The sequence below is a fragment of the Protopterus annectens genome, chromosome 2.part1 (assembly GCF_019279795.1).
Source record: "Protopterus annectens isolate FY-2018-M chromosome 2.part1, PAN1.0, whole genome shotgun sequence".
Taxonomy (NCBI): Eukaryota; Metazoa; Chordata; order Ceratodontiformes; family Protopteridae; genus Protopterus; species Protopterus annectens.
The window spans coordinates 1,983,318,746-1,983,390,834 of NC_056729.1; the positions used below are offsets into that span (position 1 = coordinate 1,983,318,746).

Genomic DNA, 72,089 nt, shown 5'->3' on the forward strand with positions numbered 1-72,089 from the left:
GTTATGTGGCGGATTCTAGCGCCCGACAGGCAGCTTAATGTGACCTTTTCCTTGTTCTGCCTGGTGAGCGGGATGTCAGTGTGTCTGACTATAGAGTCACCTATTACAAGTGTGTCAGGTATGTTGTTTAGCCTTAAGAGCTGTGACTGTTTGGCACACTGACTTTGTGAATTATGTGTTGCATGTGTTTTGTTTTGAGGTAGTGGTTGCTTGGATGTCTGCTTTGGAGGTCTCTGTTGCTTTGGTAGATTTTTATTAAGAGCCTCCAAGTATGTTTTTGTGTGTTTATGTGTTTGGTTTGCAGTTGTGGTAGGTCTATGTGAGACTGGATTTGTGGTGTGTGTGGTTTCCTTCTCCTCCTGACTAGTTATGCCAGTACTGAGTCGAGAGAGCTCAGTCTCCAGTTTGGCTATATGGTTGCATCTGTCACATATATTTGTATTTGTTGGGAGGAGGAGAGGGTTGTCTGTATACATGAGGCAGTTGTAACATTGCTTCAAGATTCCCAGATTCACCAGCTGAATTGGAGAGGAAGCCAGCAACTGTCCCTTCGACATGCCAGAATAGTATAAGGAACTGCTATGAAACTGAATCAGAAAGGACCTATAGGGGATAGGGTACTCAAGGGGATTTTAGGAGGATGTAGTGCTTTTTTAGTTAAAAACTGCTTACCTTATACAAAATGCCTATAGGAGCAAGTGTGGGGTTTTTAGATTGAGAATAGAATGCTTAGCTTGAGAGTTAGAGCAGTTCTAAGGGAAAAAATGAAGACCAGACTTTGTGGAGCCGGGAATAGTTTAAACCTGATTAAGCGGCCCTGCCCGATGCTGCACTATGCGCAAATTCACGCAAATTCACCCAAAAGCACGCTAAAGCGGGCTTTATAGCAGGGGATTAGAAAGAGCTATGAAATGGCCCAAAACAGCCAATAAGCTACAAGTTACTGGGCTGGAACCACTCCTTTAAGGACAGATAGGCTGCTCAGAGCTCCCCACTCCCACTGGTGAACAAAGAAGCTTCCTCCTATCCAAACAAGGATATGGGCAACACAGGAACTATGACACAGCCCAGAGATCAGCAATACCTGAAGAATGGACTATTCTAGTTCAGTAAAGGCAGGAAACAAGGATATTTTTTTGTTTTTTTTTTTGTTTTTTTCTTACAAAGTAGCAGAAAATAGATACAGTAACAACAGTAAATGCTTTAAATCGGCTAGCGCACTTGAGTGTGTAGCCTACCAGTTAATTTAAGCAAAAACAAACTTTAAAGTGCAAAAAAGTTCAGGAAAACAAACAATAATGCAGTAAATCAACTTGCAGAGCTTATTTAGTTATAGAAACTCGCTTTTCGGCGAGAAAAAGCAGTCGGAAATAAGTAGCCAAAAATACTTATAAATCAATGGAAAGTCACTCTTCCACTCGCTGCTGCTTGTAGAACTCTGCAGGACACCACGGGGAGCTGTGCTGAGTCAAATACAAGTGCAAAAGCGTGCTAAAGTGGGCTTTATAGCAGGGGGTTAGAAAGAGCTAGGAAATGGCCCAAAACGGCCAATAAGCTACAAGTTACTGGGCTGGAACCACTTCTTTAAGGACAGATAGGCTGCTCAGAGCTCCCCACTCGCACTGGTGAACAAAGAAGCTTCCTCCTATCCAAACAAGGATATGGGCAACACAGGAACTATGACACAGCCCAGAGATCCACAATACCTGAAGACTGGACTATTCTAGTTCAGTAAAGGCGGGAAACAAGGATTTTTTTTTTTCTTACAAAGTAGCAGAAAATAGATACAATAACAACAGCAAATGCTTTAAATCAGCTAGCGCACTTGAGTGTGTAGCCTACCAGTTAATTTAAGCAAAAACAAACTTTAAAGTGCAAAAACGTTCAGGAAAACAAACAGTAATGCAGTAAATCAACTTTGCAGAGCTTATTTAGTTATAGAAACTCGCTTTTCGGCGAGAAAAAGCAGTCGGAAATAAGTATCCAAAAAATACTTATAAATCAATGGAAAGTCACTCTTCCACTTGCTGCTGCTTGTAGAACTCTGCAGGACACCACGAGGAGCTGTGCTGAGTCAAATACAAGCTCAAAAGCGTGCTAAAGCGGGCTTTAAAGCAGGGGGTTAGAAAGAGCTAGGAAATGGCCCAAAACAGCCAATAAGCTACAAGTTACTGGGCTGGAACCACTTGATAGGCTGCTCAGAGCTCCCCACTCCCACTGGTGAACAAAGAAGCTTCCTCCTATCCAAACAAGGATATGGGCAACACAGGAACTATGACACAGCCCAGAGATCAGCAATACCTGAAGACTGGACTATTCTAGTTCAGTAAAGGCGGGAAACAAGGATATTTTTTTTTGTTTTTTTCTTACAAAGTAGCAGAAAATAGATACAGTAACAACAGTAAATGCTTTAAATCGGCTAGCGCACTTGAGTGTGTAGCCTATCAGTTAATTTAAGCAAAAATAAACTTTAAAGTGCAAAAAAGTTCAGGAAAACAAACAATAATGCAGTAAATCAACTTTGCAGAGCTTATTTAGTTATAGAAACTCGCTTTTCGGCGAGAAAATGCAGTCGGAAATAAGTAGCCAAAAAATACTTATAAATCAATGGAAAGTCACTCTTCCACTCGCTGCTGCTTGTAGAGCTCTGCAGGACACCACGAGGAGTTATGCTGAGTCAAATATGACATGACAATAATGTTTACTTTGATGGAGTAGGGAATAAATCTGACCCCATAATGGTTCATTTAAAGAATAAGAGAACATCACCAGGCATAAGAATACAAGAAAACACCTCTGATCTACACATGGAGGTGGTGTTTATTTACAAATGCCTGGGTGGTCAGATGATCCATGTCTGCTGGAAAGGCTTAGTCTCAGAAAGGCGACATGGAGTCACTGTGAGGAATCATCACTTATCAGTCAAAGGGCAGTGGCTGGTGCAAGGCAATATCAGCAGTAGACAACAGCAAAGCACAGAATGCCAGACTAATCCCTGGCAAGGGAAGATGGATATTGAGGTGTAGAATGACACCTCCCTGGTGGGGAAAGCGAGAGAGCTTATACAGGAGGTTGAAAAATAGCAGCCAGATATGGTCTGTCCTACTTGTAAACAGTGTTGTTTCTGAAACCAGGCTTCATGACTATGACTGGGATGATCTCTTTCTCTGTCTCCTACTCTTGAGATACCATTCAGGGAACCCTTGAACAAGACCTGTGCAGCATATTGTGGTTGAAGATTGAAGAATAGATGAGGATGTCACATTAATGCAACTATGAGCTGCATATAAGAGAATTAAATTTATTTTATTTTCCATCTTAACTGACTAATGACTTTTTAATGCTACCAGGTATTTGTTTATTAATCCATTCATTCATAGGTAAGTACTAGGCTGTGGGTCATTTAAGCCTAGCCAATTTCCCTTCAAGAGGATCAAACTCTGTACCATTTGTATATGAGGTAAACATCTTAATCATTTTGCTAACACCAACCCCAGAATTTAACCCAATACCTTGTATCTCTGAGGTAAAGACCTTAACCAATTTGCCAACCCCTCCCCAAACATGTTCTCTTACAGAGACCTCTTACTGAAATATCCCACATTTCTTTCTCCCATGATCCCTGCCTCAGTATTTCTTTTTTGTTATGTTGTTGGCTACAGCCCCCCTCTGACCATCATGCCTCCTTCCAGATTCTCTATTGACCCATTCATTTCTCAATAGTGAGAGCCCTGTGGCACGTTCATCCCCTAGGGGAAATAAATGGCATATTCATTCTGCTATCGGCAAGGCTGAGCATACCAGAGATGGTATCATCATTACCATCATCATCATGGATGATTCCTTTTCTTACTGTAACCCTTACTACTTCTCCACTTGTATGCATAGTGACATCTCTGTAGTTAGGAGTGCAGTAGGCATTCTGTGTGGCTGTCCATTACTTCCACGCATGATGCAAGCCCATATACATCCCACTCCCCTTGTATAATGCTTACAGTGGCTTTCATCTCCACTAAGAAACTCAAACAAAGCAGGCATTCCTGAACATGCAACCCTTCATTCCTGCCCTGAGAGAGAAGGAAGCAGGCTTAAACTCTCATTTTTCTCTCACCTCCAGGTGATCTCTCTCAGTTTAAATTTTCCAAGAATTTTGGGTTTCTAATGGTAGGAATGGGCCCCATTCCTAAATCAAGTTATGATTAGAGTTCATTAAACATGCTTTTCTCAGCACCTATGATGTGCCCAGAATTGTCTTTTTCTTTAATTCATATAGGGTTACATATATTGGTAGCATATCTAAGTATGCCTAAGTTAATTTTTATTAGACACAGTAACCTATATTTTTAATTTACTCCAAGTCTTTTGGGTTTCTAATACCAGGATGAGAATGGACACCATTCCTAAGTCAAGGTATGATTAAGGTTCATGAATTTAGTATTGTTTCAGTCCTCAATGTTAACCAAAAAATTGTCTTTGCAGCACCTGCAATGTGCCCAGAACCGACTCCTTCTTCAATTCATATGAAGTTACATGTGTTGGTAGCATATCTAAGTACGATTGTATATACTGTTTTTTTAGACCCACTGCTCCTACTACTATTGGTACTGTCTGAGTATCTTTCTTCCATATTGCTCTCGTTTCTGCCTGCAAATCATGATATTTCATGACATTGTGTCACTCTGTACATAAGATACTGTAATCACTAAGTGTAGCAACTTCAGTGATCAATGCTTTTGTCTTTTTTACATGGACTAATATATGTGGTTTGCTTGCATCTATTTTTTGAACTGTTGGTAATGGGTGATCCCATAAGATGTAGACTTTATCATTCTATATAATGCTTAGTGGTTCATGTTTGCAATGCTCCTCAGCTACTTCTATATTATAGTGTTTGCACAACCCCCAGTGCAACAGTCTTGCCACATTATTGTGCCTTTCAGTGTACAGGCCTTCTGCCATGAGTGCATCACACCCAGCAAAAAGATGTGCAACTGTTTCCAATCCTTTTTTTACAGACCCTGCATGTGTCTGTTTCTCCCACATGTTCAATGGACTTTGCAGACTAACGTACATGTAATCCACTATCCTGGGCTGCCAGTATTAACTTTTCATCTTTCGGTTTTAACTCACCTCTTATTAACCATTCCAGTGTAAAAACCTGATCAACATGAGGTTGTACCAGGAGATCTCTATACTTTCCATTACATTTATGGCTTTTCCACATTTCTTTCCTTCTCATCTGATCCTTCTCCTTATATTATTTCTTTTGTCTTTTGCTGCCTGATTTTTGTTTATTTCTAGTTTGATTTCCATTCCCACTGCACACCTGAATGCTTCTGCCAAATTAAGTAGAGTTATCATCTTAGACCTTGATTCCTCATGTTTTAAAACTTTCACTATATTTGGATCTCAAGAGGTCAGCAGATATGCATGCAATCCCACAACTGCAGATCTATACATGCAATTAATTTCAAGGAGGCCCATACCTCGTTCAGAGTGAGGAATAAATAACCTTGTTATATACTGATTTTTATATATTATTTGGTAAGCATGAAGTATTTTTCTTGTTTACCTGTCCAACTGATCCAGTACCTTTTGGGCCAGTCAATCACACCAAAACTGTAGGTTAGAACAGGAAGAGAAAATTGTATTTTTTGGACTTTATTCCTAGATGTCAAGGCTATTTTCAATATTAGTTTTAGCTTCTGAAGTATTCCTTACTGAGTTTTATTCACATTTTTTCATATTTTATTGTTGATCCTTCATCTTCATCAATTCCCAGATATTTATACTTTCCCCCCTGCTCAAGTTCCCTTACATCACATTCCTGTCCCAGATTAATATGTTCTTGGTATTGCAACTTTACTGCTTTAAATGTTGTTTTTGCATTTTTATCAAGACCAAATGGCATTTTTATATAATCTGAGAAAGTTTTAACCACTTGCACCTGTGCTTTTAGCTCCTCATCTGATAAGCTATACAGTTTTAAGTCATCTCCACAAAAATGTCCATTTGTTCCACATTAGGAGAGATAGTGGTCCTCCATTTTTGGAAACTGATGGCTAAGAGCTATGGTCTCAGAGAAATGAGTTCCATCCATATCTTCAGCATTTCTTAATGAGCTCAGCTCTTACCTACAAGGTGTGCAAAGTGCCAGCCTACATAGTACCTAAGTGCCAGCCTACATAGTACCTAAGCACAGGACCCAGCATTTTGTACTAAATTTATGTTCTTATTTGCTTGCTCTATGTGTGATGGCTTATGTTTCTCTTAACTTATTATTGGTATAATTAGCTATTTATGATCTAATCCTTTTGAAAAATTTTCTACTGCTACTAGTGTATTTCCATTTGCTTGATATGATAATTTTAAATGCATCCTTTAAAATGGACCATTGGGATCAGACAGAATATGTTCATAGGTAGTTAGTAGGCATGCAGTACAGAAAAATCACTACAGAGTCTAGCCCATTTTCCCAATTGCCCCACTGCACTGTCTGGTTGAGAGACTTGCATACGGTCACACAGTAAGCAAATTAAGACTGACAGAATCAAATCCTGTACCACAGAAAGCAGCTCTTTATCAGCTCATAGCCTTAATCCTCTGCACTAATTGCCAAACTCACTTATTCAATCATCCATTCATTCTCCAGGTACCCACTTAATCCAGTGCAGGGTTATGAGGGAGCCCGACCCTAACCTGGCACTCAGTGGTTACAAGGCATAGAAGTTCATCCAGAACAGGGCACCAACCCATCACAGGATACACACAGCTAATCACAGAATGACAGCTTCCATATGGCATGTCTTTGGAATGTGAGAAGAAACTGGAGCACCAGACAAAATCCACACAGACCAGGTAGATTATGTAGACAAGAACCAAACCTGAAAACCAAGCAGTGTAAGGCGGCAGTGCTAACTGCTGTGTTACTGTGACACCAAGTACCAGGATAACACATTTTAAATGAATACATTCTTCAGGAACAGGTAATGGCTGTTGCCAAATCCTTCTTCTTTTATCTGAAAAATTTTGCCCAAATAAATTATTTCACACCCTCAGAGTTGTTGCCGATGATGTAGTCTCCTTACACATGGATTATTGCAGTGCTGTCTCTCTTGGGCTTGAGAGAGATGATTGACTACAACTGCAAGCCATGCAAAATGCAGCACTCTGTTTACGCCCTGAGTTATGTGTTTACTCACCGGACTATGTGTTTACTCACTGGGTTATGTGTTCAATCACTGAGTTATGTGTTTACTCAGTGGACTGTTGTGCAGTTCTGAAATCATATTTGTCTTGTAGCAGTTGTTCTCGCAGCTGGTCACCTAATTTCTGAATTTACACTTTTAATTATTACCTATCGGGCTCTGGAAGTGATGGGTCCTACCTACATGAAGAAGTTACTGATACCCATCAGCCATCTTGACTCCTTTGCTCTTCCAGTAGAGGACTGCTAGTGATTTTCAGGTACCATATGGAACATTGTTGGCTAAATTCCTTCATTTATCCTGCTCCTTATCTGTGGAGTATATTATACTCACTACTGCCTAAGTTCTGAGCCTACCATGAATACCTTTAAGAGGTTCCTTAACATATAGCTTTACATAAAACATATGTGTTATAGTTGACATCATTTTTACATCTTGAATTTGTTTGTTTTTTATTTATGTAAATTTACTTCATATCTATACTTATGTTGTTTTATTTGAGGTTTTGCTTCCAAATATGCAATTCCATGTTGTTTTATGAAATTGCAATATTTTTAGTTTAAGTTTAACATCAACAACTTTAGTGTTTAGTTTAATAAGTAAACTGAATGAAATGCCTTGACTTGGTATAGTTTTTTGTTACAGCTATTAGGCATAGCTTCTCTTAACAGTGTCTTTGCTATTTTTCAAGTGTTGCTTGCATGGACAGGTCCCTCAGATGAGAGAATGTATTTATTTAATTATTTTTGCTTGTTCTGGTCATAGTGTAGGTGAATGATAAAGATCCCATGGCACTCATTAATAAATATACACAACTGCCCCTGTACCCAAGCCATGGGATTATACGCCTCACAAATGCTCACAAATATTAAGAAATCTGACCTAGAAAAACTCAAAATTTGCTATGATAAAATTGCAAAAAATTGCTACAGAATCAAATTTCAGATCCCATCATTGTTTGGCTTTAAAACAACTATCTTGACTCAAACTACCAAATCTAATTGCTTATAATCAACTCACCTTCGCCCATCAAATACTAAATTTATTTATTTTACATTTGTTGACCGGGATTGTCTGACTGAGCTGAAGAGCCCTTTTTCAGCGGAGGCCGAGAGAAAAGCTCCAACATATTATACAATTTTCATTATAAATTAGCATTAAACAGCAATGTTACAGAATTATTTCAAGGCATTAAGTAGCAATACAATGTTATACAGTGTCAATAATCAGGAGTATAGCATAACTATTTCAAGATGTATAAAAATAAATATATCATTAATGAGTATAGTTTTGGGGGTAAGTGGTTACAAAAAAACAGTTTTATCATGATGTAGTTGCATGAAGGCAAGACAATTACAATAGAATGTTTCTCTGGGGCAATTTGCTTAATAGATTTTACAAGACAGTAGAAAGAGTAGTCAAGGAAGATTAGGGAGAGCTAGTGAGAAGAGTGAGTTAAGGGCAGAAAGTAGGTTAAGGTATGAAAAGTAGGGGATGTTAAGGAGTGAGAGTGCAATGGCAGGACCAGTGACTTTTAAAGTGCTCTTTGGTGGCTGTCTTAAATTGTTTAGGATGTGTAAAGGTCCTGATTTCTAGTGGGAGAATAGTAGGGCGATAGCTGTACATGTTGTGTCCAAATTTAGACTTGGGTTTGTAGATTTGTAGTAGGTCTTGGTTAGAGCTTCGGAGAGTTCTGGAGGAAGAATAATGGGAGATGCGAGGGGATAGTGATGGACAGTAGGAAGGCTGGTATAGGATAGAATGGATGATCTGGAGCTGAGAGAGAAGAAGCTGGTGGGGTAATTCAAGCCAGTTTAAGTGTTTTAGAGAGAGACAGTGATGGGATTTGTAGGTTTGTTGTGCAGCCAGATCAGACAGAAAAAATATTAGCACTTCCAAATCTACTACACTACTCCAATAACAGGGTATTGCATTCCACTAACAAATCCTTCTTAAATATATCCAAACCTAACAATGCAGCTGGAGTTTCACTGTACTCAAACTGCATAGCCAAAACTTGGAATTCCCTGCCATTAAATATCAGAACAACTACTAACACTTCCATCTTTAAAACCCTCTCAAATCACACCTATCAGTATTCATGGACCTGCTCCTGCACAAACCCTGGTTAGGAAATAGATGTCTTAAGGCAGCTAAAAGAATGCAAACTCTTATTTTTGTATTTAAATAGTATACCCTACTAAGCATTTGTATACTTAACTTGCTAGTTTTTTTTTACCTTCAGTTACAGTACTGCTATTATTTATATTCCTACCTAGACTATCTGATTGTATTAGTGAAATGTATTTTTCATTTTGTGCTTGTATCTGAGATTGAATTAACTTTTGTATATGTATGTTGTATACATATCATACTGTTATTTACAAATGTGGAGCTTTTCTCCCTGGGTCTCCACTGAAAAAGAACATTTTGTCCAGTCAGTTTCCCGGTAAACAAATGTAAAATAAATACATTTTCCCTTGTTATTATAGATAACTTCATGAAATAAGATCCACAGTCACCTTTACTACATGAATCAAATTAGATAAAATAAACAAATCCACACTGATTTTCAAAGTAACATATGCAGTTTGGAACAGTATACAATTTGGGCTCACATATTTTGATTGGGACTTAGAACATTTTAGTTTTAACAGATGTTATTGTTTACCAGGGTTGGTTTGTTTTTGCTATTCCTTGAGAAGGCCATTTGCATCAGTGGGGTTTGACATTACTTTAATTTATGCATTTATTTCATTTTGATAACTGGGTAAGTAGGCTGACTGACAGGCCTTTTTCAACTACAACCTAGGGCAAACAATAAACAGTAAAGTTGACTTAGGATATAAACATTTTATAATATTGTAATATAATTGTCATTACAGATAAAAATCACAATAACAGAGTGGTATATGAGTCATGTATACAGCATAGACAGTATGTTACTTGCAATATTTACAACTTTAGGTGCAATGTTTATGGATTTTTTTTTTTATTTTTCAGATACATTTGAATGAATTCCATAGTATTTATACATAACATCTTAAATAACTATGCACACTATTTATATTAGCCTGACACTATAACAGATCTTAATATATACAGTTACTTTATAAGTATGTCCAATCCATTATCAGACCGATCAATTATTGTATAGTGTCAATCAACAAAAAGACTTTTCCCCAAGGGTTGTTGATAAATGGCTTTGGATAAATTCTTAGTTCTTTAATTTTAATTTTCAATAATGCTGTGGTCTTCAGTAGGCTGTAGAAGTCTTCCAAAGTTGATATTGTGTTTGTATTCCATCTTCTTGTTATACACTTCCTTGAAATTGTAAGAATAGACCATACTAGATAAATGTTTGACCTATTCAAATGGGGACCTTCATTCACATTTAATAATACAAGAGCTTTAGTTAAATAAAATGATTTGTTAAATAAAGCTTGTAGAAAAATATTAATACCATTCCAAAATGGCTTAATTTTAACACCATCAAAGAAAATGTGGTTCCAGTCTGCATTGTGTACTTGCTCACATCTCCAACATATTCCTTTTATGGAAGAACTAATTTTACTGATTCTGTCTGGAGTTAAGAATGCTCTGTCCAAGCATTTCAAATTAAAAACTTTCCAGTATTGTGTAAAGGATGTATATTTTATCGATAATAAGATATTTGTTTTACTACCTTCAGCTACCTGCATTGAGTGTCCTTTTGTTATATATTTCCAATATGAGGTTTTGGGTATTGTTTTATAGTTTATCAATATTTTGTAAAATTTTGAAATACTGTTTCCCATGTCAAAGTCATTATATATGATTTCATATATGTATTTCATAAATTTAGGTATTTCTTTACATGAAGAATTGTTAATTATTCGATTTAAATCTTGCGTGTATGACAGAATACTCTGTAAAGTTAGTCAGTCCTGTTGTGGAATTTTGTATGTTGCTTGTATTACTTGCATATCTAAATCTTTTAGTTCTTTGATACATTGGAGCCAACAAACAAATCCTTTCTGTTTCCAGGAATGAATAATTTCTGTATATATTTTATGTGGAAAGTTCTTTGTGACTATAAATGGTGTTAAAAGATCAAACCAGATTTTAAATCTATATTTGCATTAATAATTTTCCTAAATGAGTCAATGTAATAATTAATCATATGAGTTTTAGTGGGCTTAGTTATGCTACATTGCATAGTAATTATATGTGCCATGGCAAATTGTATTTATCTATTTGAATTTTTTTTTGTAAATCAAATTCATTTATTGATATTACAGTTAGTAATTCTTTCCAATTTGCAGAGTAATTTGGACTTATCCAGTCTGAGATTGTTTTAGATATTGATGCTTTTATATACGTTTCTCTATCAGGAAAGTTTAATCCTCCCTGTTTCCATGGTCTGATATGATGTATTCAAGCTATTCTGTTTCTTTGGGGAACCCATGCAAATTTTATTAGGCATGAATTTATTTCTTTAAGTATATTCCTTTCTGGCAACATTTGTATTGCCAAGGCTATATATAGGATCTCGGGTAGTAAAACCATTTTTATTAACTGTAGTCTATCTTCATATGTTAATATTATATTATTTGTTCCATTTTTCCACAGAAATTTTAATTCTATTGATGATATTATTGTAGTTTTTTGAGACCAATTCATTATTATCCTTGCATAACTCAATTCCTAGATATTTTAAGGTAGCTTCTTTTTTCCCTATGATGTGATTCCCCCTGTTCTTTTTTTTTTTTTTTTAAATAACATTTTTGATTTTGATTTACTGAAATGGAGTCCTGAAGTCATGTGAAATTTGTCAATTAATATATCTAATTCTTCTAATGTCTCTTTTGTATTAAATAATGCTAGTAATATGTCATCAGCAAATAGCAGTACTTTAGTATTGTATAGTTCATAAACATGTATTCCTTTTATTTTTATATTGTTACGAATTGAATCTGCCAATATTTCAATAGCCAGAGCAAATAGGATCGGTGACATGGGACATCCTTGTTTAGTGCCTTTTGTTATATGTATAGATTCAGATGTAAAAGGACCTAACTTGACATATGCTAAAATATTTGTATATATATATTGTTTAGGAGATGAACAAAGGATGCAGGAAATTTAAATAGCATTAGGATTTTGAATAAATAGTCCCAATTTAGAGAAACAAAGGCTTTCCCTATATCTAAGCTAGTTATGAGTGTTTCTTTATTTTCTTTATTAACATAATCTATAAAATTTTAAAATACCCTAGCTTTGAAAGACTGCTAGTATGTTTTTGTTTTTTTTAGTTTTGACCACCCCCAATTTTTATACATCTTGAATTTGTTTGTTTTTATTTATGTAAATTTACTTCATATCTATACTTATGTTGTTTTATTTGAGGTTTTGCTTCCAAATATGCAATTCCATGTTGTTTTATGAAATTGCAATATTTTTAGTTTAAGTTTAACATCAACAACTTTAGTGTTTAGTTTAATAAGTAAACTGAATGAAATGCCTTGACTTGGTATAGTTTTTTGTTACAGCTATTAGGCATAGCTTCTCTTAACAGTGTCTTTGCTATTTTTCAAGTGTTGCTTGCATGGACAGGTCCCTCAGATGAGAGAATGTATTTATTTAATTATTTTTGCTTGTTCTGGTCATAGTGTAGGTGAATGATAAAGATCCCATGGCACTCATTAATAAATATACACAACTGCCCCTGTACCCAAGCCATGGGATTATACGCCTCACAAATGCTCACAAATATTAAGAAATCTGACCTAGAAAAACTCAAAATTTGCTATGATAAAATTGCAAAAAATTGCTACAGAATCAAATTTCAGATCCCATCATTGTTTGGCTTTAAAACAACTATCTTGACTCAAACTACCAAATCTAATTGCTTATAATCAACTCACCTTCGCCCATCAAATACTAAATTTATTTATTTTACATTTGTTGACCGGGATTGTCTGACTGAGCTGAAGAGCCCTTTTTCAGCGGAGGCCCGGGGAGAAAAGCTCCAACATATTATACAATTTTCATTATAAATTAGCATTAAACAGCAATGTTACAGAATTATTTCAAGGCATTAAGTAGCAATACAATGTTATACAGTGTCAATAATCAGGAGTATAGCATAACTATTTCAAGATGTATAAAAATAAATATATCATTAATGAGTATAGTTTTGGGGGTAAGTGGTTACAAAAAAACAGTTTTATCATGATGTAGTTGCATGAAGGCAAGACAATTACAATAGAATGTTTCTCTGGGGCAATTTGCTTAATAGATTTTACAAGACAGTAGAAAGAGTAGTCAAGGAAGATTAGGGAGAGCTAGTGAGAAGAGTGAGTTAAGGGCAGAAAGTAGGTTAAGGTATGAAAAGTAGGGATGTTAAGGAGTGAGAGTGCAATGGCAGGACCAGTGACTTTTAAAGTGCTCTTTGGTGGCTGTCTTAAATTGTTTAGGATGTGTAAAGGTCCTGATTTCTAGTGGGAGAATAGTAGGGCGATAGCTGTACATGTTGTGTCCAAATTTAGACTTGGGTTTGTAGATTTGTAGTAGGTCTTGGTTAGAGCTTCGGAGAGTTCTGGAGGAAGAATAATGGGAGATGCGAGGGGATAGTGATGGACAGTAGGAAGGCTGGTATAGGATAGAATGGATGATCTGGAGCTGAGAGAGAAGAAGCTGGTGGGGTAATTCAAGCCAGTTTAAGTGTTTTAGAGAGAGACAGTGATGGGATTTGTAGGTTTGTTGTGCAGCCAGATCAGACAGAAAAAATATTAGCACTTCCAAATCTACTACACTACTCCAATAACAGGGTATTGCATTCCACTAACAAATCCTTCTTAAATATATCCAAACCTAACAATGCAGCTGGAGTTTCACTGTACTCAAACTGCATAGCCAAAACTTGGAATTCCCTGCCATTAAATATCAGAACAACTACTAACACTTCCATCTTTAAAAACCCTCTCAAATCACACCTATCAGTATTCATGGACCTGCTCCTGCACAAACCCTGGTTAGGAAATAGATGTCTTAAGGCAGCTAAAAGAATGCAAACTCTTATTTTTGTATTTAAATAGTATACCCTACTAAGCATTTGTATACTTAACTTGCTAGTTTTTTTTTACCTTCAGTTACAGTACTGCTATTATTTATATTCCTACCTAGACTATCTGATTGTATTAGTGAAATGTATTTTTCATTTTGTGCTTGTATCTGAGATTGAATTAACTTTTGTATATGTATGTTGTATACATATCATACTGTTATTTACAAATGTGGAGCTTTTCTCCCTGGGTCTCCACTGAAAAAGAACATTTTGTCCAGTCAGTTTCCCGGTAAACAAATGTAAAATAAATACATTTCCCTTGTTATTATAGATAACTTCATGAAATAAGATCCACAGTCACCTTTACTACATGAATCAAATTAGATAAAATAAACAAATCCACACTGATTTTCAAAGTAACATATGCAGTTTGGAACAGTATACAATTTGGGCTCACATATTTTGATTGGGACTTAGAACATTTTAGTTTTAACAGATGTTATTGTTTACCAGGGTTGGTTTGTTTTTGCTATTCCTTGAGAAGGCCATTTGCATCAGTGGGGTTTGACATTACTTTAATTTATGCATTTATTTCATTTTGATAACTGGGTAAGTAGGCTGACTGACAGGCCTTTTTCAACTACAACCTAGGGCAAACAATAAACAGTAAAGTTGACTTAGGATATAAACATTTTATAATATTGTAATATAATTGTCATTACAGATAAAAATCACAATAACAGAGTGGTATATGAGTCATGTATACAGCATAGACAGTATGTTACTTGCAATATTTACAACTTTAGGTGCAGTGTTTATGGATTTTTTTATTTTTCAGATACATTTGAATGAATTCCATAGTATTTATACATAACATCTTAAATAACTATGCACACTATTTATATTAGCCTGACACTATAACAGATCTTAATATATACAGTTACTTTATAAGTATGTCCAATCCATTATCAGACCGATCAATTATTGTATAGTGTCAATCAACAAAAAGACTTTTCCCCAAGGGTTGTTGATAAATGGCTTTGGATAAATTCTTAGTTCTTTAATTTTAATTTTCAATAATGCTGTGGTCTTCAGTAGGCTGTAGAAGTCTTCCAAAGTTGATATTGTGTTTGTATTCCATCTTCTTGTTATACACTTCCTTGAAATTGTAAGAATAGACCATACTAGATAAATGTTTGACCTATTCAAATGGGGACCTTCATTCACATTTAATAATACAAGAGCTTTAGTTAAATAAAATGATTTGTTAAATAAAGCTTGTAGAAAAATATTAATACCATTCCAAAATGGCTTAATTTTAACACCATCAAAGAAAATGTGGTTCCAGTCTGCATTGTGTACTTGCTCACATCTCCAACATATTCCTTTTATGGAAGAACTAATTTTACTGATTCTGTCTGAGTTAAGAATGCTCTGTCCAAGCATTTCAAATTAAAAACTTTCCAGTATTGTGTAAAGGATGTATATTTTATCGATAATAAGATATTTGTTTTACTACCTTCAGCTACCTGCATTGAGTGTCCTTTTGTTATATATTTCCAATATGAGGTTTTGGGTATTGTTTTATAGTTTATCAATATTTTGTAAAATTTTGAAATACTGTTTCCCATGTCAAAGTCATTATATATGATTTCATATATGTATTTCATAAATTTAGGTATTTCTTTACATGAAGAATTGTTAATTATTCGATTTAAATCTTGCGTGTATGACAGAATACTCTGTAAAGTTAGTCAGTCCTGTTGTGGAATTTTGTATGTTGCTTGTATTACTTGCATATCTAAATCTTTTAGTTCTTTGATACATTGGAGCCAACAAACAAATCCTTTCTGTTTCCAGGAATGAATAATTTCTGTATATATTTTATGTGGAAAGTTCTTTGTGACTATAAATGGTGTTAAAAGATCAAACCAGATTTTTAAATCTATATTTGCATTAATAATTTTCCTAAATGAGTCAATGTAATAATTAATCATATGAGTTTTAGTGGGCTTAGTTATGCTACATTGCATAGTAATTATATGTGCCATGGCAAATTGTATTTATCTATTTGAATTTTTTTTTGTAAATCAAATTCATTTATTGATATTACAGTTAGTAATTCTTTCCAATTTGCAGAGTAATTTGGACTTATCCAGTCTGAGATTGTTTTAGATATTGATGCTTTTATATACGTTTCTCTATCAGGAAAGTTTAATCCTCCCTGTTTCCATGGTCTGATATGATGTATTCAAGCTATTCTGTTTCTTTGGGGAACCCATGCAAATTTTATTAGGCATGAATTTATTTCTTTAAGTATATTCCTTTCTGGCAACATTTGTATTGCCAAGGCTATATATAGGATCTCGGGTAGTAAAACCATTTTTATTAACTGTAGTCTATCTTCATATGTTAATATTATATTATTTGTTCCATTTTTCCACAGAAATTTTAATTCTATTGATGATATTATTGTAGTTTTTTGAGACCAATTCATTATTATCCTTGCATAACTCAATTCCTAGATATTTTAAGGTAGCTTCTTTTTCCCTATGATGTGATTCCCCCTGTTCTTTTTTTTTTTTTTTTAAATAACATTTTTGATTTTGATTTACTGAAATGGAGTCCTGAAGTCATGTGAAATTTGTCAATTAATATATCTAATTCTTCTAATGTCTCTTTTGTATTAAATAATGCTAGTAATATGTCATCAGCAAATAGCAGTACTTTAGTATTGTATAGTTCATAAACATGTATTCCTTTTATTTTTATATTGTTACGAATTGAATCTGCCAATATTTCAATAGCCAGAGCAAATAGGATCGGTGACATGGGACATCCTTGTTTAGTGCCTTTTGTTATATGTATAGATTCAGATGTAAAAGGACCTAACTTGACATATGCTAAAATATTTGTATATATATATTGTTTAGGAGATGAACAAAGGATGCAGGAAATTTAAATAGCATTAGGATTTTGAATAAATAGTCCCAATTTAGAGAAACAAAGGCTTTCCCTATATCTAAGCTAGTTATGAGTGTTTCTTTATTTTCTTTATTAACATAATCTATAAAAGAAATTATCCTTTTAATATTGTCATGCATGTGTTTATGATATATAAATCCAGTTTGATCATTATTTATTGTTTATTTATTGTTTTGGGTAGTGGTATTTTCAATCTGTTAGTATACAGTAGTTAGTATAGTTAGTTAATATTACCATAAATATCTTATATTCATTATTTAATAATGATATAGGTCTATATGAGGTACAGAGGTTTGGGGATTTGTTTTCCTTTAGGATTGGTGTGATTAAGGAATATCTCCGATAGGGTGGTATTAAAGCTTGTGACTGAATTTCTAATAGAGTTTATGGAAGAGGGATAATATCTTTGAAGGAAAAAGTTTATATATTTCCATAATTATGCCATCTATACCTGGAGATTTATTATTTGTACCCTCTTTTTTTGTATCTGTAATTTCTTTGTAGGATATGGGTGCTTGCATATATAGTTTTAATTTTTCTGGTATGTTTTTTATATTAGAACATTTTTCATCTAGATTTAATTGATTGATATGTATATTTTCTTTTTGAAATGTTCCATATAGTGATTTCTATAGGCATCAAGAACGTCACCTATATCCGATACATTTTCTCTTTCTTTTCATATAAGATATTTTAATGTTATTAGTTTTTGATTGTATTTTGATTCTTGTGGATGAATTATGTAGATATTTGGGAGAAGTGGCCAAGGTATTAATTTTTAGTCCTTACTGAGTTTTATTCTGCATGTGTTAGAATTTTGTTGTATTTATTGTTTATTACTTCTACTTTCTTTTTCATCTCCAAATGATTTTGATTTTTTTCAGTTTTTACAGACAAAAGTTTGGATTGTAGAAAATTCAGAATCCCATTCTCTGATTTTTTTTTATACCAAGTTAGAGTTTTAGCATACATGTAATCTTTTAATGAATCCCATATCCTTATTTTATTTATCTCTGTGGTGTAATTACTATCTAAGAAGAACTGTAATTCAGATAATAACCAGGGTTTGAACTCTTTAATTTTAGTTATATATGCTGGAATTCTGGAGTTAAAGATTAATGGTTTGTACCCATTTTGAAGTTTTAGTATCAATGAATTGTGGTCTGAAAAGGGGCAGTGAGTGATTGAGAAATTAATGATTTTAGAGTGTAAATCATGGGCAGCAAATATTTTATGTATTCTAGTTTGGGTACCAAATCTGTGATCTTGATGGGAAAACAACAAAGATTTATCTTCTTTAAATCTGAAAGTATCTGTAAGATGAAATGATTCAACCCACTTGTTTAAAGCATTTGGTACAGCAAATCCATGCAGTGATTTTTTATTTGTAGTTTCAGAAATATCAAATATGCAGTTAAAATCTCCTCCTAATATTAAGTTGCCTTTATAATTATTGGAAATGAAATCCAAGTGTTTTTTAACAGTTCCTGCTCCAATGTCTGGGAACCAGTATAGATTGGCTAGGGTCCATATTCTATTATTATGTTTAACTATTACTAATGCCATAAGGCCTTCTTTATCTTCATACTTATAAATGATTTCTGGGTTAATCACATTTGTTTTCCATAAAATTGTTACCTGTTTTGTCTTTCTCTTATAAGTGGATTGCACCAATATCGTATATTCCTTAGGATTCCATTTGTAATTGTCATTTGTTTTGAAATGAGTTTCTTGAAGGAAGACAATTTGTGCTTTGTTCAGTTTTAAATATTTCAGTAGATTTGATCTCTTGCTAGGATTGTTTAAGCCATTGGTATTTAAAGATACTAACGTTAAATCCATCTTAGGTTATTTAGACTAAGTATTATTTGTTTTATTGTGACGTTTTCCTCTGATAACTATAAAGTATATGTTTCAGCTTTTAAAAGAAATTATCAGTTTTATACTTTGAGTGTTTACCAATAAAGTAATGTTTTGGTCAGGGATACAGGCCGTGATAGTGCAGCGGTTAGCATTGTCACCTCACAGCAAGTGGTTCTTCCATTCGATTCGCGGGTGGAGCTCCTTCTGTGTAGAGTCTGTATGTCCTCCCCACGGTCGACTGACATTTAAAGACATGCAGGTAGGTGCGTCCATGAATGGGTGGACCTTCTTTGTCCTGTTCCACCGTAAAAATCCACTGCCAATCATTAGCGGACCGGAGTTCCGTTGTGGCAATATCTAACTGGGAAAAGCAGAAAGAAGACTAAAAATGTTTTTGTGAAATAAATTTAAATTAATAAATGTTAACAAAACTAAGATCCGCACTAGCCATGGAATGAAAATCATTCCTAATCTGATGGATAAACCTAAGTCCATCAGATTATCACTCATAACTTGACAATCCAGAACATCTGAGCTCCATAAATTGAATTATCATATGGAGGATATTTGCAATAGGAATAAGCAATATTTATATTATTTTGAACACTTATAGTACTATTGTAGATTAGACAGAATTTTAATACAATATAAATGTCTGCTGATTGTATAATCAATTAATATTTACATGAAAGATAGATGGCAAGCAATTCAATCATAGTAAAGTAGGATGTATCATATATAAAACCTCAGTAAAAGATTATAGCACACAGTTATTTAACATATTTACCCTTATTGATGAAGTATTTCAAAACGTATTACTTAATATAAATAGATGGTAATAATTTTTATACCTAATGTTTATGATACAATGTATTTTACTGGATATATCAGAAGTTGTATTTCATTGTTTGCCAACATTTAAGTAATCACTTTGTGTGTTTGTTGCTAACTTACTTAAAGCATTAAGTTTGTTTTATGTGAACATTGATGAAAGTTAGTGCATTTTAATTATCAGTGCATCCCTCTTCCTCCCATTTCCTACACATAAGGATTTTCATATCTGTCATTTCTTATTATAAAATGAGTGAAATTATAGGTTAAAAACAACAAATTCACTTATTGTAATTAATGATTACAAGTTTCCTTTCTATATTCATAAATTGCCATTTTATGGCATATACTGAAAGTTTTTAGATTTAAATGGCAACATTCTATTTTACATAATCAGCAAAGGGTAAACTGAGTGATTATTGTCAATGTAATACTAGTTGTTCAAAATGTGATTGTTAAATTCTGCGACATTCCTAGTTCAGGCTTCTAGTGTTTCCCTTGAACAACTTTGTCAGTTTGATGTCATGTATAAAACATTAGTTACCTTGGTAACAGCTTAAGTATTGTGTATGATCAAGATGTATTATAAAACCACAATTCAAGTTAAAGCAATTATATGACCTGTTATGCACATTTACTTATATGAGAAAATCATTATGCTTCCCCTTGATATTCAATATAGTCTATGCCATTTATAACAAGTTAAAACAGTAGTGTTATTATACACAAGCCCATGTTATTAAATCCTGAGCGTCTATTATCAATTTAATACTATTTGTTCGCAATATGATCATTACATTCTATGACATTTCAAGTTCAGGCTTCTATTGTTTCTCTTGAGCAACTTTGTCAGTTTGATGTCATGTATAAAACATTAGTTACCTTGGTAACTGCTTAAGTATTACATATATGGTCAAGATGGGTTACAAAAACTACAATTTAAGTTAAAGAAATTACATGACTTGATATGCATATTTACTTATATAAGAAAGTCATCATGATTTGATGTTCAATGTAGTGTATGTCATTTATGACAAGTTAAGACAGAAGTGTTCTTATACACAAGCCCATATTATTAAATCCTGTTTTTAATATCTAAATTCAGCAGACTGCTTCATCTTATATGACAATTATATATTTTATGTCTAGATTTACTAAAATCATACATTACATAACTATTGTGTGTTTTTTTTTTTTTTTTTTTGGCTGTTGCTTAGTTATTTGAGAGACCACAAGCTATAATGCTTATTCTTATTATTAGCTCCTTCCAAGCATGTTTATACAATCCATAGACTTTAAATTATGAGACCCTTCTAGTTTCTTATTTGTTATAAGTATATTTCCATCCTTACATACACACATATCAGTACTTCAAGCAAGGGCAACAATGCCAATCCAATTTTGCCAGAATACCATTTGCTAGTTCATGTGGTGTGTTTCCAGGTTGTTCTTAAAATATCCAAACCAATCTTTGTCCTGTTCCATTTTACCAGCCTGTTCCATGCAGTGGCCACTCAGCCAGTGAACCACTCAACACACCTTCCATTCCCATAGATATTTCCATGAAGGAAATCTGATGACTCTCTAGCACTTCCCGGCAACCCCAAACACCCCTAGAATCAGCTATCCCCATATGCCCAATACGTTCATGCAAGATCACCTCCCAAACCACTACAAAGGGTACTGTACAAGACCAAGTGCTCTTACTCTTTCACAATAACTCAAGACTTCCACTCTTATGTAAGTCCTTAATGTATTTGGACCAAAATACATTTTAAATATAAAATTGTGCTTATTATTTATTTATTTATTTATTTTTATCAAGCATCAACTTAATGACCTAAAGGAAGTGTTAGGAGACCATCAATATGTATACATGTGGTTTAAAACAGCCTATATATATATATATATATATATATATATATATATATATATATATATGTGTGTGTGTGTGTGCAAAAATTTTTTTTTTTAAACCAAAAACTTTATTGCCGAGAATCATCTCAGAGGCTCCTCAGAGCCGTTAAGCATTATCGTCATTCTGTCTCTGTTACCATAGCAACCTGGGAGTGTCTGTTTCTGTTTGCGTGTCTTTGTACTGCATACCAGAGGCTCGTGATGCACCCAAAGAAAAGCTTCACTTCACTGCAACTTCAAACCTAAATTCCCTCCCTTTCAGAGAGGCAGCAGCATGGAAAAGAACGGAGTGCAAACAGATAAAAAAATAAACTCAACAAGTTGCCACAATAAGAGATAACACATTCTTCCAGCCTTCCCACCTCTCACTCAGCAGATGTATAAACAAACTATTCTCTGCCAAAATATCCCAAGTCGCAGTTTTATCCACCTCCTTCCCCACATCCAGGCTAAAACATCAAATGTCTCTTTCTAATACTCAAGCATCAGTAAACCTCAATCAGAAGCCGCAACCCACAGCTTCCCAGAGATGAAAACCGCAACATACAACAGTTGCCAGACACAGCTGCATCCACATACACCATGTCAGGCTTAATCAAACAGCACTCGAAGCTATGATACTTGCCATAATTGATATTAATTATGTTTAGACAGAATAATAATGACATTTGTACTAGCTGCCAGACACAGCTGCATCCAAGCACACCATATCAAAATTGATCAAACAGCACTCGAAGCTATGATACCTGCCATAATTGATATTAACTATGATTAGACAGAATAATAATGACATTTGTACTAGCTGCCAGACAGAGCTGCTTCCACGCACACCATATCAAGATTAAACAAACAGCACTCAAAGCTATGATACTTTGCCATAATTGATATTAATTATGTTTAGACAGAATAATAATGACATTTGTACTAGCTGCCAGACACAGCTGCATCCAAGCACACCATATCAAAATTGATGAAACAGCACTCAAAACTATGATACCTGCCATAATTGATATTAACTATGATTAGACAGAATAATAATGACATTTGTACTAGCTGCCAGACAGAGCTGCTTCCATGCACACCATATCAAGATTGAACAAACAGCACTCAAAGCCATGATACCTGCCATAATTGATATTAACTGTATTCAAACAGAATAATGATGGCATGTGTACTAAGAGCTTGCTACTATTATTTCACCAGGATATACATGGCATTGCTAAATCATACTTTAACTGAAGAAGACATTAGTCTCCATGACAGCATTTCTTTTTCAAAACGCTCTACTGTTACTGCTATTATATATGATGTTAATTTCTTACATTTGAGTCTGAACTCTAATAAATGGTACCTTGGTGAATCACAATTAATTACTTAAATTATTATAAGTAAAATCAATGAAAAATGAACAAGATAAGTATTCACGAGTTCAAGTAGGAGAATAGAAACTTCTATGTTTGTAGTATATGTTGCTTTGTTTGGCTTACATATAATGTAAATAGTAACCCATCTTGACCTACCTTTGTTTGTGAAGAATTATTGTACTCTTTGAACATTCTGAATAAATCATTATTGTTTCTTAGTTGTTTAAGAAACAGATGACAAGTGATGTACCATATCAGTTGATACTTTGAAAGATGTAATTGCAAGAGTTATTTTTTGGGACAGCTATCTTGGAATCAGTTTTTTGTTTCTTCTTTCTAGCATCAATCCAATGATTTGTTTCTTTTATTCTTTTAAGTGTATGGGCCATCCATTCCATTTCTTCTGGGATAGACACTATGTTGTTGGTTTTGATGAATATAGTAGCTTCTTCTAAGTCATTAAAGGTTTTCATCTCATTGACAAAAATAATTTTTATCTTGGCTGGAAAGGCCAGTTGTGCTTTAATGTTGTTTTGTTTCAACAGTTTTATTATTGGCCAGACTTTTTTCCCTCTGTTCTAGTATTCTGGAAGAATAATGATTGTCAGACCCTATCAGGCTTTGATTGTAATTTAAGGGTGATTTTCTCCAAGCAGATTTTAATATTAGTTCCTTGTCCAGAAATGAAAGAAATTTTATAACTATGGATATAGGTGGAGTATTTGTTGAGTTGGAAGCAGGCTTCCTCAGTGCTCTCTGCACCCTTTCAATTCCAAATGAAAGTCCTTCTTTCAAGTCTAAAAAATCAGGAATCCAGGTAGTTAAGAATGAAATAATGTCTTCTCCTTCAGTGTTTTCAGACAGACCAAAGACTCTTATGCTGTTTCTCCTTTCCCTGTTTTCTAAGTCATCTATTTTGTTAAGCAGCCATGTAGTCTGTTTAAGCAGAAATTCTTTTTGGAATTCTTACTATTTGAGTCTCCCTTCAATGTAATTTAGAGAAGTCTCTATATTTGTTATTTTTGTATGGTGTTGCTGTAATAGTTTCTTAAAAGTATCAGTCTGTTTTTGAGAATTTAATTTGAGGTTTTTTAAGTCATTTTTAAAGCCATCCATCTTCAAATATAGTTCCTGTAAGGTAGATGTCATCAATTGCAGTTCTTTTTCAAAGCAGCATCTGAATGAGAATTCCTTGAGTTGTTCATATTCAGTGACTCAATATATCTCCAAGTTACTTGACAGGATTTTTTTTGTATTTCTCCACCAAAATTGATATTTATGTAGTTTAGCAGTTTATCTATAGATTTCTGACATTTTAAACTTGAAAATAATAAAAATGTCCTATATTATTACACTAGTTTATGGAGCTCTCAAAATTCACTTCTCCGCCCCCCTGTTTATGGAATTTGATGTTAACAGTAATAACAATTTAGGTACATTGTTTACAAAAGTAATGGCGCTATCAGGTGTAAGTCACAGGAAGTACATTAATTACTATCTGTATACAGTAGATTTTGGCATTGAGTGTAAACAGCTGTTTAATCATTTTCCTTGTATCAAGTCCAAGGTGCTCCCTTTAGGATATGTTCTTTTAATTTATACTTAAGCATTGCGAGTGTACTAGGTATCCTGATTTCAGCAGAAAGACAGCAGGTCCAAGTTTGCAGAAGGCTCTTTCACATAAGGTAGTTTAATGACCAACATGCCATCTTAAATTTCTGGAACCGCAGTGGATTCACACTGCGGCTCCCATGGTTTTTGAGCTACCTTATTTCTACAGTTTGATCTTAAATTTCTGTTCTCTAGCATATTAAAGTTCATCCTGATTGTATACAGGCTCTTTCAGATCATTTAGGTACCAAACCCGTACAAGTTTATTTTCATTTGGACTTAAGCAACTGGAAATCACTTAACATCAAACTGGTTTAAAAACTGAGAGCTATTTGAGAACTTAAAATATTAATTGGTCAGGCATTTCAATCAATCTTTTACAGATATTAGCATGAGTCCAAAGCATACTGAACAGTGATGTGCAGGAATTAATTTCAGCAGCAGCTATATTCTAGTTATTGACCAAATGTTCAAGATACAAATAATCTTAATTCAAATAGGGTTGAAGATGAAACATTAAGTGACCATTCACCAGGAGGTTATGAGGGCATGTTTGGTCAACTAACAATAACAATAGGCCAGCGTGTTCCTTTCCTTGTAATTATTTTATATATTATAATATTCCAGACAGACATGATGTGGTTCTTAGCAATATCATTTGAATAGATTACATAGCTCATCTTAAAACTAAAGAGACAACAAAAAATGGCTATGCATATATTTTAAATGGTATATGCAATCTGGACTTTCAGAGAAATACTGAAACCTACTAGAATAAATGTGTAACTGTATAAAACAAAAGTTAAATACTAGACTGAGCAGTTTAATGTAACTAGTTCTACTTCTAAATTCCTCTGAAGTAATGGAAATGTTTTATATGGTAAAATATACAGGTAAAGTGGTTATTGTTCACTCTAGTAAAAACCCTGAACTGGTTTCTAAATTTCTTCATAATTACTTTCCCATGCATGTCATTACATGTAGTCAGTTTCCAGAAAGACTGTAAGTTTTGTTTAGTTAGGACTTCTAGTTTTTCAATCAAATCACCTTGTTTACAGAAGAAGACATCAGGATGGATTAATAAAAACACAAGGTGGGATTCAGAAAGCCTTGTGTTAAGCCACATGGGGATGTTATAGCTAAGAGAAAGTAAATATGGTTGAATGTAATAAATAAATCCAGGAACGCTAGCAGACAGCTTGCTACTCAGTGCCAACTGTTTGCACTTAACACTTAACAGCTGTTTGCAGCTAGAGGCTTAAATCATGGTTCAGAAAAGAAAACATGTATCTAGTCTGCAGTACAGAGCTGAGCAATGGCTCACTGACATTTCAAGGGTTCTATTCATGTACATGGTTAATGGAAAGCATCCACATATTTTATCTGTACCTGCTCTTTGCAGCTACAGTGATTCTCATCCTGTACTTTTGTTACATTTTGTATCACTATTAAAATAACATACCCTGCCACACACCAAGCTTCACTTTCAGCTCATACCCTTGTGACATACATGAAACATCAGGCTGTAACTGAGGGAAGCATACTCGGAAAAGAAGGCTTGAAATGAGCTACCTCACAGCTTCACACAGCATTGGAAGCTTCCTAAGTATTATTCACAGTTGCTCAATCAGTGTGCTGTTTGTGAAGCATTGCTTATAATTCAGCTATGGTGAATATGCTCAGAAAAAGCATCTAACAAACTCTTTTATCCAGCTTCAGAATCCATCCCTCCGTTTCTAACTACTATACAGTTTAATACAGCTGCATCTCACTTCATCAAAACTTATGGCACAGCATAATGGAATGCTAATGAACATTATCAGTTCGAGCTATAAATAGTAATGAGGAATAATAGAGTTTGCTTTGAACTATACAGGGCTAAAGTAAGAAATGTGCGTAATATGCAGGAATCTGCTTGTAGGTCTACTGGTGGACAGGCTCCCTGTAAACAGCTCGCTACAAAGGCTGCCCATAAAAGTGCTCCACCTACTGGCAGTGTAAAGAAGCCTCATCATTATCATCTGGGCACTGTTGCTCTCAGAAAAATCTGGCACTATCAGAAATCTACCGAGGTTACTTATTCGTAAGCTTCCTTTCCAGTGGCTTGTTCGAGAAATTACCCAAGATTTCAAGACAGATCTTTGTTTCCAGAGTTCTGCTGTCATGGCCTTGCAGGAAGCAAGCGAGGCTTATCTTGTAGGTCTCTTTGAAGATAATAACCTGTGTGCCATTCACACTAAGAGGGTAACTATCATGCCCAAAGACATTCAGCTTGCATGGCGCATTCGAGGAGAATGAGTTTAAATTCTACAACACCAATGGACCCAAAGCGTCTTTTAAAAGCCACATTTTTTCTACAAAGGGTCTTGTCATCTGCTCTATTTGGGGACTTCTCAGTTTTGTATGCTTTTAACAATCCTGTTTTCCCCTCACTGATGTGATTGCAAATAACTGCAATGTCTAACAGCTGTTTCCTTGTCCTGTATTTGATGCTTCATCTTTAGTCTGAAAGTTCGTTACATAGGCCGCAAGTACAGTTGGGCGCTATGCTACACGCTGTTTGCTACATATGATTTTTCTTCCAATAAGCTTTGTGCTGTCTCTGAAGTAAAATCCTTCTCACATAAGATGAAGTAATTTGTGTAATAGGATCTGAATAGCATAGCTCTCAACCTTCTAACTACAAAATGTGGAACATTACCTCTCATAATGAGGAACAAATGAGCAAAATGTGGAACACTTCCTAACAGCTTACTAACAACACCAACTAGTCATCTCACTAGATGGTTAAAATGTGTTACTTTATATTTATATTATTTCATTAAAATAATGTTTTATGATTATGTATTACTATGGATATCATTTCAGAGTCCTTAACCCTGAATGTATTACAATCCCTTTCAATGTGGAACTTTGAGGAAGGTGGACCTTTTAAGCCTCCAAATAAGGAACATTCCTCATAGTGAAGTACACCTGATAGGTATGCTGAATAGTATACAGCACTCCCAAGCTTTGTGAGTTGCTGGGTAGACAAATTTGTTACAGAGTTGTGTATAGCCCTGCTACACCTGCTGCTTAAGGAGGGAGTCACAAACTTTAAAGTATTACTGCTTAATTCTATATGGCCAGACGTCTTATGATTGTGATACTTACTGCCTTCACATGTGACTAGGACCATCTGCAAGTGAGTGGAATCCACAAGGGAAATCGATCTGTCAGTAAGCATGAGACTAGCTGCCCACGCCGGATATCTCAGATCTGGCCAATTTCCCTTTTAATGCTTGAATTAACCTAACCCATGGTCGATAATCCTATGTTACCCCATAGAGATTAACCGTAATCATACCTTAAATAATTTGTAGAGACACTTACATAGGATAACGGATTTACAAGCTGTCTTTTGTCTATTAGTAGTACATGGGGAGTCCTGAGGTAAACTTTCTATTATAATCCATAGATGCATGCTGTGCTTGAATATGGACAGGGCTGAGCTTTATTTTACCTGGTTGGGGACTCTGTTCCAGAGCAGTGATAACCTCTGCTAGGTATACCTATCCCTCTGAGATGTTCTGTTAATGTTATAGGAGTGGTTTAAATCCTTGGACCAAGTAATTCCGATGCCATCAGATTTGCTGATGTGCAGTACGTTCATCAGTATTTTTATGCTATACACTTCACCTCAGCAGTTTAGGATATGAAGTATAGTGACAGTTTTGGGTAAAGGGATGTAGGACATATTGTTTAAGTCTTGTATCCTTCAAAAAGGTATCACTGTGGGCATTTCAATTGTCTCATTTTTCTCTAGACATTACTTGCCAAAGGTATCACTGCAGGCATTTCAACTGGCTCATTTTTCTCTGGACATTACTTGCCAAAGGCAGCATTATTACCCAATAGCTGACTGATTAAATGGGGACAACGACATCTCTCGTTCTAAACACAATCCCTTTGTTTATATGCTGTGCAATATAGAATGACTTTTCTTACAACTCTGGACATATGCATCTAATAAACAACAATACCTTAAGTATGAATGATGTAGTGAGGGATTTGGGCACATGAGTAGACCATGACCTAAATTTTGACCACCATGTGTCCACTGTAGTAAGAAAGGGTGGGAGGATGACATAATGGTTAAGGTGTTTACCTTAAAGACACAAGGTACAGGGTTTGAGTCTCACATGGGGTAACTAGCTAGGCTTCAAATGACCCAAAAGGGCAGTTAGCCTAGTACTAATCTATGAACCTATATAGAATGTTTGGTTAGCAAAGGCATAGGCTCAAGAGCAAAAGAGGTTATAACCCCCCTGTACTCATCCTTTTTCAGGCCCATAATTTAGTATAATGCCCCCTTTTGTATGTACCGTACCAGGCACCAGCAGCAACTGGACAGACCCAAGAAATGTTTAACTAGGAAGACCCAGAGTCTTCAGTACATGCCTTACACAGACAAACGGAAGTCTTTGTCACTGTACTCAGTAGCATATAGGCTGCTTATGGGAGACTTGTGCCTGGCTTAAAGAGCAATCTCCAACCCTAACCTGATGAAGTTGCTTCACATCCATAGGTCAAATGCAACTAAATTAGTCACTCCAGTGACCTAAATCTGGCCTGAGATTTAAATAGGACATGTTGGAGAGACAAATTCATCTCACAGAGGTTGCTACTTCTCTGGAATACTCTAACAATTCATGTTAAGCAGAGCACCTCTATAGCTCTGTTCAAAAGTAGCCTGGATGAATGGATGGGAAACTGCAAATGTATGCCAGGAATACCTCCCACATCCCTCTTGGACATTACTAACAATAATCTTGGGCACTGACTAGACTTTTTCCTCTTGAAATATAATGGGTGTAATAGGCTAGGCTTGGAATGACCCTCAGGTCATTAGCCTAGTAACTTCCTATGACCTATGAATCCAGAGGTATATGACTCATCAAATCAACATTACAATAGAAAGATGAGATATGTACTTCGCTTCATTTAAAATTGAATTGATAGGAATATTGATTAGCAAGACTACTTATTTTGAATATTTGTGGTTACAAAAAGACAGTGTAAATGCTCAGACAGAATAAAGGTTCTAGAAATATGCTATTTTAAATTATTGTCCACAGACTGGCCAGTAAATAAATGTACTATAAGCAGAGTTAAATATAAATGCACAACTTTCCAGGTAAGAATCTAAAATTATTTCTAACTTTTCTGAATGGGCACATAGACTCTCAAAATCGTTCAAGGTCAAAAGCCTTTGAACCATGTTTCTACCTTAAAGAGCAACAATAAAATTCTAAATGATGCTATTTCCATTACTGAATAATTTTATTGCATGCCTGTTGATAGGGTCTATATTACGTGATCAAAACCTTAAATTATCGAACACTTAAAGGTCGATCATGAAATATCGAACCCTTTAACATCGAACATGGCTGTTTCCACATAGGGAAACAATGCCGTTGGCAAAATTAAAAAAAAAAAAGTTTTAAATGGAAACAAACTAAATATAGTAACTCCAAGATCTCTCTACGGTGGAGAAAGAACAAAATACGTGTAATGACCAAATGACTCATTTCCCTGTGTGGAAACAGCCATTCGTAATTTTCAGACTTCAACATTTAGTGATCAACCTTTAAGTGTTCGATAAACTAAGGTGTTGGTCATGTAATAGGGAACCTGTTAATAGCTCTAAGGAAGAGGATGTGATTCTACCAAAGCCAGTTAGAATTTCCTGAGTTTCCTAGTACATGTTAGTCAGTCCTGAACAGTTCAAAGAGATAAGATGAAATTGTCAGTACTATCATTTCCTGATTTTTTATTAACTCATTTCAGACATTATACTTAAACCTTTTCTACCTTGTTACATATTAGCGGTTCCTATTCAGAACCTATCCTAACAGGAAATAGAACATGTAGGGATGTCCACTTTGACATATCTTTTTAATCTTTACACCGAACCTTTATTAGTATATACAAAAAACAAGACTCCTGCAAATTTCCCAAGAGTAAATAGGTTAGTTTTCCCATTTACTGATTTTCCAAATGATGTTACCATATAATTTCATTTTCCAAACAGAACGTTCCCAAAATGTTGGATACAAATGCTCATTTTTCAGCATTATCTAATTATAAACTAAACTTAAATAAATGCTTTGTTCTTTAATGGCAGTTTTTACTTATTAAACCCTTTAGATATTTCCAGATTAAACAATGTTGTATTGTTGTTGTTGTTTCTTTCGGCTTTTCCCGGTTAGGGTCACAACAGCGAGCGCCCGGTCTGCTTTAAGTTGGCAGTAGATTTTTTACATGCTCTGCTGGTTGCTACAGCCTTTAACCTTCTTATCAGCAGCCATTCACCCATGTCTCCATGTCGAAACAGAGACGCCGGCTGACCATTAAGCAATAACAATTTTAAAATGCTTAAGTACTACTTTTTTGCAAAATAACATGGACTATAATCAAAACAATTTGTTAAAATATTGGAAAAATATGTACAATCTGAAATACACCAACGAGAGCAAATATTCTATTATAAATCAAATATGAACAGATACATAAACAAATAACAGAATAAACCATGCAGCTTTCACTTTAGCTTCATCAGACCTTTAACATAAACCCAGCATTACCAATATTTACCAATATTTAAACAAGTAAGAAAAATATACATGATCTTGCAGTGTGGAAATCTATGGACATTTCAATGATCAATCATTTAAATTATTCTAGTAAATATTTTCCACAGACTTTGTTCTCTATCAATTCAGCATGCCTAGCACTTCCTATTTGGTATTTTATGTTAATTTATAGGTTCATAGGTTCATACTAGGCTATCTGCCCTAGGGCATTTATAAGCCTAGCCAGAGTGTGTTTGGCTTTCGCCACCCATTTTAAATTAATTTTGCTATGCCCTTTTTCGAGGTTAGTATACTGTGCCTCTGTCTAACAGTGACACAGAAGTGATACCCGGGGTAAACCTACGATCTCCCATCCACTCATCAAGATTCCTCTTGAAGAGAGTCAATGAGGGACTCTGCCTAACCTGGACTGGGATTTTATTCCAGAGTGAAGGGAGCCTCTGGGTTATGAATCTGTCCCTCCAGCATGTCCTATTTATTTCAGTGCTGAGGTTCAAGTCTCTCGAGCTTTAGCTCAATGGGATTTGGATTTTCTGAGGTGCAGCATGTCCATTAATTCTGGGTTGGACATGGTTTTATCGTCAGGCACAGATCGCTGAGCAGGCGGTATGCCACTGAGTAGAGCTGGAGTTTCTTTAACCGGCAGCATATGGCATCTGTTTGAGCCCTTTGATCCTCTTGGTGAAGTACTTTGGGGTCTTTCCAGTTGCTGCAGGTGTCTGGTAAGGTACATCCCAAAAGGGCATTGTACTCAATTATGGGCCTGATGAGGGATGAGTAAAGAGGCACGATGACCTCTCCTGATCTAGACGTGAATCCCTTCATGATTAGGTGGGCTATATAAAATGTTTTTCTAACCACTTTGGCCACGTGGTTGTCAAATGAGAGATTGCTATCAACTTGGGTCCCCAGGTCCCTAATTACTTCTTCTGTACTTAATGGATTACCACCTATGTGGTAATTTGTGGGCACTTTGTTTTGCCAAAGGGATGACTATACACTTTTGGCTTAGCTTGAGGCCATGGCTCTGGCACCAGTTGTCTGTTTCTATGAGGCCCTTTGGAGGATGCTTGTGTTGGCTGGAGAGTCGATTATGGCGCCCAGTTTGCAGTCATCTGCAAACTTGGTCAGCCACAGTCCTTCCGTGTTGGCCTGTACCTCCGAGAAATATATACCGAACAAGAGAGGTCCCAGGACTGAGCCATGTGGGACGCCACTTGTAACTGGTTTGGAGTCTGACATGGCTCCAGCAATTCTAACCATGTGGGCTCTGTCCTTGAGCCAGTTTGCAACCCATCTAGTGACATAGGGGTTTATATTTAAGCTGGTGAGCTTATCTATAATGCCCGAGTGGGGTATTGTATCGAAGGCTTTTATAGTGATCTATTAAAATGGTTTGTTTGTCTAAGTCCAATAGAATTTCTTACGACAGACTTTCCATTCCTAATTCTTGTGGAGGGTTCAAAATGCCATTTTACTGGTGTTATTTAACTGCTATAATAGTAAAGCTTTTTCAAGATCTGTACCAATCCCCTGAAGCTGGAATCCGAGAAGCTTGGACTAACATTTGCTTTAAAATACTATGAAGTCATTTCTAATACTTTTTCTCTGTCATTTTAGGCTCCTGGACTAGTAACAATTTCATCATTCATAAACTATTTGTTGACTCAATTAAAAGCTTTAGAGTTTACTAAAAGAATAACTTTTTAGGAGTATAGCACAGTGCTGTCAACCAACATGCTATTGCTTCCAGTATAAGCAAGGGTCACTTAAGGAGGAGGATGGAACCATTAAGGCAGGCAGAGCATACCAACAAACATGACAATGTTCTTTTCATAACTGACTCAATATTTAGACATATTCGGCTTTCCAAGATGGCTGCACAGTGATTAAGAGTTTAACTTCAACTCTCCTAGTGTGAGAAAAAAATGAAAGACAAGGGCCAGGAACTCTGTCACTTTCATTAAATTCTGTTACTGTCGCATAAGTACATAGCATGGATAAAAGCAAAGAAGAAACTACGAGAGCCTGAAAGAAAATCAACTAGAAAAGGTGAAGAGAAAACACTGACTGGGGAAAATTCTGCAACTGTCCAGTAAAAAGCTGTTCAAGCTCCAGCATTGGTGCAAGACATGACTTAAGTAATCTAGAGGAAAAATAAGTCAGATATACTCAGAGCTGATTAAAATAAACAAAACACTGAAGAAGTATATGAACTCAAATAAAAGGCTGGAAAAATGGAGGATGATTTAAACATGTATTCAGAGAAGCTTATAAAACTGTAAAAATCAGAGGCCAAAATGAAGAAAAGGCTGGCTGAGTATGAGACTGCTCATGAAGAGATGTTTCAAAATATGGTACAAGTAGAGGTCTGGGGAAATCGAAGATGTTCAACAGTACCAGAGAGACTAGGAGGAACAGTCTGTATTAATTTTATGAAGGCCCAAATAAGCAACATAGATTGGTATTCCACAGCATGACCTGTTAATTAAAGGGCATGCTTGATATGCTCCAAATCTGGCTATGAGAAAGCAGTCAAGGCTTGCATTAGGAAAGAAGCAAACCTACCAGAAGAAATAATTGATCCTGCCAAAACTGTATCAAAAAGGCAAAGTATTAAAAGTTGGAGAAAGTAGAGTATTTGTAGAAAATGAGTGTTAATGTACACCAGGCAGAAGAGAAACAAATTTATCCCAGCAATTGAGGAATATCAATAGGCAGGTGTGAGATTCAAGCTGCTACATCTAGCTGTCTTAAGAATATTTTTCCTGGAGGATCAAAGTCATTTTTCATTGCACAACAGGCAAAGGAGGAAATACAAAAATGTGTCCAACAAAAAATGATCCACCAAGAAAAAGGGGACTCTGCTTCACATTCTTCTGATAATAAAGCACATGGAGAGACTTTACCAGTGAAACTTTTCCAATGTTCCAAAGGAAAATTCTTGAAAGACAGAGAAAAACACAGGAGTTCACTAGAAGAATTGGTAATACCTTAGAATTGACCTGCAGTCTGAAGTTGGGAAATGGAGATGAACAGGAAGAAGACCAGCAACATGGAAATTAGTGCATACAAGTGAGATTACAAAGCATCAGTTGCATTGTGAAATATGGCCATACAAGAAAAAGTGAAAATAATGCACTTTTGTTGAATTTGTCAGACTTGTGGGGGACTTTAAGATAGTTGCCTCACTTCACGTCATTAATGCTTAAAAGGGGAAAGGAATAGGAAGGAAAATAGTAACTGTAAGTAAAACAGTTTCTGTTCTTAACAGCATTTCTTTAAATAATTCATGATATAAATTGCAAGTTTTTTAACAAAGCATTTATAGTTATTGTTGTATATGATAAGGATACTATAGTCAACAGATGCCTTTCTTCTTTCTTTTTTAGTATAAGGAAATGTAGGCATTGTAATACAAAAAGAGAAAAAAAGCCAGAGAAAGCATATATAAGTTAATGGGCTGTAATCTTAGGTTGTTGAGGTGGGGGACAGGATGCAAAAATACATAGATCATAATATATGTAGAGCTGATATGTGTTCTCTTACTTTTGCATAGGTGAATGTTTGGAGTAAGACCCTTGGCTTAATCTAATAACATCTTTTAAGTGAAAACAAATAAATAGGAGAACACTGAATGTAATGAAAAGTTTTCATTTAGCAATAAATGTTTCAGCTCGTCTTTAGAAACGTGCATCTGAGAGCTACATTTTTCTTGTTTCCATGGAGACAAGTGAATTACAGAGCAATAAATAAGCTAAAACATTGGTATCTTCAAGGCTAAAAATTATTGTTTTCTGAAAGCAAGCACGCTGTTTTTCACAGCCTGGAAGGGAATAAAGATAAAAATGTCAGTTAATGTAAGAAGGAACTCAGGCAGTAACATGCATCTTAGCATGGATAACTTTAACTTTAGATTAGATAAGGCCTGTGTTTTTAGTTGCCTATTTGGAACAACTGTTCCTGTTAGGAGGGTTAAACATTATTTGATGTTTTACATAGTTTATATGGTTTTGTGTGTATTAAGTTAACAGGATATGGGGGTATTCTGTTTTTTTTTTTGTTTTGTTTTTGTTTTTTGCTTGATGATTTTCTTTAAAACAAAAATCTTGTGAAATGTGGCATATGTCTAAATAGAAATGATAAGAAAGCTGTGTAAAAAACCTTTCAAACATTAGTGAGTACATGTATCACAAAGGCTGGAAATAGACATTTTAAAAAGCTATCATATATAACAGGTGGAAATAAATGAGTTCTTATCATAATGGCAACACTTTCAATATTATCTTGGAATGTGAATGGCCTCACAGGTATAGATAAAAAGGAAAGAATATTTAATTATATTAAGAAATGCAGAGTGCAATAGCAATGCTACAGGAGACACATTTGGAAAAAATGAACACGCAAATTTGATAAAGAAAGGATTCCAGGATGGATATTCAGCAGAATATCAGAAACAAAGGAAAACAGGACCACTTATATCCATTGCTAGAGGAACTCCAACACTGATAGAAGAGGAAACCAGATAAGAATGACATATTTGTGGCAGTGAGGAGCAACTGACAAGGGATGAAGATTGCGCTGGATGTATTTATATTCCACCTAAAACTGTTATTGCAGATTGTAGAAAATTTGGGGAGAAATAATCAGCTTTCCATAGAGAATATTACTTGTAGGTAGTGATTGGAATTTGATATGCAACAATGAGAATTTATCGGGGGCAGGAAGGAAATATATAACAAAAGATGGTAGATTTCTGAAGAAAGTTATAAAAAATATTTGGTATGTAAGATGTGAATTCAGTAATAGGAGCTTGGAGAGAATTTACATATTATTTCCCAAGGTAAAATAAGTGGCTAGACTAGATAGAAATTATATTTCATAGGGATATGTGCATTTGATTGAAAACGCTATACCCATCCAGTAACTATTTCAGATAATGAGCCAATAATAACTAATATAAAAATGCAGGGTAATGAAGTAGAAATTAGACAGTGGTACTTCCCCTTCTATCTGTTAAAAAGAAAGGAATTTAAGGAAATGGTAATAGAAATTATTTAGGATTTATTATGGAAGATAGAAGGTACTCCAGAAGTTATAGCTATTGAGTAGGATAAAATGAAAGTGGAGTTTAAAATATGGTAGAAATAAAAGAAAACGAGATGTGGTTAATAAGTAACAAGAATTATTTAGGAAGTTGACAAAAGTTAAAGTGTTGCAGAATAAGGGGAATCTCATAAAATAAGAAATGGTGCAACTGTAGAGTGCTAAAGACAAAAAATTAGGGAGTATCTAGATAATATACATGACTTTAGAAAGATTGCTGCTGCAACTGATTTTTTGAGAATAACTCCAGAAACCAAAAACTTTTATCACAATAACTTAGGCAATATAAAGTAAAGCATTGTTGCCAAACTTAGGGAGTCTATAATAAGAAAAATAACCAGAGATCCTGTAGAGATATTAGAGGTACTTTGGATTTTTTTTTTATAAATTAGTATAATGCAAAAAAGGGAAATAAAGAAATGGCACAAATGGAAATATTTATGGAAGACTAAAATATTTATTTATTTATTTTACATTTGTTAACAGGGAAATTCGTGGACCCAGGTCCATTTTTTCAACGGAGGGAGAAAGAAAAAAGCCAATCAAGTGTTATACAAACACAGCACATCCATAATACACAAAACAAACAGGTTACACTGCATGTATGCTGAGCATAGTAATATAAAAAAAAAAAGCCAAAACACTCCAGGTAAAATGGGTAAAAAGAAAATGTCAGTCATCATTCAGTACTTTGGTAAGAAAAAATAATAAGAAGAATATACCCAGTAGTTAAAAGTACCCTTCAGATGACCCAAGCCTACAGGGGATCAGGAGTGATCAGAGCAGAGAAGAGAGAATTTAGAGAGTAATAGGGGTATAGGGTAGTATGATGTAAGGGCACAACCACGCACCAAGAAGGCATATGTGGGGAAGAAGGTGCTGGGGGTGTGAGGGGCTGGGAGGTGACAGGAGAGGAGGTCCAGATAGGAAGACTACAACGTGTGGGGAGACGGATGTTTTCCTTGATGGTAGTGCATTTGATTGATGGAGAGGAGAGATTTTTCACTGATCTTTTTACTATGTCTCAGGCAAGATAAGATAGTATAGATAGTGGTTTCATATTTTTTGATATTTTTTATTTCAGGATATTGTAGTGCATTGTAAGCTGTGTTAGCTCTGCTGGAGTTAGTTCTTTGTTAGCTCTTTTTAGTAGCATATTGGTTGGTTACCAGAGGTGGATGGTATTTTATTGTAGCATGATTCTAGCAGTTTTAGCCATTTTTGTCTGGCATAGGTCTAGTTGTCTTGGGGTCACAATGATTGGATTGGGAGGAAGATTGGTGCTAGAGGAGAGGAGCTTGGCTTTGGTGAGAGTGACTTAGCTTTTGTGAGAGAGTTGTGGAGAGAGTGTAGTGGTTTAGTTTAGGAGCCTGTTTTATCAAAATGGTATTTGAGATATGTGAGAGTGAACATGAGAATATTGATGGAGATGGATTTCAAGAATTTAAAGGGTGATGATTAGAAGTTTGGAGATGATGGTATTAAATATGTGAGGGTTTTGTTATTTTGAGGGTTTAATGATAATAGTTTAAGCTTTTTCTCTTTTGGGATTAAAAGGATGAGGAGATAGCAGATTCTCAGACAGTGCAGGAAAGGTATCTGGAGTGACTGAGTAGGGTGCACGGAGGTGAGAGAGATGATAGAGGTGAGTTCAGAGCTGAATTTAGAGCTTGTGAAAGTGTGGTTGGTTGTAGCATTTGAGGCAGTGAATTTGTGAAACCACAACACAGCGTGGCCCAGATGTGAGCCACCTCACCTTGTGGTGATGTGAGTTGTGAGTAGTAGGAGTTGGTTTCCACTGACTGTGTTGCCTGTCGGCGCAGTGATGAACTTCACCAGAGTAGGTGTAGTGAATGATAAATGTAAGTATGTTGATGTTGAGTGAGGGGGGAAGACCATACATATTGCTTTGCTTGGAATAGGACCTGGTAAATGATATATATAAATAGTGTGGAAGGTTTGTGTAATTGAATGATTTAGAGTGGTTGTGGTAGAAAAGTGATGTAGTGTGTAAACCGTGTTGTGGTAGATAGTAGATGTGTGGTAGATAGTAGATTGTGTTCTCTGCAGAATGGCAATATTATCAAGAATTTTTCTTAAGGGGCAAAGGATGGCAATAGGCATAAGGTTGGAGAATTCATAAGAATGACACTTTAAGATGGAGAGGAATGTATTTGGTGATAGGAATTCTCAGAGTGGGGGTATATGTATATATAGTGGAACTAGGTTGAGTTTGATGGATTTTGGATATGACATGGAGTCACTAGCCAGTTTTAGTGTGGTTTTAGGTATATATCAGCCAAGCTGTTGAGTTGGTTTATGGTAGAGGAGGATTTTTAGGAAGAGGTGGGCACTGGGTGATAGGCTTAACGAGGGGTGGTGTGAATAGGGGTGTGGTGTGGGACAGGTTAGCTGTTTTTTGTAGGTTGATTTGGACTGGGGAGAAGCCATGTTGACTTTATGGTTATGGTTTAGTAAATTCGAGAAGCTGTGTGGTTATTGTTGGATTAGAGATGGGTGTTAGGGTTGTGGTTTTGCCTGGCTTTAGTAGGGGTTACAGGCATGCAATGTTTTGTTTGAATATTTGTTTATTCATTTTGAATAGCCAGTCTTTATTTTTTTTTGTTTTGAGCATTGCCTTGGCCTTGTTTCTAAAGCTTGTTTGATAGCTGTCTGATAGCTAGGGTTTGTATTTTTAGTTCCAGATTTTCCAGGCCTTTATCTCTCTAGCTTTAGTAAGGCTCTGGTGTCTCTATTTAGCCAGGGTGCGTAGTTATTTAACCTCGAAGTTTTTGCTGATTTCTTAGATTGAGGATAGATCTAAGTAGGTAGTTGAAGTAGTCTTTCCCCTGAGTAGTCCTCGGTTCCTGGTTAGTGGTGTATAGTAACAGTTTGAGTTTAGTTTGGCTTAGGAATTTATAGACAGTTCGTGATGGGTTTTTGTAGGTCTACTCAGTGGTTTGAGTGGAGCTGGAGTCTCATCTGGGAAGGTGGGTACTGATCAGTTTAGGGAGGCTGGGGAGGGTGCCTACTAAGTCCAGGTTAATTCTCTAGTTAGAGTAGTTAAGTCCAGTATGGATGTTCTTTGTGTTTTCTCCTAGTTCTATTCTAGTTGGTTCTTTGTCTAGTGGGAGAGTATGTTGATAGATTATATTGTGTAGAGGGGCTGCTGGAGTTATGCTAGAGTCTCCTTGTAGGATTAAGGTCTCCCGTGACGGTTCCTTGTGTAGGCCTGAGGTTTGAGGTGGGTAGGATGTCTACTATTATGAGCGAATATGTTGCCTATTATAGCTGTTTATTATATATTAATCTTGAGATTCTATAATGGTGAGTATATGCCAAGGTTAGCTGTAGATGTGGCTCAAAAATTAACAGTTAAGACAGGAGGAAACAAGATAAAATCAGTGATGTATAACCAATCTGCAGGAATGTCTCCAGGAAAAAATAGCATTCTGATAGAAGTAAGGAAACTAGGATGGAAAAAAGTGATAAAGATCTGGAAGGGTTTAACAGTACTTTAAAAGAAGGGGTAGCACCATCGTCCTGGAAAAAAGCTGCGGTGGATGTAATACCTAAAGTCGGTAAATACCTATCAGATCCAGTGTCATATAGGCCCATTTCAATTTTAAACAATGATTATAAATTGGTTATGTTTATAATGGCTAAAAGAATGGCACATGTGTTGCCAAAATTAATAGATACGAATCAATGTAGTTTTGTGGAGGGGAGGCAAACATTTGACAACATTAACAGAACATTGATGATCCAGACGGAAGTAGAGTAAGCTGGAATTATATGAGTAGGGCAATGGAAGCACTTTTATTCCTAGATATAATAGTAAGGCCAATTAGGAGGATTTATGAGGGCCTGGAGACAAAAAATCAAAGAGTGAGGTTTCCTCGCTGATAAGCTGTGTCTGAACAGAGGAACCAGGCAGGGGTGTCCTCTTTCTCCTTTGTTATTTTATTATATTTAGAACCATTGGCAAAGAAAATAAGGAACTCAAGAATTCAAGGGTTTAATTTGCATGGTAATCAGGAAAAGTTGGCTTTATTTGCAGATTACTTTATTTTGTACCTGATAAAACCAGAAAAGGGCATATTGGTGTTATGGAACATTATGAGACAGTTCCAAGTATTTTCAAAATATAAAATTAATGAAGATAAAACAAAGGCTATAGCTTTAAACTGTAAACTACACATGATTTTTTCCAGCAATACCCATATTTATGAAGACATGATAAAGTATTTAGGAGTGTGGATTAAAAAGGATTCTGTTATGGCAGTTAAGGATATTTGGGAAGAGACTAAACAAAAGATAATACAAATACTGAAAAAGTGGATGCTGTTCCCTACAGATATGAATATCAAGATACGAGCAGTAAAAAAAATGTTTCAATACCTTTAGTTTTATATAGAGGTCAGGCATATTTTTATCAACCAGAATAGAAGTTGTGAACAGTAATTAATAAAGAGCTGAAGGATTTTATCTGGGAGAGGAAAAGAGCAAGAGTCAAGAGGGATAAGTTTATCCTTCCAATAGATCATAGTGGTTTAGGATTACCTGATTTAAATGGATATTTTAGAGCTACACAGTTAAGGCTCTGATACGTAACACAAGCAGAAAGCTACAATTCAAAGTGGAAAGGAATGATGATGAAACAGGGGGCAGTTTAAGAAATAAGAATAGAGTGGGATTTTAGGTGTAGATCCTTAAGAAGAATAACAAAAGTCATACAGAATATTATATTCATAAAATAGCAGAAAGTGTACCAAGAACTAAGCCAACCCAGGAATGGAGAAAGGAAATTATAGGGATAATGGCATTAGGGGATACAGAGAATAGGCAAAAGGGGGCTGGAATTTACTGGAGGAAGCTGTAAAAGGAATCAAGGCATTGGAAACAAATAATTAGAGAAGGAAAGGTAATAGAATGGGAAGAGCCCAGGAGCTGCAGGCTAGGGAATGCCTTCCCTGTCCAGGATTGATATCAGAGAGCAATGAGAAAATGATATGGGGAATCCTGAGTGAAACTCAAGCACTGGTTGAATTTAGTTTTTAGCTGAATCTAGAACAGAAGCTGTTTTTAAAAATAGGATAATTAGTAGGGCATGTGAAGGCTGTCAGCCCAGCTAGATAGAATTTTGTAAATAATTTAAGCTAAACGCCAAAAATGTATAGTCATACCCCTTTGGTAAAAAACAAGGTAACTAAGTTACCACATATGTGGCAATCCAAGCACAGAAGAAGAAGATCAGGACCAGGACCTGAGGACCCAACAATGCAGTTTTCTTTTTCTTTGATTGCCACCAAGTGGTTAGGTTAGGAGTTATTTGCCCCCTCTGACATGATGATCATCAATACATCCAGATCAAGGGAGGTCATTGTTCCCTCTTTGTTCCTTATCAAGATTCATGATGATTGTACAATGCCCCCACCCGATATTGTAGCCGACACCTGCACCAGTACCAAGACCCCAAAAGTTCCTCACCAAAAGGATAAAGGGGAAAAAAAAAAAAATATGCTCAAGAGCCTCCAGCTCAATTCATCCCCATACCGCAGTCGCTCTCCTCAGAGAGGACCTGCTTAAACCTCAACACGGATATAAATAGGACGTGCTGGAGGGACAGATTCATCACCCAGAAACTCCCTGCATGCTGTGAGAAGAAATCCCAGTCCATGTGAGACAGAGCACCTGCTGCTGGCTCTGTTCAAGAGGAATCTTGACCAGTGGATGGAGATCGAGGCATCTCTGTCGGACTGTCTCATCTCTGTATCACTGCTGGACAGAGCTAATACAAACTAATGGGTATAGTACCTCTGTGAACTAAGGGTGGTGAGAAAGCCACAAGCTGCTATAAATGCCCTAGGGCAGATAGCCTAGGAGATAGAGAACATGTCATTGTAAATATTAATATGATCCACATGCTTGTTTTACAAATGTAAGAAAACTGTTATGTTCTGAGCTTCAAGATTGTAACCACATTGCACCCTGCTGGAAGAAAGCAAAAATGTGTATAAATGCTATGCCTATGTAATGTATGTTTCATAGTAAAAATTGGGATATACAGAGTTAACTTGCAAAACTCTAAGTAAATAAGTTGATAAGTAAAGAATTTTATGACTGTGTGTTATCTCAAGCTAAGAGACAGGATGTCTAGGCTAGGAGTTTCTTTCTATTGTCTTAAGACAGAGATAATTACTAGGTTTCACATGTAGAGTATTTTTGTATTGTTCTGTGACTTCCTAGCAGCTGTACATCTGAGAGATAAGTATTTTTGACAGGGACGTGTTAAATTCTGTTGGTATCTATTTAGCCTGGGAACTAGATGCAAGTATCAAATAGTGATGTCATCTTAGCTAACCCAGCAGTAATGTATATTATAAACTTAAAAACTATCTCAGAGAGAAAGAGAGTGCATTTTGTATTTTGTTCTGAATCTGACAACAACTCACCAGCACTTACCTTGCTCTGTAAGCAAGACATAGATCTTAGTATTTCTCTTAGAGATAGGAATATAGCAAGATTAGTGTAGATGTTTTCTATATTTATGTGAGACTGTCCTACTATGTTATTTTAAAGTATTCCCTGTGAATTGTGAACTCTCTATTGTCACTGTGTTGAGTTAATAAGTATTGTCTTGTGCTTTTATTATTTATTATTAAATATATTTAAACCTTTTAATTGTGGCTGATTTTGTGTAGAGATAAGTTAAGCTCTTAAAGTAATTGCATGTATTTGGTGATACTGTATAGACCACTCCTAAATAGCCTCGGTCACATTTACTATTTGGATAACAGTAGCATTACACAGTAGAATTGGACACCCTTTGGTAAGGGCCTTTATAGTAGCTGATAGTAGTGGTTGGTGGCAGTCGGTACTATCTTATAGTCTGGGCAGAAGGGGGCATAGCTAGTGAACCTGTGCCAGCCTTCCCCAGGAGTGTCTGTGTGTTTGTACATAAATCAAATCTCAAAGTGTGTGTGTGTGTGTGTGTGTGTGTGTGTGTGTGTGTGTGTGTGTGTGTGTGTGTGCGTGTGTGTGTGTGTGTGTGTGTGTGTGTGTGTGTGTGTGTGTGTGTGTGTGTGTGTGTGTGTGTGTGTGTGTGTGTGTGTGTGTGTGTGTGTGTCAGCTACTTGGGCAGGGACACGAAGCACTGGTTGGACAGAGAGGGTGCTGGAGGTTTTAGCTTGACCACTCGGCTGAGATCTGAACTCTATAGCTGTGCCAGTGGGGAGTCTTACTGGGAATCAGGAGAGAAAGGGAGAAACCAGCCCCAGACTGACTGTGGTCTCTGTGTGCTCTTAAGGGAAATCGTACTTTACTGTGTTTGTACTTGTCATCCTCCCAGTGTGCACATCCCTCACTGGTGTTAGTGGTGAGAACTGAGGCTCCTTGATTACTGGCCCAATGCATGGGCATCACAGGGCATATAAAATACTGCATGATAACTATAGGAACCAATTAGAGAAGATAATAAAAGGTCGGGAACAGTGATTAGAAAGCAATTCACAAACAATGGGAGGACATATGCATGCCTCCGAAATATGCAACAAAGTCTAGAAGTTTTAGAATTTTTGCTTGGAAATGTTTGCATAGGTACCTTTATACCCCCAGTAGACTCTAAAGAAATTTCCTCAAGTAAATAGTAAATGTGGATGTGTAATAAGAAAGAAAGAGGTACCTAGGAGCATGCATTTTTGGAGTTTAATGAGTTGGCAGACTTTAAAAATTCTCTGTAAACTACTTTGTTAGGAATACTGATCGAGGAAATGTGTAACTAAGATTTTTTTTTTGAGCCAGGATACAGGATCTGAATTGCTTAGACATAGTAAGGCCTTGATAAGTTCAATTCTGGTGGCTGCCAAAAAAGCAATTATTAGAAATGGATATTAAAGTCCCATAACAGCTGTACTTGCAACATATTAAAAAAAAACATAAAGTGGGATCTTTAGAAAAGGATAGAAGTAAATTACATAGGAAGAAAATAAAAATTGTGGGAAAATGCATGCAGAAAAATGTTTTACAGGAGGAATGAGACTTATGAAAAGGCAGGAACTGAACAATTTAAATAATGTTTGGGTTGATCATATTATATAGAAAAATATATATATTTATTTATTTATTTATTTTACATTTGTTGACCGGGATAGTCCGACTGGATACATGTCCATTTTCAGCGGAGGCCCGGGGAGAAAATCTCCAATGGGTAAAAAATAAAACATTGCAATAAGGACAATATGATAGAAGCAAAGGTGAACATAGCAATGCAGACAAAATACAGATAAGTAATTACAGTTAATGTTTTGATATTCAAAAGTAGACAGTTACATGACATTTGTTAGCAGTAGTTATAGTGAGGAGAAATGAAAAACACATTTCCATATGTGATGTATAACGTTTGTAAATGTAAACTTGTTAATATGGTTTGTTTACTTTGATATGAATGTAAATATGCCTGTGTCATAAATGATAATTTCATTTTTTTTAATATTTAGAGATATTGAGCAGCCTTTCACCAGGCTGGGCAAAGTTAGAGTAATGGCTAGATGCTTCTCAAATGCCAGTTTTCCTCTCATTTCTCTCTCTCTCTTTCTTTGCTTCTAGTCATCTTTTTACAAGAAGGGTATATGGCTTCTTAATTTATATGCTTGAAGAAACCTCTCCCGTATTGTTAAAACCCCACAGCTCCACATAAGTACAGAGATTGCTAGGAGCAGTATACCATGTCACCAGGTGTATTATACCTCATACATTTGATCAAAAATGTAGTCGGGAAATTCTGTAGAAAAAAGAATGCAGTTCTGGTTCCTTATCCTTCTTCTCATTTAAGAAGCTTTACTACATCAGTTCTATGATTTATTTTACCATCTACTTAACTCCAATTAAGAAAACTTCTTTTTATCCTGACTTTTTGCCATCAGGCACAGTATGTGGTCATGCTGATGTTGACATGTTTCACACTTTTTCATATTTTGCCCCAGATCAAGAACTGTGGACGTTCATAAATAGTATAGTCAAAGTGTTTAGAATGCTTGAAAATAATCTGCATTGCACCAAGTTATAAAGGGAATCACATATTAATTATACTTGCTGCAATATCTAAACTGTTTTATCACAACCCAATAGACAAAGCTAAAAAAGAAGTAACTGCTTCAAAAATGTCACTATTCATGCTAAAATACTGAAAAACATATAAATTATCAGAAACAATTAAAAAGATTACCCATTGGCAAGACTCATAGATGATATATTTACTTATTTATTGCTTTTGTTAATCGGGAAAGTATGGCTAGGTGGACAACCCATTTTTGGCAGAGGCTTGTTGAGAAAAGCTCCACAGCTGTGTATTTTCCTTCAAGTAATATATTTTTCATTAATTTATTTTGTTGGCTTAGTGTTAAATTCTTGGTGAAGTGGTCATAAATTTGTTTTAATATTTTCTCATTAATGACTTTTTAGATCTGTGTTTTCAGCAGTACAAACTGCATTTTCTGTCCCAAGTTTTATACTTATGCAACATTTATTATACTGAAAGTGTCATTTATAGGTTAATATGAGGCTATTGATCCAGAAAACCATTAGTAGCCTATCCATAATATCCCAAAATGCAGTTACCCATTGACATGACTAATTTCTACCTAGTTTTGTCCCCTTTCAGTGAGGGCTTGAGGTGCCAGACCCAGGGTTTATTTACAACTGCTCATCCATCCATCCAAGTTATTCTTAAAGATGGTCAAGGAGTTACTTTACATTTACATCCAAACAAGTCTGTTCCATAAAAGAAGGATTTTCTCAGAGATGTGTCTGTCTCACCAGCAGGTCCTATTTATGTTTTGGTGGAAATTAACACCTCTTTGTGGGTGTTTAGGGTGTCATTGTGCATGAGGCCACATAGGACTGGATCCTTCAAGCATATGTAGGCCAGCTAGAAGTCATATTTGAAAAGTCTGTAGTAAAGAAAAAAGAGAAAGAGTGCTTAAAGGCAGTCTATCATAGTGAGTAAGTGCTCTCAAGCTGGGTCATATGACTCAACATGTGCATGCCAAAGACACCATTACACTCTATAATGGGCCTGATGATGGGGGAGTACAGAAGTATACCCTCCTTAGATCTGGAAAAAATACCTCAGGTGATTAGTCTGGTGAAGTAAAAGGATTTCATAATAACAATGGATACACAGTGATCAAAGGATATTTCATTGTCAGTGAAAGTCCCAGGTCACTAATGCCTGACTGAGTCAGCTTTCTAAAGGGTGTCACCTATTTGGTAGGTGCATGGGTGCCTGGTTTTGCCAAAGGACACAATGTTGCACTTCTTGGCATTTAGCTTTAGGCTATGGTCAAGGCATCACTTATCAATGCCTGGTATTCTCTTCTGAAGAATCAGGAAGTCATATGGGGAGTTAATGACAGTTTGCAGTCCTTTGCAAACTTGGTCAGCCACAGGCCCATGATGTTAGCCTTGACATCAGTGAAGTACATACCAAAAAGAAGTAGTCAGAGAACTGATCCTGGGGAAACTGCTGCTAACTACTCTTTTCAAAGAGAGCATGTCTTTCACACCAATAAATTGGGTTATGTCTGTTAATCTGTGTGCTATCCAGAGGGGGACATGTGAGTTGATTAGTTTAGCAATATTGCCAAAATATGGGATGGTATCAAAAGCATTGGTCAGGTTCATGTAGAAAGTGTGAACCAAATCTGCTTTGTTTAATGCATCAGTGACATGCTCAAAGAAGCTCACCAGATTCAGGAGGTACAATAGAATTTGCCGTTAACAAACTCAGTCTGGCTTGGGTCCATGTCTTGTACATCACTTATGCCCTTCTTAATAAGTTCAGTAATGATACATTCCATTGTTTTGCAGTTAAGGCTGAGGCCTATAGTATTTGCTTGGTGGTGATCAGAGTTAGGGAGAGATAGGTGAGTAAAAAAGTAAGAGCTGAATGAGTCCAATAATAAGCTGACTATGTCTGCAGGAGATGAGAAAATGTTGCTGTAGTGTATTAGCTATGATTACTGCTGAGCATTTCCTCTAACCTTTCTGAAATAGCTGAAGAAGTCTTTGTGGTAGTCCTTAGAAAAGGTGACAATTCTCAATTTATACTGTCTTTTGGAGGATGTGAGTTTGTTTCTGAGTTCTTTGTCGATCTTTTTGAACTAATCTCTAGATTATCAAGTATTAAGTTTTTTTTATGGGCTATGAGTTTCTTATTATTATTATATAGTTTATTTATACTAAGGTTCCATTAGGGGTGTATTCCTGAATTTGCATTGTATTTATGTCTTATGGGGGCAGATGCCTCAATGTGTTCTTTGAGTTGGGCACAGAAATTATCCACAGATGTGGCAACGTGCAAAATGGAGTCATTGAGGTAAGGAGAGTACTTAATTTTCATTAAGTCATCTGATAGCTGGATTAGGTTTGCCTTAAAGTAGTTTCTAAAGACAAAAGCGTGTTTTGATAAGTCAGATTTTACCCTCATAGTGAGTGTCATCAAACAGTGGTCACATTTGACCAGTTGTGTGGTAACTGTAGATGCTGATCATAGGGTGGCTATATAGGTAAGAACCAGTTTCAATACTTTTGAACCCCAAGTTGGAACTTGAACCAGTTCATCTAGGGAGCTAATATTAATGAAGACCAGGAATCCTTGTTTATATTTATTTGATTGTGTGCAGGTTTTTCATTTAATGTAGGATATATAACGTATCACAAGAATATACAGATAGACATGATAGGGAGAGATTTTAGGTTGTTTAACAATACTTCATGTGCTGCAAGTGACATGGAGGGAATACAATATTTGGCTGTGATATGGTGCAGAGGTCTATTTACCATGGAAATGATACAGATGAGTTCAAGATCATTGTTCTGGCTTACAAGTCTGAGATGTTTTCTTTAGAATACAGACACACCCCCTTTAGTAACACCATCATTTTTTTATACTAGGTCTGAAAGAGTGGTAGAAGAGTGATAGACATTGAAACCCTGCACTCTGGGGGTGCTATCACTGTTCTGAAACCATATTTCAGTAATTAAGTAGACATCTACATTTGCCAGGGTTAGGAATGCCTGTAAGGAGTTTAACATCTTGTTTAAAGGAAAACTCCACCCTCTCATACAGTTTAACTCAATCTTTAGGTTTCTTTTCTCCCTACAATATGGTTCTAGCATTGTGTATGTACCAGAAACCTGCTTGTAGTTTTTAAAACTTTTACTTCCTTGCATTGGAGTCAAAGGAAGGGAAAGCCTACCTACTTTTTTTTTTTAAACTCAACGTCTCACATACTTTGCAGAGAAATTTGTCTCCACCTGCATGACATATCATAGACAGAGTTAAATCTGCAGTTTACCCTGTCAGGTACTGTTGTCAATCTTAGATAGGTAATTAATCCAGCTAATGTCAGGAACACAGCAGCTGATATAAAAAAGACAGAAAGCTGTGGAATTGTTTCTGCTGTTTTTATTGCAGCGGGGTAGGGTTGCCACCCCTCCGTTTTTTTACGGACTATATGGAAATCAAACTGATTCTCCGGTAGTCCGGAAAACACTGTACAAACTCCGGTATTCTGTTTCAAAAAGGAAACAGACTATCAGAGTTTGTAAATCGTATGATTTACTATGCTTATTTTTACAGGAAAGCATAATAAATAAGCCAAAAGCAGGCAGCAGGAACAAAAAAAGAGGGTGTTCCCCACCGAGTTATGTCATCGTGACATCACAAAATGGGCGGAATGTGGGTGGGAGAGGGGGTGGCATGGGCAGGGTTACTGGTGACACAAGGGGTGTAGCTTTACTCCAGTTTTAGCTACGAAGGAAGGTGGCAACCCTACAGAGGGGAGGAGAACTTAACAGTCCCCTTTCATAGCAAAACAAAGCAATTAGATCAGTCAGAGGTTTAACGACAATTGTCAACTCCTCTGACAAATTTATATAAGCAGCAACACAGTACTGAAATGCTATGCTTTAAGTGTTATTTATAATAGTTTGTGTTAAGATATCTTGAGTAGTAGCAAAGATTTCTGTGACATTTAGACAAATGTCAGTAAATATTTTTTCTTGTAAAGTATAAATGCATTTACCATTTTCAAGCCCCCCCCCCCACACACACACACACACACACACACACACACACACACACAAACACAGATACACAGACACACACAGGCCAGAACTGCAGAAAGAGAGTCAGATGGCAACCCTATCAACTAGGTGCACTGATACTGTTCATAAAAAATGTATTCTATGCTTTGTGTGGCATCCTTCCAGAGGGGGGTACATATCTGATACATGCAAATCCGTTATAAGAGATTCCCAATGGCTTTGAGCCAGTCCTTGCATTGTCAGACAGCAACCATAATATACAGCTGAATTTACTTTAACATGTATTTACTGTGTGCCCTTGTATATAAGAACACCAAGAGAAGGAAATCAGAAGTACTTAATTGTGTTTAAATGCATACATGCACACGCACATACATGCTTTTGTACATGTACTTTATATACATACACACATACAGACACACGCTGTGTGTGTGTGTGTGTGTGTGTGTGTGTGTGTGTGTGTGTGTGTGTGTGTGTGTGTGTGTGTGTGTGTGTGTGTGTGTGTGTGTGTGTGTGTGTATACAATGAATTATTTATAATAAACAACATAGTATAGTTAAACATTATTAATGTATACATTCCAGTAAATGTTGCTCAATGATTTACTTGCTCACTGTCACACATTGGCTATGTGTTCCACATGCAATCTTGGTCAATGTCTTTCTATCAGTATTTTTTTATTTGTATTGATAAGTGCATTTAATAATTGTTATTATCTTTGCCAGTGTAGTTTATGTTGTGGCTGAAAAGGGTCCTGGGACAGGTTCACTTTCCTGGTTACCAAAGTATAAATAAGTATGAAATAGAAAAATGGAGGGGGAACATGACAGAAATAACTGAGGAACTAGGGAAGCACATTTTAAGTCTGCATCATTCATGAGAGAGAAAAATCCTCCCACTGAAGGCATTGGGAAGTAGCAGACTAAGTTTAGCGTCCTACTACTTGTCACTTGTAAATGTACAGCAAGGATTATTTACTGCAGTGAGAGTTTTCACACCTCAGCATGAGAGGATGGGGGGAGGGTTTATCAAGTGTGTTAGGACTACAAAAGACTCCTCTTACAAAATACTGTTTTTATCTGCTTTCTATTGATGCAAGTAGCTAACAGCTATTTACAGCATAGAACAAGCTCTGGCAGACAGATAAATGAGGCTCAGTCAGGTAAACAGAGAAGCAGCTCTTTTACAGAAGGTGTGTTTAGATGACAGTGCTTCACAGTCCTGCCATTATATTTTAATGGCATGAGAAAACAGCATCACTTCCTTATGTCTGGCATGAGTCATATAAAGAGGGCTTGAAATGTATTCTGGGAGAAAGGAAGGAAATATAGAACACCAAACAGGAGCCAGAATACAGCAGAAACTTTAATGTCTTCTGGTACCTCGGCTGAACACAGCCTTCAAAGGAATAGTAAAAGACATGCAGCTGCATCTTTTTATACAATTTGCTAAATTGAGTAATTATACAATTAATCAGTGCAAAAACACTTCACTACTAATTCAGCAAAAAGAATTAAGTAGCATAACAGTAAAATACTCATATTTTAATATATAAGAATATTAAAAAGTAATATTCATTTCTAAATTCAGACCCTTAGGCATTAAAGTACCAAAATTAAGAATAAATCTACTTTCTAAATTCAGAAGTTTTTGTGAATAGTTGCCAGAACCTATAGCACTTGGTTTAGCAAGAACACAAAAAAATAAAGAATCCAGACAACCAGAATGGATATTATTAAAATGTTCTGAAATAGGACTATCAGTTCTACAGTTCCTAACATCACCAATATGTTCCATTATACGTATTTTTACCTGTCGTTTAGTCTGACCAATATAATACTTAGATGGAACACATCCACAACCCACTATATAAACAACTCCACATGATTTACAGTCAAATCTATCAGTAGCATTAAATTTAATGCCATTGATAGCACTACCTGAAAGATTTTTAACCCTAGGGCAAATTTTACATCTGCCACATTTGAACATACCATTACCTTCATTCAAATTCTTTATATTATATTTCAAACTCAAAAGTTCTTTAAGGTTAGAAAATCTACCATAAGAAAAACTAACCCTTTTAGCAAACAAATGTCCTATCTCATCATTGTCACAAACAATAGGCCATAAAAATTCTACAATATATTTAAGTTTGTGAGAAAAAGGGGAATATTTTGTTACAAAAAATATTTTATCATTATTTACTAAATCAGAATTTTTACAAATATTAGAGCTTTGTGCCGAATTAACTTTTAAACTCTTTTTACCCAAAACCCTACATTCACTATTTGTAACATTATCTTTAGAGTAACCCCTACTTAAAAGTCTATTTCTAACATCCTGAAATTCTTCTTTCAAAAAACATTTTTCAGATGTATGTTCATATATACGTTTAAATTCTCCAAAAGGAAGGGCTTCAATTAAATGTATTGGATGTGCACTAGAAGCATGTAAAAAATTATTTGTTGCTGTCACCTTTCTATATGGTCTAAACTGAATATTATTATATGTATCCACATATAACAAAATGTCAAGGAATTGTATACTACATGGATCCGCTTTATAAGTAAATTTCAAACCAAACCTGTTTGAATGAAGTTCATCCATAAATCCACTGAAATCAGAAATGCTACCCTTACAAATAAATATCAAATCATCAATGTACCTACGGTATAGGACCACAGATTTACGAAAGAACTCTAATGTATAAAGAAAACTAGTCTCAAAGAAGGACATAAAAAGAACTGCATAAGTGGGGGCAAAAATAGCCCCCATTGCAGTACCTTCTTTTTGCAAAAAGATTTTTTCTTCACATAAAAAATAATTATGTGTCAATGCAAATTCAAGCAATAGAATAATAAAGGACGTATGAGGACCTTCCCCCAAAATCTGACTAATAGCCTCAAGGCCAAATTTAGTAGAAATACTTGTATACAAAGCCTTGATGTCCACAGTAGCCCAATAGAATTCTTTGTCCCAATGCATATTTTTAACCAAGGCACAAAGTTCATTAGTATTCTTGATATGAGAGATAACATTCTTAAGTTCTTTTTTCAGTAAGCTATCCAATAGAATTCCCACATTTTCAAGAAAGCAACCACAGCTGGAAACTATGGGGCGACCAGGAGGATCATTGCAATTATGATGTATTTTAGGCAAGGCATAAAAAGTCGCATCCCTAGGATTTTCTATATATAATTTTTTCACATCTTTCTGTGTAAGAAAACCTAACCTCTCACCCCGTTCTAACAATTCCAGCAATGCTTCATTAAATTCCAGAAAGGAAGGAAAGCAAGAAACTAAAATCACATCACCAAGGCAGGCCCCATCATCCACCATTTTGAGAGAAACACATTAAAATTGTAAAAGAAGCACTTGGAGTGATTTGGAGGCATTAAAATAGCTCAAAAACAAAAGTACAATGAAAAAAATATGTTTTTTGAGTTCTAGGGTGGAGTTTTCCTTTAGGCTACTAGCATTGAGCAGTTCTACCGTTATAAAGATTTGATTTTCATCATCTATGTGGTTACTTTGATGAGAATGACCTTGCCTAAAAAGGGTACTATGGTGGAGGAAATGTCTTGGCCCGTCTGTGGAAGGCATGAAGATAGAGGTGAAGGACATCCCTAGCAAAGCAGCAAGGGTTCTCAATTATATCCTCCCAGGTTGATATACATTGTTGGAACCTCTTAAAATGACACCATTAGCTAAGCCAATAACTGAAATATGTTATCCTCGATCTGTATTGTAACATCATTCTCAGTGATGGTAGGATAATGTTCAGCATTAGTTTCACACCAATTTTAGATGTATATTCCGAGAACTCTGTTATGTCACTTTTCACATGATCCAAGGAGGTATGTCTCAAATCATTCACTCACACATGTGCAGTCTCTCTTCACATGATCCAAGGAGGTATGTCTCATATCATTCACTCCCACATGTGCAGTTTCTCTTCACATGATCCAAGGAGGTATGTTTCAAGTCATTCACTCCCACATGTGCAATTATCATGTCATATGTGTAATACAGGTGAAGGGACTGAGGACCCTAGTAACACTGTGGACCTTCACACTTGAGAGGCAGCTAGCAGTCACTATGTTGTTGTTTAGCCTGGAAAATGGTGCATCTGGGCATTTAACTATGGAGTCCCCTATAACTAAGACATTACCAGATCTACTGTCCCATCCTTACTTCCTTAAGGGCTTTATCTTTAAATTTGAGAGACCTCTTTTTTGTACCTGCAGTTTCTGTAGTGCCTGTGTATATTATTTGTTAAACACAAACCAGCCAGCAATACAAACACAGTTAATTTAATGGTAAGCGCTTTTGAAGGAGTGAGTGCCCCAACTTCTTCAGACAAAGAAAGACAATGAACTCAACATTTAAATATATAATCTGAACCCTCAATTATTCAATTATCTAAAAATTGATTTTTACATCCACATTTCAACATTTGACTACATAATTAATATTATATTCATACGTTTCATCCACATGTCATTAAATATCAAATGTTAGTTAAAATATTTAAACTTCTATATAACTTTAACTTTGTTTAAACACATAAAATTTTTATATAAAAAAATATTAAAATTGCATAAAAATATGCCTACAAGTCTAAATATTCTTAGAAAAGCTTTGGTGTAAACTTTTAATCCCAGTTTTAAAGGACATTAATTTTGTTATGAATAGATGTATGTACAGCTAACAATTTATCAGATTATTATTTTATTATTTACAATTTTAATGTTTTAAAATTTTAATGTTTTTATATATTTATATTTGTGCATATAGATATGAACGAATGCGCCTGAATTATTTACCAGCATGTAAGCCAAAGAGTTCCGAAGGGGACTTTAAAATATTTAATTTTACTGCTTTGAACATCGAACATGATATGGTTATATTGTTTGCAAAGGGGCTAAAATTTGTACCCGCTAGGAGAGCTGATTTTGTCAGGACAATCATAGATTTAAAGTTATTTGTACGTAAGCTAAACCTTACTTGTTTAATGGGCCCAAATTCTTCATTAACTAATAGTTTAAGAGTTTCTAGCTTGTTTAATCCACCCTTGCATGAAACCCTTGCAATGTTTGAAAAAATATGTGAAGCGGATTTGATGTGCATGTTGAATAAGACACAGGTTCATAGAAAGCAGAGTAAGAACATTACTGCCAACGAAATAGATTTTATCCATTTATTGAACATGTGTAATATCAGGGTAATGAAGCCTGATAAAGGTGGGGGGTTGGTCTTTATGGATCAAACTGATTATAATAGGAAAATGGAAACATATTTGTCTTTGAATGTATATAAGCAGGTCAGTATTAACAAGGTTAATGGTGCATACAGAAAGATTAGGAGCACACTTGATTACCTCTTTTTAGAAGGGACAATCAATATAGATGCATTTCAGTATTTAACAATGCCAGCACCTATCATTCCTTCCCTATTCGGTTATCCTAAACTCCATAAAGATTTTACTAACCCCCCTTTTAGACCTATAGTGGACAGTAGACGGTCCATTACATATGCTTGTGCTAAACTTATAGACAGCAAATTTAAACCGCTCATTAAAGATGAACCACAAATATGTCATGACTCGCGGAATTTTTTAGACAACATCAGTAAATTGGAATACAATGATAACTACACATTTTTTACTGTAGATGTAAAAAATTTATATACGGTAATCCCACAAAATTTGGGGTTAGAATGGGTGAGAGAATTTATGACCACAAAAACATCAGAAAAAAGGGATATATATCTGGTGGAAACACTTTTGGATTTGGTGTTGTCTAATAATTATATGAATGTTCAATTATATTTGCAGAATACAGGAGTCGCGATGGGCTCACCTTGCGGGGGGAGTTTTGCAAACTGTGTAATGGCACAATGGGAAAGAACTCTGTTGTTTAAAAACACCTTTTTTCAAAACAATGTGATATGGTACACTAGGTTCCCGGATGATATGTGCTTTATCTGGCAAGGTGAAATAAATAGTATAGAAGCTTTTATTGAAAATATTACAAAAATGACCAGTTTCTTAGAATTCACCAATCAGATAGGCACGGAATGCATGAACTTTTTGGATGTTAATTTATCCAAGGATAGAGTTAACCAAAGGTATAAAACCAACATATTCAGGAAGCCCACGTATTCAAACTCTTTCTTACATTTTTCAAGTAGTCATCCTCGCCATCAAAAGAAAGCTGTCTTAAAGGGACAAATTGTGAGGGCAGCTAAGATGGTGTCAGAGGATAGGGACTACTTGGCTGAATGTGAATTGTTGAGAGGGATTTTTTTGAAAAGGGGATATCCTGACTCTTTCTTGGACACCATTATAGATGAGGTGAATTGTAAAAGATCCACAGGACATTTGAAGTCATTGTTGAATAAAGGCTATGTAAATAACTGGAATACCACATCTGACGAAAATAGTGTGAATGTCGGTGGTACAGCTTATAATTTGGGCCTTAGTTTTTTGTATACATATTCTTTAGATTTCAAAATAATTAAGGACATTTTGATAAAAAACTGGGCCATTATATTGGAGGATTATAGGGCTGAATAAAGTTCTGAGTAGTAGTCCTAGATTCACATATAAAAGGGGCCCTAACCTGAAATGTCTACTTGAAAAGAAAAGTAAAACAAGTAAAGATGCCACAGGAATGAGGATATGTGTTTTTTGTCAACAATGTAAGTTTGTCAAGATAGGGAATAAAATAACTATTAGGGACAAAACATACACTATCAATGGTAAATGTAATTGTGAATCAAAGGAGTTATATATGTGGCTTGTTGTGATGTATGCCCTTCATACTATATTGGGAAAACCAAGATAAAGGTTAAACAGAGGATTTACAAGCACCAATACTGTATTAATAAAAAAGTTACTACTAGTGCACTGGCTAAGCATATTGTTGAAAACCCAGGGCATAGTTTTCAGTATGCAGTTATACATCAAGTGGAATGTGAATTAAGGGGAGGCCCTTGGGAACTCAAATTGGAAGAAAGTGAATTAATGTGGCAAATTTATACTATTGCCCATATTCCACCAGGCCTCAATGAATATGTATCAATTAAAAGTATTTTAAAATTAAAAGCACTGGCCAGATAAACTATACATGTCAGTGTAAATTGGCTTACATGCTGGTAAATAATTCAGGTGCATTTGTGTATATCTATATGCACAAATATAAATATATAAAAACATTAAAATTATTAAAAAATTAAAATTGTAAATAATAAAATAATAATCTGATAAATTGTTAGCTGTACATACATCTATTCATAACAAATTTAATATCCTTTAAAACTGGGATTGTAAGTTTACACCAAAGCTTTTTTAAGAATATTTAGACTTGTAGGCATATTTTTTATGCAATTTTAATATGTTTTTTATACATAAAAATTTTATGTTTAAACAAAGTTGAAGTTATATAGAAGTTTAAATATTTTAACTAACATTTGATATTTAATAACATGTGGATGAAATGTATGAATATAATATTAATTATGTAGTTAAATGTTGAAATGTGGATGTAAAAATCAATTATTAGATAATTGAATAATTGAGGGTTCAGATTATGTATTTAAATGTTGAGTTCATCGTCTTTCTTTGTCTGAAGAAGTTGGGGCACTGACTCATTCGAAAGCGCTTACCATTAAATTGACTGTGTTTGTATCGTTGGCTGGTTTGTGTTTAACTAGTTTATCTTCATTTTGTGTGTATATTATTTGCCTGTTAGTGAGACACTGATTGTCCTGTATACCAAACCTTCATCTAAGAGATTTTTCTGATTTAGGCAGGGACCTTTAAAAATTGCCTCAGACTAAGAAGGCTTATTAGTTTCTACAGGAAGGTGTTGGAACTGACAACATTCTAGCTACTCTGTACAGTTTTTGAAGAGAGGTTCCCCTTCAAGGTTAGTAGATACTTGCACCTCTCACATATGGTATCATCTATAAGAAAAATCAAACAGTTGTCAGTGAGCATGATGTACTTCTTACATTGTCTCAGTGTTTCTTATTGCTATCAGGCTGGCAACAGGTGACGAGGTAAACTGTGATTTCACAATATTAGTGCCTGATAAAATAGGGAGCACTAATTCATGCTAATGATATGAATTTGTGGGAACGGTCTAGATATTAGAACACTAGAATGAACAGTGAATAAAACCACCTGAGTCATAATTATATATGTACTATATCAGTAAATAAAGAGTACAGAGGTCAGTAAGAGTGTATCAACAGCTAAAAGATATGTGAAGCAGTGATTACCAACTTGGCTCGGAGCTACAACAATAGTTTAGTACAAATGATTTGACCCTGGTGCCACTACAACAGCTTAGTACAGTAATGAGATCATTGGTAGGCTGCAACTATGACTGAACTCAGACAGCAAATGAGGGCAAAAAAGACAATAAAAGCAACTGCAATAAGAAATGGTTTCTTGAAGACAGCAACTATAAATTGGCTCAGATGCCACAACCACAGTTTTAATACAAATTTAAAAATCACAGCAAGGATTATACTTAGGCTCAAAATGCCCACAGTTGGTAAAACTAGTGGAAGACAAAATGAACACTATGCCTATACCTAGAGGGAACTCAACCCTGAGTGAAATGTCTCTCTGCATGTGTTATAAGGTGCATTCAGCTCTGCGAATGTGTCTGTAACTGAACTCGGTCATCCTCAAGACTGTGTGTGTGGGAGTATTCATTTGGATACGATTGTCATAAGCAAGTGTTATAGGTGACACCATTATATATATATATATATATATATATATATATATATATATATATATATATATATATTTATTTATTTATTTATTTTTTTTTTTAACAGAATCAGATGGTGCAAACATTTAGAACTGTCATAAATAATTCTCAGCAGTGCTCAACCCTGCTGCAGAATACACATCACTTCCCAGATGTAGTGGGCTTTGGTTCGGAGGTCAAGTCTGATTAGGTATCCTTAGGCATCCTCATGTAGTCAAAGACAAAGTAGAGTAGAGTGACAAGATCTGCATACAACCAACTCAGGTTTAAAGAATAAACCAGAGCACACAAGTCAATCAAGCAACACTCTCCCATTGCAACCACTAGCAAATTTCATCCAGAACAATAGCAGCACCGCCTACACCCACCATGAGATAACTTGCAAAACCAGTTCTAAATGCAGAAATTCACCACAGCACAAAAAATACAGAATAACATTTAAATCCCAACTAGCACACTCTAATTTAAGTGCAAAAACAGAAATGTGGACCTCTAAAATGTAGTGGAGTTTGGTTATGATCTCAAGTCCAATTAGGCATCCTCAGGTGTCATTGTGCAGTTGAAACTGAGATGAGTAGAGTGCCAATGTCCATAGGCAGCCTGAGTTTAAAGAATAAACCAGAACACCCATGCCAAGCAAACTCACTACAATAAGCACCCTTTACTCTCACCAGGAGATAACTTACTAACCCAGAACTAAATGCCGAAATTCAGCACTGCACAAAGAATTCAGAAAAGCATTTAAATTGCTACTAGCACACTTCAATTTAAGTGCAAAACCAGATACTTGAGTTTTCCAGGTGTAGAGGGGTTTGGTTCTCAGGTCAAGTGTGCTAAGGTATCCTCAGGCATCCTTTTGTAGTCATAGCCCAGCAGACTACAGCAACGGTATAAAGTGCATGGGGTTTTCCTTTCTGGCAAAATGTCTTGTATGTACTGTTATCCGTTATTGTTTCTTGTTGTATAATTGCAGGCTGCAGCACAAGAAAAAGATGTTTCTGGAAAAAACATTTTAATGGAAGGACATACGGTGCCATATCAAACTAGCTGCAGCTGAATGTACTTCATACACAAAAGTACTTATTATCTAATGCTTCTTTTGGACAAATAACTATATTGTTTTGATGAGGGTGCTCCACTTTGGTAATTAAGGAACTTGGATGTCATTAGGCATGATTCAGGAACATGTTCTGCCTTGCAGTGCAAGCCCTATGTGGAACATTGTTAGAGACTCTCCTGAACAGGACATCCTTTAGAATGTAGTGGGAAAGCAGAATTTACAAACAAAAAAAATATTCAAAATTAGCATGTAGTGAGGCTAAAAAACTGAGGGTATATGGACTGAGGACCAATGCAAATGATGAGAATGGGGAGCTAAGCTCATGCACATAAAATGAGGAATCTTGTGAATGAGTCATACATGAATAATACACTGTTAGTTTACATGCTACTGAAATATGCCATCTGTGCAAAATATTGGTACAAAAGTATCATTAAACATATACATACATACACACACACACACACACACATACACACACATATATATATATATATATATATATATATATATATATTGGTCTACTTTGATTCACTGAAAACTCATTTCACTGAATTTCAACTCACCCTCAAAAAAATCACTGAAAGCTCAAATCACTGAAAACTCATTTCACTGAATATAAGTACTGTTAGGCAAATAAAACATATATGCCCTTTTCCCCACTGTAGTGCGATCCTGGTGTTAGTGTATATAGTTAGGGTGGGGTGCAGTCCCCACCTACTTAGCTTTTATATTTATGAATCTCATTTTCACTGAAAGCTAACAATATAAAACCAACATTAGGTGGGGCTACATCCCCCACACCCACTCAATGGTGTGTGTGTGCGTGTGTTACATGCCTTTTTAATTTCTCCAAATCATTTTGGTTTCTAATACCATGACAGGAATGGACCCCATTCCTAAGTCAAAGTACAATTAAAGTTCATGAAATTAGTGTTGTTTCACTCTTTGATGTCAGCTAAAAGTGCTCTTCGCTGCACTCGCAATGTGCCCAGTAATGACTCTTTCTGCAATTCGTACAGAGTTACATGTATTGGTAGCATATCTTAATATGATTGTAGACTCTTTTTTATAAGACCCGTTGCTTCTACTAATATTGGAACTATCTGGGTATCTTTCTTCCCCATTGCTCTCTTTCTGCTTGCAAATCCTGATATTTTATGACTTTGTGTCTCTCTGTACACAGGACACTGTAGTCACTGAGTGTGGTGATTTCAATGATCAATGCTACTTTTGTCTCCTTTTCTTGGCCACTATCTTTTGAACTGTTGGCAATGGATGATCCCATGAGATGTAGACCATCATTTTCTATGATGCATTGTAGCTCGTTTCCAGTGTTTTTCAGCCACTTTAGTACCATAATGATTGCACAATCCCCAGTGCAACAGTCTTGTCACATTACTATGCCTTTCAGTATACAGTCCTTCTGCCATTAGTATGTCGCAACCAGCAATGAGGTGTGCAACTGTTTCCAATTCTGTTTTACAAAACCTACATTTGTCTTGTTTCTCCCATGTTTAATGGACTTTGTAAACCAATGTGTACGAAGACCACTATCTTGTGCCGCCAATATTAACCTTACATCTCTTGGTTTGAATTTGCCTCTCCTTAACCATTCCTGCATTCATTCCTGATCAACATAAGGTTCTTTTTTACTTGTTACATCATGTTTGGTTGCTGAGGAAGGTTTGCCAAAACCGGTACAACCATGTTGGTGTACGGTTATGTTTTTTGCTGTTCTTCTTTGAAATAAAATAATTATTGCCTATGTCACAGGAGCTGGGTGCTGGCCTTTCTTTCTGGATTACAACATAAGGTTCTTCCAGAAGTTTTCTATACTTGCAACTATATTTCTGCATTTTCCACATTTCTTACTTTCTCATCTGGTCCTTCACCTTATATTCTTTCTTTTGTTTTTTGCCACATTCAGTTGCTGCCTGTTTTTTATCCACTTGTGGTTTGATTTCCATTCCTGCTTGATGCTGATGTGCTCCTGCTAGCCTAAGCAGGGAAGTCATCTTAGATTTATTCTCCTCATGTTTCAATTTGGGTCTTGTGAGATCAGCAGATATGTGTGGTGTCCCACGATTGCAGATCTGTACATGTAATCAATTTCAAGGAGGCCCATCCTGCCTTCGGAACGGAGAATATATAATCTTGGTATGCATTGATGTTTATAAATCATTTGGTGGGCATGAAGCATCCTTCTTGTTTTCCTATCTAATCTATCCAACACATTTTGGAGCCAGTCAATCACTCCAAAACTGTAAGTTAGGACAGGAAGACCAAATTGGTTTATAGCTTTGTTCCTAGATTTCAACGCTGTTTTCAGGATTAGTCTTCTAAAGTACCCCTTACTAAGTTTTATTTACATTTGTACACATTTTATTGTTGATCCCTCATCAATTTCCAAATATTTATACACTCCCTCTTGCTCAGGTTCTTTTATATCACATTCTTGTCCCAAACCGATGTTTTCTTGATGCTGCAGTTTTCCTGCTTTAAAGGTTGCTTTTGCACATTTATCAAGATCAAATGACATTCTTATGTCATCTGAAAACGTTTTGCAGTTGTACTTTCAGTTCCTCATCTGATGAGCTATACAGTTTCAAATCATCGAGAAAGAGAAGATGAGAAGTCTTTACACTTTGTTGTTTACTAGGAGTCAAATTATAGCCATGGCCTAAGCTGTTAAGTAGACAGCTTAATGGGTTAAGGGCAAGGCAGAATAGCAGCAGTGACAGAGAGTCACCCTGGAATATCCCCCTTTGAATTTTTATCCCCGGAATAATAATTAGTCCTTTATCATGGCTTAATTGCAAAGTGGATTGCCACTGCTTCATGGTCACTGTAATGTAGTTGATCAGTGTAAGGTGTATCTTATACATTTTTAAGTACTCTTTTATCCATGAATGTGGGATACTATCAAATGCTTTTTTTTAGTCAATCCATGCCATAATTAAATTCTTTCCCTTTTTACAGTTCTCCACTATGACTTTATTTAACAGCAAATGATTCTTTGTTCCATATGACTTTCTTTTATTGCCCTTTTGTTCTATTGCCATAATTGAGTTTTCTTCTAAATGACTATAGACTCTGTTGGCATCAATTCCAGTGTATAGTTTATACGTTGTCAGAAGGCAAGTTATTGGTCTATAATTTTTAGACTAGTTTGAAGGTTCAGTCTTAAGTAGGAGCATTGTTTTTCCTGTTGTTAGCCAGGTTGATGTCTATTCAGGGTGCACATATAATAGTTCTTACTCATGGCTACATCTTCATGCAAAGATGTTAATACTTTTAACCAGAAGTTAGGTACTGCATCTGGGCCTAGGGTTTTCCAATTTGAGGCTTTTCTTAACTTTGTTTCAATCTCTCTGGCTGTTATCTCATCCCGTTTCATATCCTGTACCTTTAAACTTCTTATTCTCTCTTTTACTTATTCTATCCATTTAGCATCTTTGTTATGTTCCAGAGGATCTTCATAGATATTTCTCCAAAATGTATGTATTTCTTCTTTTTTTTGGTAGCCTTTCAATTCCTTTTACTGTGTTTCCCAATTCTCTATAAAACTTGTTTGGGTCATCAACAAATTGCTTATTTTGTACTTTTCTTTTATACTTATTTGTGTATCTTCTAAGTTTATCCACCTGTGCTGAGATTTTTAGTTTATTTGCGATAGATCTTGATCTGTTCTAATACTGCATATTGTTTCATAATGTCTATCTTTCTAAGTATTTTTGTTGATCTGTTCCCTCTTCTATACTCTTATAACAGTGACAATTCTTGTCTTAGTTGCTTTATAGTTTTCTCTATTCGATACTTCCATAATGGTATTCAATTTCTCCCCTTTCTCTTCCTCACTACCCTGTGTTCTTGTGGTAGAATTTTAGCAGTTGTCAATTTAGCTGTACAGTAATATATCCTGTTTACTTCTGTTATATCACATGGATCTCTATGGACAGTCCTAATTATTGTGTTCATTTGTTTTATCAAACTTCTGAGTTTTTGGGTTTAATTGACCTTCTGCATTCCATTTTGTTCATTGATCTTAATATGTCTATCTATCTCTATTAAGTCAATCAACTCTTCTCTTGGCTCCTTTTCTTCTAAACTGAGGGCACATTTTGAGTTTTCCATTTCCTGTGGGCATTCTACAGAAAGTTTGATTGCATCTTCTGTGGCACATTATCTTCAATTTCATCCTGTGCTATCTGTTGCTCTGTCATATGAGAACTCACTGGCCTGTCACTCCTCAACATTAACTGTGTCAGAGTTTCCACAGTTTCCTGTTCCTTCCCTTGCCGTCCAGCTTCAAGTGAATGCTTATACTTGTTTCCTGTGGAAGGCTCCAAAATATCTTCATATTGCACCTGAACATTTGCTTCTCATTCTACTGGTTTCCCCTTAATTTGGAGTTCCATTGCTCTATCCTTTTGTGGTGGTTTCTGAATTAGATTTTCTACACTGAATCCTTCAGTTTGGAGGTGCTCCATAACCTCAGTTTCTATTTCTTTAACTCCTCCATTACTGATCTCCTTTTCTGCTTTTCCTCTTTGTCTTCTTATTTTTTTTGTATTGTAAAGTTTTCCATGTCCAGATTCCTTTGCCTGTATCTCTCTTCAAATATCTTTGGTGCTGCTCTTTATGTATTTATTAGTTTTGCTTTCTCCTTTGCATAAATACTACACCATATTAAATCTCTTTTTCTTTACCATGACCATATTTCTTCTTCAGATGTCTCCTGATCTTCCTGTTTCGCCTTACTTTGGGGACTCGTTCCATCATGCTGTGATGTAACCTGTGTTAGACCTTCTACACAAAATCCTTCACTTCGCAGGCATTCCATAACTTCAGCTTCTATTTTTTAACGTCTGCTTTACTAATCTGCTTTTCTACAGTCCCTCTTTGTAATATTATTTTTTATTGTGAAATGTTCCATGTCTGGATGCCTTTGCCTGTATGTCTCTTCGAATATCTTTGAGGCTGCCTTTTTATGTTGATTAATCTGGCTTTCACCTTTGCATAAATATTGCACCATATTAAATCTCTCTTTCTTTTCCATGTCCATATTTGTTTTTTATACTTTTCAAAAATATCTAGACTTTGTTGTTTATATTTTCGCACTTCCTCAGATGCTTCTTTTTAAAACTGATCAAAGTTTTTTGGTCTATATACTGTTTTTCAAAAATCTGTTGTATTAATGACCACACATTTTTATTTGAGATTTCTAACAGTTTTTCTTGTGGAAGTATTTTTCTTTCCTCTAATTTATCTCTTAATCCTTTTGTACATCTTGTGTCTGGAAATTCTGGGCTTTTGGCATAATAGTAACAATACATAATTTTTTTCTTATCCTCAATAATCCACTCTATTGTCTTTATGGCTCTTCTTTGGCCTATCAGTTTTTGTGATTTCTGTGGACTGCTACTTCCTTCTACAACAGAAGGGCCATCCTCCCTCTGGGCCTGGCCTAGTCCCATTGTAGGAATGTTTCCATATTTTGAGGATTCTACACTGTCATTTTCTTCCAAACCTGGCACTAGTGCACCTACCAGGACTGGGCACATTTTTATCCTGGGTCTTGTGCAACCAGCTATCTTTTTTAATTTTTGACCTACTTAGGTCCTCAATATATGCTATATAAATACACTCTATATATCAGTGTCACACATATATGTATGTGTACGTGTGTGTGTGTGTTTGTGTGTGTATGTTAAGAAAGACAGCAAGAACAGAAACATGTGCAGAAGCACCGAGTTACAAGTCATTTGGGTCACCAGAAACATAAAAGAGCTGCAAATGAAAGTTAACCATTATTATATGGCCATACAATATACACCTTCCAGTTTACACACACACACACACACACACACACACACACACACACACACACACACACACACACATATTTTTGTCTTTTTAATATCAGCTGCAATTTCATTTTATTGAACAATAATTTTTGGCACTATTTTTTTTCATTTGGTTTTCATTCTAAAGAGGTCCATGTGATGTTAAAGGGTAAAAATGCTAAATAAACCTGCACTGTGTTTCTATGCCAACTTTGTTTTTTTTAGTTTTATTAGTACAGTTTACAGCACATCTGCCTTATCACGTTATTTTTTAAGCTTATTAATTCTAGGGCTGAAGTCATTTGAGACCACATTCCCAGAGCTAGGGACTTCCTTGAGTCAATGGCTAATTGTGTTTAATGGAACTATCAGCCAGGCTAGAACTTCCAATGAGTGACCTCTCAAACCTCCTGTAACAGAGGCACATGGGATATATGCAAATGACCATTATGAACATTAGGTGTTTCAGCTATATGGCGATTCTGATTGCCCATTACTTTTACATTTGAAGTCGTTTTAATGGACAATTTCAAGCCAATAAAGTCAAACCCCACTAGCTATGGATATGCATATTTCGGCCTTGTTATGACCTTGTCAGCATAGCATAAGCAGAGTGTTTGACTAGGGATAAGAAACACAGGGTTGTTATACCCAGCTTTTGTCCATTATCATTAGGGTGACTGCAAAATATCTCAACTAACAAATTAAAACAAAGAGTTAGAAGGTCACACTGAAAAACTGCACAAAGTCATAACAAGGCCTGGGGCATGGTGGGGTATCTGTAGCAAGCTACAATTTGGATTGCAGTTTTGCCCAGAGTTAGTTGCACTTGGATAACCTCTGATGCATTATGCTGAGCAACTAGCCTGGAGGTGTGGATATCCTTAATGAATATGGACACACCTCCACCTTTGGTGTTAAGGTCCAGGTTAGATGGCCGAAAAGTGTAGTATGAGTATGAAACCTAGAGTGCAATGGGCATATCTGACATTAAATGAGGAGAGTGGTGGATTTGCAAAATTTAATTTGTAATATGCAAAAGCCACTCTACTCAAACTCCTCTGTAAACTGTTAGGCACAGACTGTAAGGCTAGATGGAAGGATTTATACCTATATTAATGTAGCAGGGCATGAAGCCTATGGAAAAAGTTAGTATTTAGTCAAACGGATTTGGGGTCAGAATTTTTATGACCTCTCAGAGCCCTCTTAGATGAGATTAAGATAACTGGAAGAAATAGGCAATAGAGTGGCTGAAGGAGCTATGGCTCAAAAGCCTTCTACCAGAGCTGAACATCATTCAAATACAGTTAAGGTTATATTTAAAGACTACTGAAGCATGCAAATACTGGAAAGAACTTCATATAGGCTGAAGGCTGTAGACAAGAGGAATTTCAACAGACTTTTGGTAATGTTGCATATAAACGAGAGGCCTAACAGCACAATTGAAAATTACCACAGCAGGAAATAGGGGAAAGGCCACCTCTGGTTCAGTGGTTGATGCTTGCAAGAGGGAGGTGTCCACTGAGAAAAGGGTTGATAGCAATGATCAGATATTAAGAGACAACAAAACAGAGGTAGCAGACTGGTACAGAGTTAAATGGGAAAAGAGTCTCTCCTTTAGAACCACGGGAGCACTGGGAGAAGCTGCTTCTGATAACAAGATACACTTAAAAATACCAAAAATATAGATTTTATGAATGGGAATAGGTTCATAGGTTCATACTAGGCTATCTGCCCAAGGGCATTTATAAGCCTAGCCCATAGTTATGTGGCTTTCGCCACCCCTTTAGTTTGAATAAAACTATGCCTTTTATTTTGCTGTGCCTCTGTCAAGCAGTGACACTGAAGTAATCCCTGGGGTATATCTGCGATCTCCCATCCATTGGTCAAGATTCCTCTTGAACAAGGCCAGCAGTGCTCTGCCTCACATGTACGATTTTGTTCCACAGCATAGGAGTCTCTGGGTGATGAATTTGTCCCTCCAGCACATTCTATTAATAACCGTGTCAAGGTTTAAGTCTCCCACCCTTGTGGTTCTGAGGGATCTAGATTTTTTGAGGTGAAGCATATTCATCAAATCTGGGTTTGACATGGCCTTATATGTCAGACACAGGTCACCTCTGAGCAAGCGGTATGAGACTGAATAGAGCTGGAGTTCTTTCAGTCGGGCAGCATAAGACATATTTTGAGACCCTTTATCCTTTTGGTGAGGAACTTTTGGGGCCTTTCCAGCTGCTGCAGGTGTCGGGTCAGATACATTCCGAATGGGGCATTGTACTCAATCATAGGTCTAATGAGTGATGAGTACAGGGGGACGATGACCTCCCTTGATCTAGATGTGAATCCCTTCATGATCGGGTGGGCAATGTAGAAGGTTTTCCTAACTACTTTAGCAACATGAGTGTCAAATGAAAGGCTACTGTCAACCTGGGTCCCCAGATCCCTGATGACTTCTTCTGTGCTCAGTGGATTGCCACCTATATGGTAGCTAGGGGTAACCTTGTTTTTCCCGAAGGGTATGACTATGCATTTCTTGGCGTTTAACTTTAGGCCATGGCTCTGGCACCAGTTATCCGTTTCTGTGAGGCCCTTCTGAAGGATATCTGTGTCAGATGTGTTTTCGACTATGGCGCCCAGTTTGCAGTCATCTGCAAACTTTGTCAGCCATAACCCTTCTGTGTTTGCTTGTACTTCAGAAAAGTAGATGCCGAACAAGAGTGGACCCAGGACTTCTTAGCATATCCTGCTCAACCAGTTCAACTAGGAAAGGGACACTAGCTTTCCCTTTCCCTTCCTGCATGGAGACTGATAACTTCAGGCAAATGGGCTCCCAACATCACAGAGAAAGGTTACAAACTAACTTGCTTAATTGCACCAGCTCATTTGGGTATTATGAGAGTTCCCCCAAACCATGTACATCTGGTTTTACCCATCCTTGAAGATTTGTTCAAGTCAGGGAACTATACAACTAGTGCCCTTCAACAATCAGAAAAGGGGGGTTTATTCAAGAATTTTTGGGGTTCCCAGAAAGGAGGGCAGTTGAAGACCCATTGTAATCACATTATTGACCTCCAATGGTGTCATAATGCCAGGTGGTCTGAGGGCTTGTCAAACACTACAGCAGAAACATCTGGGTCTGACTGGAAAACAGAAGTTGCAGGCTTTGACGTATTAAGCTTCTTACTCAGCTGCTTAAGGACATCTGTAGACTCAGAGGCTATCCTACTTTGTGTAAGCTAGGCTAGGTTACTATCTACATGAGTTTCTAGATCCCTGACTAGTGAGTGAACTCTTAGGGAAGTTTTATTGATGACTAAGTTCGCCAGGGTGGGCAACTTCCCAAAAGGTACTATAATTAATTTTTTAGCACTGGGTTTTAAGCCGTGGCTTTGGCACCAGTCATTTGCCTATGTTAGACCTTCCTGTAAGGTGTTTGCATCTTGGGGAGGATTCTATGCCTGCTCCCAGTTTGCAATTATCTGTGAACTTGGACAGCTAGAGGCATTTAACACTAGCTCTGAGTTCAAAGAAGTAGACAACAAAGAGGAGTGGGCTCAGCATGGAGCCCTAAGGGTCTCCGCTGGTGACCAGCCTCTTTGTGGAGGTGGTCTCACAGATCCTAACCTTCTGGGTCCTATTCATGAGCCAGTTGACTATCCAGCATGTTACATAGGAGTTTATGTCTAATTCCTAAGTTTGTTAACAATGCCTAAGTGGAGTATTGTATCAAATGCCTTAACCAGGTCAAGATACGCAGTATGCACCATTTCATCTTCATCCATTACCTTAGTAGCATTTTCAAAGTCTACCAGGTTCAGTAGGCATGACCTTCATTTGACAAAGCCAAACTGGGATGGATCCAGTGTTTGAAGGTCTCCAATGTCTTTGTTGATCATTTCCATAATTCTTTCCATGGTTTTGCAAATACAACTAGTCAAACTAATGGGTCTGTAGTTTCTGGGATCTGCTAATGGTCTGCCCTTATAAGAGGGGTGACCATGGCAATCCTCCATTCTGATGGTACAAAGCCTGTTTTGAGACTATAGTTAAATAGTGACTCCAGCACCCCTGATAAGTCATGTTTTAGACTGTAGAGGAGGCATCCCGGGATATTACCGTGCCCCACTGATGCTGTGTTTTTGGCCTTAGTGAGCGCAGTCAGGGAATGCTGTCTATTTATAGTTGGAGGAGTTATGTTTGAGTATATTTCTTGGAAAGTGCCTGGGAGTGACTGAGAGGTAAAGTTGGAAATTAATTTGTCAGCCAACAGATTCGCTATATCGTCCAACTCAGTGAATGTAGCACTATTACCACCAGTTCAACACAGGGCTGTGTGCTGCCTTTGAGGTTTCTGACACAGCTGAAAAAGGTCTTATGGTTGTCTTTTGCCTGGAAGGCTATTTTAACATTGAAATTAGCTTTATTGGACTTAATTAGCCCTCTTAGCTGCCTGTCTATTTTGATGAGAGAGTTCTTATCTTTATGGGAGTTACACTTCCTGATTTTAGCCAAGATTTTATTTTCCCTTTTGTTGTATAACCTGTTTCCCTTTTGTTGTATAACCTGTTTAATCTGGTAGGTACCGAAGCCACTATGTAGCCACTGACATGATTGTACAAAGCTTCTGTGAACAATTCTGCATAGGCCACTGTGTTTTTTTGGATTTGGATGGTCACTGAATTTTGACAAACTATCATTTAATAAAAGGTAGTTTGTCTTTGAATAGTCTGAGTAGTTCCTGTTTCTGCATTTACTGGGGTTAGTAAGCTGATTTTGATTTTGAAGGCGACAGCTTTATGGTTGGACTTTACCAGGGAGGGGTGTGACACTGGGAGGGATGCATCATTACCCCATATTTGTGAGTAAGAGGTACAGTATGTTTAAGCCCCTGGAGTATGCACTAACTAGTCAAGGATGTTTGTATTTATGAAGTCCCAGAATCTCTGTGACTGCAGATTTAAGGCCATGTAGGATTCCCAGTCTATAGAGGGGTAATTAAAAGCCCAGTGTGAGTAAGTGTCACCAGTAGGCCTGAGTATGTGCTGTGAGTTTCTTTGGGACATGGAGGGTGACCTATAGGATATGGTATGGGATTTTATCTATGGTGAGCTACACATGTGCATCATCCTGCTTAACCTACCTAGAGGTATGTTTGCTATGGATGCATATTGAGATGTCTCTACCTTTGCCCCTGTCTGTGCAGTTAACTGGTCTAAATGTGTGGAAGGCACTAAACCCTTGCACTGTCAGGGTACGTTTGGTGTCTTTTAACTGCACAGATGTCTACTTTCTTGAATGTGAGAAGGGTTTGGTGGAGTGTAATTTTTTGTTTAAGCTCTTGGCATTGAGCAGTAACACCTTGAGGTTTAGTGGAGTTGATTTTTCTATGTCAGTAGGTTTGTCAATTTGGCATTGCCTAAAAAAGGCTGTATGGGGCTGGATGAAGGTTTAGCCAGTAATCAAAAGCCTAGAGGGGACAAGTGCAGACCATACATGACAAAACAATGTGGTCTCTTAACCATGTCTTCTCATGCCGACAAATATTGGATCTCCTTAGAATGACACCATAAACTCAGCCAATCAATCATCTTTTGTTCATATTGTGGCATCATCCTTGGTTAAGGCAATATGCTGCTCATTGCAAGGCTCATACCAGCCTGAGATACATAGTCTGACAGCTATATAATGTATCTCTTCATAAGTCTTGGGAGGCATGTTTCAGGTCATTTCCACCTACATAGACTATGATGGAATCATACTGGTACCTCTGGCATAATGATTTGAGTCCATGGCAACTAACCATTATCTTCTCCTTGCTCAGCCTGGTTAGAGGGGTATCAATATGTTTAACAATGGAGTCCCCTATGATGAGAGTCCTGGAAAGTGTGTTTGCTTGTCTTATAGGCTTCATATTTAGGTCTGCATTAAGTGTCACTGCATGTGTGTGGTATTAGGTGTTGTTTTTGTTTAGTGCTTTTGAGTTTGCTGACTATATACTTTGTCAATGGGCAGTCTAGGAGGTATTTATTTTTAACAAAGATTCCATTTAAGTGCCTCAGCATACATCGGTCTATGTGTGTGGTGTGTACTCATTTTGGTGAGTGTTGTGTGCCTGGTTTTGGCAACCTGATGTGTGCTTGTATCTGAGAGCTTAGCCTCCAGTGACATTGTGTATGTATACCTCTTACATACCATTTCTGTTAAATTAAGGATTATGTGGTTGTTAATAAACATAACACAACTCCTACCTTGTTTCAAGATATCCATGTAAACCAGGATGGCTGCAGAGAAGTTAGGAAATTGCATATCCATGTTGTCCAATCCTTTATTTGGTGAGCTTCAATGGTGTGGCATACTGGAGCTTACAGAAGACCAGGATGGCTGCAGAGAAGTTTGAAACTGTATATCCACATTGACCGATCCTTTAATTGATGAGCTACATGGGTGTGGCATACTGAGGCTTACAGAAGGCTATTAAGGGTGCTTTACTGAGGCAGACTAGACTATGAAATACTAAATTCTTCTAAATTTACTGGTATTGCCACTTGATGTATGAACTAGCTGCTCTAAGCTTGTTGGTGCACAAGGTTTTTTCTCTTTACTTACTGCTTTACAGGGTACAGTTTCATGGACAGGTCTGTAGAGAAAACTACCTTTCTAGGTGTTTGCTTCTGTAAAGGTCACTACTTACATGCTGCAGCATATTGAGC

The 72,089-nt window shown here is 36.2% G+C and overlaps 1 pseudogene; it reads left to right on the forward strand.

The window, feature by feature from the left end:
* Positions 1 to 24,669: 24,669 nt before the first annotated feature.
* LOC122794716 lies at positions 24,670 to 27,125 on the forward strand (annotated as a pseudogene).
* Positions 27,126 to 72,089: the final 44,964 nt, after the last annotated feature.